This window comes from Marmota marmota, unplaced genomic scaffold (assembly GCF_001458135.2).
Source record: "Marmota marmota marmota unplaced genomic scaffold, marMar, whole genome shotgun sequence".
NCBI lineage: Eukaryota > Metazoa > Chordata > Mammalia > Rodentia > Sciuridae > Marmota > Marmota marmota.
Window position 1 is genome coordinate 26,742,333 of NW_026000242.1, and position 59,803 is coordinate 26,802,135.

Sequence of the window (59,803 nt, forward strand, 5' to 3'; positions counted from 1 at the left end):
CTGAGGCTCCAACCCGGGCTGCACGCATGCCAGGCTAGCGCGCTACCACTTGAGCCACATCCCCAGCCCCATAATCAATGCCTCTTGATTTTACAAAATAGAAAAACTTATTGAATATGTACAAATAGGTAGTGTTTGACTCAGCTTTTTCACTGCTAAATGACCCGACCAGAACAATTCTAGAAAAAGAAGAATTTATTTGAGGGCTCACGATTTCAGAGGTCTTAGTCATAGAAGGCGGGCTCCATTCCTCAGGGCTCAAGGTAAGGCTGAACATCATAGTGGAATAGTGTGGCAGAGGGAAACAGTTCACATCATGGTGATCTAGAAGCAGAGAGAGACTCCACTCTCCAGATTCAGATGTATACTCCAAAGCCACGCCCTAATTCCCACCACCTCCAGCCATATCCTACCACTTCAGTCACTAGTCAGTTAATCCCTATCAGGGGATTAATTCACTGATTAGAAGGTGAAAGCTATATTTGGTCATTTCTCCTCCCACCTTCTTGCATTGTCTCACACATGTGCTTTTGGGGGACACCTTACATGCAAACCATACCAGGTCGATATGGGTGTGTTTTACTCAGAAGAATGCTCCAAATTGAGGGTGTTCAGATTGAGTGTGGCAACAGCAAGTAACATATAATTCTGAATAACATTTCTTGAAGGATATCCTCCACTTCTTAAATCTCCACCAAGACTAATTTAGAAATTGGTTTAATGTACCATTCTTTGCACTTATAGGGCAAAGACAGGGAATAAACACTAATGAATGCTACAGAGTAAAAATATAGGAGTGCCATGGAAACAGTGTTTTCAAAAAATGAATTGTGTGCTTATGTTTTTTGTCTTTCAGAGCCCCCCCCCCAAATTTTTTTAAAGCAAAGACTTCTCACAACATCTATCCATCTGGGAAGAAAGTGTGATATTACTGAAAGATGATGAGAAAAAATCAGCATCTGTCGTTCAAAACAGGAACACCAGCCAAGACTACTGCCTTAAGACACTTTTCAGAATTCCCAAATTTCTCTGCACTGCCATATCCACCATCTAATTCTACCATTAAATTTTAAAATTACCGTTTCTCACTTGGAAAACAAGAACATCTGGTCTTCTACTGAGATCATTGTAAAGGACTTGCTGGGATGATCATTTGATGGAGCTGACCCACCAACTACTAACTTTGCAAATAAATTTTCAACAAAACCTCTTGCACTTCTCAATTTTACTCCCAACTCCTGTGGCATACTAGGTGTCATAATTTCTCATCCCCATTTGGTTTTGTGGATTGAGCTGCTTTCTATTTTTTCTTCCACTAACCTAGGAACTCAGATTTATGAAGTTTGTTGAGACAGTTCTCACTTTTTCTCTGCTATTATCCTTTCTACTACTCAGTTTGCTTCAGAATACAATCCATACAATAAATGCATGAATCTTAGGTCTTCAGTGAGTATCCAAAATGAGTACAATCATGCAGTCATCACCCAAAAATGATGTAGGATGATTCAGCAACCACCCTATAATATTCTCTCCTCCTTGGACTTCCTAGTCAGTCCCCACTCCCCATTAGAAGCAACCACTGGCTAGCTTCTATGACTGCAGATCAGTTTGGCCAATTCTTGAAAGGAATATAAATAGAATCATAATCTTTAAAATGTATATTTAGTTGTCAATGAATCTTTATTTATTTATATGTGGTGCTGAGAATTGAACCCAGTGCCTCACACGTGCCAAACAAGTGCTCAACTACCGAGCCACAACCTGAGCCCTAGAATCATAATCTTGTTTTCTCTTGGAAATGACTTTTTTAGCCCAACCTCGTGTTTCTGACATCTATTTATTATAGCATGAACCATGGTTCATTCCTATAGATTGATAAGCCATATTTCTTTATCGTTTTTTTAAATTTTTTACTGGTTCTTTTTAATTATACATAATAGAATTCATTTTGACGTAAGTGCAAGAAATATAATTTGTTCTAATTCTGTCCCCAGTACTTCCTCTTCCTGTCCCCTCGTCCCTCCCCTGTTTCCTTCTCTAATCTTTCTGCTATTTACTAATTTTTTAAAATCAGTGTCTTGTGGATTTACAATGATGGTGACATTCACTGTGGTATATTCAAACATGTACATAGAAAAATTAGGTCAAAATCATTTCCTTTCCCTATCTCATCTTTCCTTTCTTCCCTTTATTACCCTTTGCCTACTCCACTGATGTTTCTTCTGTTTTTATTATTTTGGATTAGCTTCCATTTCTTAGAGAAAACATTTCACCCTTGATTTGGCGGGATTGGCTTATTTCACTTAGCATGATAGCCTCCAGTTCTATCCATTTTCCAGTACATACATAAAGTCATTCTTCTTTATATCTGAGTAGTACTTCATTGTGTATATATACCACCTTTTCTTTATCCATTCATCTAATGAAGAATATTTCAATAAATTCTTATTTTTCCCATCCATCTGTTCAGAGACTTTTGAATTGTTCACAGAATTTGAATTGATTTTCTGAATTTGGTAAATACCTATAGGAGCATATTTTCTAGGGTTACATGTGTGCTTAGGTATATAAGAAATTGCCAGTTTTTCAAAGAGGTTGTGTGACTGTCAATTGCCACAAGCTTGTGACACACATGTTGATTGCCCCAAATATGGTATTGTTCCTCTCAGAGAGGTACTTCCACTAAATCTAGGGGTAGATCTTGAAATGATTTATCAAGCCTAGAGCACAAAACTTGCCTCATATCCTTGTGACTTTTAGTATTCAGAGGCATCTGTTTTTGCCAGGAGTTACAACAAAAATTCATGAATTGGAAGCAGAGATTATCATCTGGCATTTTCTAATTCCTCACATCCCTGAACAACCTTGCAATGAAGGAATATAATGTCAGCAGGGGGCACAGACCTTCACTTTCTCAATCAAGACCTAGAGTGGTGTTCTAGTTTCTTGCCTAGGAGCAGACTTCAAGAGCTCAGCACCGGGGGCATTTATTTAGAAGAGCCCTTGGGGTACACATAGCCAGGGGAAAGGGAAGGGACTGAGGCAGGGTTGAGCAGAGGGAAAAGTTGAGCTCAGGTTCAGGCTCAAAGACAGTCTAAGCCAATCATGCAAGGAACCCTGGAGCTGAACTGGCCCTTCAGAGTTGGCCCAGGTGGAGCAGGGTGGCCAAACTTTCATGCATCAGCATGGAGCAGTCATTTGACATGGGCTTCCCTAAGAAGAGCCATGGCCTTGGGTGAGGCATCTCTCCACAGCTGTAGGAACTGGGAGAGGAAACCTGTGTCCGTGCACACCAGGGGCAATAAAACTTCATCTGAAGGAATAAAAGCCTCCATCTCTCAGTCCTTACCAGATACGAATCCAATCGTTTCTCATGTGAGATCTACTGTGGGCCCAGCAGCCCCCTAGGGCTGCTCCCTTTCAAGGAAATACAGTGAGCTTCAATCTTGTGGTCCCGCCATCTCAATATTGACTTTCTGTTTTTTCGGAAAACTGTCAATTTCTTATAAACCTAAGCACACATGAAACCCTAGAAAATATGCTCCTATAGGTCAGGCATGTCACTCCCATTCTCCTCTGTTCCTGGAGTTCCTGAGTTCAGTCTCTCAGCCTGGTTTTCCATCTCTTGTAACATTAGAAAAGACAGAATTGCTCACCTGGATGAGCTAGGGATGAAGATATGGGCTTTTGCTGCCTTTACTCAGGACCTCAAACATGTAACAACTTTTTATAACTCTTGTCTTCAATTTTACCTGGTACTTCCAATTCCACAGCCTTACTGAAATTCTGTGGGGAGGAGTGAGGATGCCTTTACTGAGTAGAGTCGGGCTTGCTTCTCTGAAATATTTTTTTCTCTATCAAAACTAGCACTTTCAACTTCAAAAATACATTCTGCTTTTGTCCACTGTGTGCATTTTCAATACTACCAATAAAGTCTAAGTTAGCATTACTCTCACTTGTATTATCTAGATGGTCTAGCTGCTATTCCAGCCCCACATTTTTCACAAGACTAAGCTGATTATTGAAATTTGGAAATCACATCATGTCAACTGCTGTTTTCAACTTCTAATGCCTTCTCCTTTCAAGTTGCGAAAGAATCAAACACTTACCATGAGATAAGGCCCACATACTCTGGCCCTGCCTCTTCTTCCTTTCTATGCCCCAAACACAAATGAGTTTCCTCTCTGTTCCTAAGAAAACAGCATCACCCAGCTCCACATTAGGTCTATTGCATTTGTTGGTCTGTGAAAGTGGAAAATGCTGCTCTGGACCTTCCCTTTTTCTCATTTGGGCCTCAAAAACGTCTTCTGCTCTGAGAAGCTCTCCCTGACCAGGGGCTCATAACACATAATAGTAACTGAAATTGTCTCATTTATTGATTTGTGTACTTTTTTATTGGGCTGAATAAGGGAAATGTGAAATATACTTATACTACTGTCATGTATAACTAATTAGGACAACATTTTAAAAAATAATAAAAGCTTTCAAAAGTCAGTAAAAACTTGTTTTTCCTATGCTTGATCATCTCTCCCAGCAACTTAACTTCCATTGCCCTGCACATCATCCTCAAACATGGTTGCAAACAAAAAACTCTCAAAAAGATAGCCAGAATTCAGTGTGCATCCCCAAACCCACTCACCATCACCACACAATGTAACTAGCCTACAAAAAAAAAAAATGTTTTGAAACAATTAAGAAACATACATAAAAGAATATACTCCACTACCTGCCCCCATTGTTTGAAACTATAGTATTAGAAATAAGGTCAAATTTTAACATTTTGGTTCCATTACCTTTAATATACTTGTGAACAAATACTGGGTGAGAATACATTTTAAATACATCAAAATTTTAAAAGGCTTATCACCTTCTTTTCAGTGCTCTCTATTAACCTAATTGGTCAAAAGTGCCTCATTTTCCAAGAAAGGTAAGGGTGAGTGGGGAAAGGGAAGAGAACTGAAGGAGAACCAGAGCTCTGGATTCTTCACAATTGCATCATCATCCACAATGGGTTTGGAGGATGAGAGATTAGGGAAAATCAGGTTTCAGCAACTTCAGTGGAACCTAGTTCTCAAAGACACCAGAGGTATCCAGTGGATGATACCTAAGCTGGAGATCCAGAAGTTGCCAGAGTCCAAGATCAGTGAGGAAGAACAAAGTATGCCAAATTTTATAACTATCAGGGACTCAGCAGTGCAGGAGGGGCATTGCAGGAGGGGCTCCCTCACGTCATGACCAGTGTTCCCCAAACTCATTCAAAGTTCTAAGATGTACATTTGACCTGTCTCAGCAAACTTCCATGCAGCAGAGCACTAGGCTATAAAGGCAGTCTCAGGGCTTAGGGGTCATAGCAGGGTGCTGCAGCCCAGGGCTTAGAGGTTCAGGATTGATCATCAAATCTCCATGAGCAGTTTTGAGCCGACGCTCTGGGTCCAGAGCTATGCTGGCTGTGCCAGCAGACAGGCGTCTCTTGGCTGGAACCTGAGAAGTCTGTTCCTGAACCCTTAGTTCCCTAGGACGACGACCACGACCACGTCTGCCAGTCAGAACTGACGGATGCAGGGTCGGTGGCGGGACTGTTTCAGGCCCCTGGGAGCTGTGGGCTGTGGCCCTGGGCTGAACTGCAGCACTTCTGGCTGCTGATGGTAAGTTGGGCATCGGGCACACCTGAGCACTGCAGTGGGTCTCACCAGTGGCGGACTCAGGCAGAGCAGATTGTGAGGCCTGGCGGAGTGGGAGATGTTTCAGGCTGGGGGAAGCTTTCCTACGTGAAAGGACGTCCCTCCAGGTGGTCAACGCCTGTCTACCAGGCGCTGTAGGCTCAGTGTGGTCCACTACGGCCCTGTCTTGTCCACATTTCCACAGCTCATAGCGCTCGGGTTGCAGGATGCGCACAAAGGCGTCCATGGAGAAGCTGACCCTGGCCTCCCCACAGCTGCACTGAGACGCCACTTTGCCGTAATCAATCCACCTCGGAGTGGCGAAATTGATGGCTTCCGCACAGTTGAAACCATGGTTGAAGCCAGCATGGTAGCCATAGGGAAATGTCACCATGAACTCACCAGCCTCCTGAGTCACGCGATTGAAGGGAATGCCATTCTCATGGAGGACTGTGGGCGAGATGAGGGCCACCTTGTGTCTTAGGAAGGCCTCACAGCCCTGGGAACTGCCCGGGAAAAGGTCCCTGGCCAGGCGCTCCAGGCGCTGACCGTGTTCAGGGGGCACCACGTACCACGTTTTGGGCTCCCCAAAGTGCAAGTAATTGATGCTGTAAAGGTCCATGTCCTCCGTGTGCCACGCAAAAGTGGTCTTCCACATGCCAAAGTACAGGTAGGGCCTGTTGACACCCTCAATGACAACTCCACATTCCTGTTCCAACAGGTCCTGAATGGTTCCCAAGTGCCCCAGGTTCCACTCTTTAGTGCTTTCATCAAATAAGGAGCCACTGATGTCAGCACCATAAATTGGTGAGTCATAAAGGCGGTTCTTCCAGTACTTTCTTTCCAGATCTTCAAAATTCAGGTGTGGGGGAGTTCTATACTTTTCGCTGTTTGCCAGGAGGTGATACTCTCCCACTGTCATGGCTTTCTTCTTTTTGTGGTATTGAGTGAACATACCTGCCTTCCCAGAGACCACCTGCTGCAGGGGAGTGGCTATTAAGATGTCACTGACATCATCATAGGACTGCCTGGCTCTCCATTCCTTGGGTGGAATTACCTTGGCCAGGCCAGCTCTGTGTGCCCCTTGGGATTCCATGTAAGCAATATACTTATCAAAATCATTAAACTCTTCTTTGGTTGGATGAAATATCATTATGCTACAGTTTGGATTCTGAGCACAGTTGGGCTTAGACTTCATAGTTTTGATTTAATAAGCAGCAAAATCCCAATATTTAGATATGTTCTAAATAGATGAGGTGGCAGAAAAATGCTACTTTTTAATAATCAAATAGCTGTACTATGAGGCTGCAAGATCCATCAGACAACTATTTTTCAAATGAGATGATAAGTCTTTCTTAGGCTTTTTTGTTGACCAAGAGGACTGCACTGCAGGCAATTTAGCTTTATCCAGATAATGATGGTGGCTTAGTCAGCAGCTCTATTATTCTCCTCAGTTGGTGCGTGGTTCTGTCCTCTTGAGGTCTTCCAAATTACCAAGGCTTGGGTGATTGACTCAAATGTAGCAGTGTGTCTTTAGGGCAGTGCATAAAACAAAATCTGAAGGAAAGAATAGAGAAATATTGAAAATTAATATGTAAAAAAATATTAGCAAACTACAAATTAAACACCATAATGGAATATTACCATTACAGAGAGGCTAAAATTTTATAATAATATTGTCAATACAGTGATGATGTCAATGTGGAAGAAAACGCTAGGAATTCTCATACCCTACTACTAGAGGGAATATGAAACACTATAATCATTTTAGAAAACTATTTGGACAGTGACTTCTAAAATAGAACATGTGCATTTTTTATAATTCAAGTGTTATACATGCTCAGGAAATGTGTAAGTCTCTGCACTGAAACTCACATCTGAGAATGTTCATAACAACGTACTTCTAGTACCAAATACTGTAAACAACAAAAATGTCACCAACAGAATGGATAAGTGTAGTATATTATTCCTATAATGGAATACCATATAACAATGAAGACAAAAACTACAGAAATAGATTTTATAAAGATAATATTGAGCAAAATGGTTAAATTCAAGAGAATATCTATTACATGATCTCATTTACATAAAGGTCAAAGGAGACAAAGTAATCTATGCTCAAGGTAAAAATAATGTTTACATTTGGGAAAAAGAGAGGTTGCTGTGAGTTGGGGCTAATGGAGTCTCTAAAGTAATGTTAATATGCTCTGAACCAGGGTGCTGCATATATACCCATCAGAATAGCTAATTTGTAATGCAGTAGAATGAATTCTATGTTCATATATGAATACATGACCAATGTAACTCCATATTATATGCAACCACAAGAATGGGAAGTTATATTCCATATACGTATGTCAAAATACTTTCTACTGTCATGTATAACTAAAAAGAACAAAAAAAAATTGTGATAACTCATCAAACTATTACTATTTCCACAAACTTCTATATGTATTTAAAATAGAGTTTAGATCAAAAACCACTAAAGACAACTAAGAAGTATATTTCATTATATTTAAATGGAAAAAAATGACTGAAAATAAATGAACAAAACAATCTATTGAAAAGGCTAGAAAATTAGAATTTGAAGGAAAAAGGAGTGATAGTAAAGAAATAACCACAAATAACAATCATTTGTTTCCATAACTCATATTGTGTGGCTTTGTGGCATTTGTCCCCCCAAGTCTTACACAAGTGATAGCAACCCTACACAAACCAATCTAGCACAACAGAATTATTCCCCATAGAAGAGGGTCATCCAAAAGATATGAGAAAAGCAAATAGTGCATATTCAGTCAGAATTAGGGTTTTTCCTGGCAACTATAATACAGAGAGAGGAGGACATGGATGTTGGTGGAAGGATGGGTGACCAAAAGAATGATTATAATGATGGACTATTAAGTCTATTCTGGATTTTAAAAAAAGGAAATGAGAACATGAACCCCGGGATCCAGTTTGGCTTCTCTCCTGTTTACAATCATCACAACTCAAGCTAGACTTAAAGGGTCTATATGTATCATGTGATAATGTCCCCATCATACCCTAATTTTTAATTTAAAAAAATTATTCTAAAATAATATTATCATATTTTTTGGAATATATAATCAAACATTTCAGAATATATAACCAACTAGTTCATTCTATTTGAATACTTGCTCTAAAAACAAGAAAAGAGGAATGTGAAATAATTTAGGAGGAGAGTTCAATATCAGAAACTTAAATACCATGCTAAGGGGCTTTCCTCCAAGAAATAACAAATACAAAGTATAGTATCACACAAGCTCCCATTTTGTATTGAATATACTATTAAAATAAGCTTTGAATATTTGTCTTTGTTTTATACATTTGTTTATAATTACGTTATTTCTACATTTGTAAGGATTTTAAGAAGAATGAGGCTATGTTTCCTTAAATGTATAGTCTTCAGATATTGCACATCAAAAGGAAATACTCTGGTTTTCCTGAGTAATTCTGTGCTCACAACAAAACTGCTCAGAATTTGCCAGGAAAAATGACAGAGTAAGCCTTCTGTACTCTAGCCAGATGTGTCACTTCTCACTAAGTCTTGTATGTTCAGTTTTAGTGTTAGACTGCCTTCTTGCTTCTGTCGAGTGGAACCACATGACACCAGTAAAGAATAATTACCCTGCCTTCTTGGATAGTCTTCCATTTTATCCTTACCCATAGTAACTACAGTAAGAAAAAATCTTCATCTAAGGAAATTTGATAGTTCTGACAATAAAAGAAAAGCATTTCCTTCTTATCAGAATGATTTTTTTTTAAGTTATTGGGGTTTTTTTTTGTTGTTTATTTATTTATTTTTTTAATTGGTTGTTCAAAACATTACAAAGCTCATGACATATCATCTTCCATACATTTGATTCAAGTGGGTTATGAACTCCCATTTTTTACCCCAAATACAAGTTGCGGAATCACATCGGTTACACATCCACATTTTTACATAATACCATATTAATGACTGTTGTATTCTGCTACCTTTCCTATCCCCTACTATCCCCCCTCCCCTTCCCTCTCATCTTCCCTCTCTACCCCATCTGCTGTTGTTTAATCTCTCCCTTGTTTTTTAGAGCAGATTATGCTAAGTGAAGCTAGCCAATCCTTAAAAAAACAAATGCCAAATGTCTTCTTTGATATAAAGAGAGCAACTAAGATCAGAACAGGGAAGAAGAGCATGAGGAAAAGATTAACATTAAACAGAGACGAGTGGGGGGAGAGAAAGGGAGAGAGAAGGGAAACTATGGAAATGGAAGGAGACCCTCATTGTTACACAAAATTACATATAAGAGTTTGTGAGGGGAAAGGGGAAAAAAAAAACAAGGGAGAGAATTATCAGAATGATTTAAAAAATGATTCTTGCAGGGCTGGGGTTGTGGTTGGTTCAGTGGAGAGCGCTTGCCTAGCATGTGAGGCACTGGGTTTGATCCTTAGCACCACATAAAAATAAATAAATAAATAATTTAGGAAAATGATTCTTGGTCCCTTAAACCTGAAGAATTTCTGGAAATTAGGAAGTTTTTCCTTTATGTCTTTTAAAATATTGCCTTCTAAGCCTCTCCGGGTATGTGTGTGTGTGTGTGTGTGTGTGTGTGTGTGTGTGTGTGTTTAAACTGGAAAAGGTGAAGACTGAAGACTAATCAGTTTAACAGCCCCTTTACTGCAATCCTTGCCCAAATTGTAGGATGAGTCTTTTTATCTTTCCAGATGCATACATATTTCAAATTTATTACTTCAAATGGGGGGTTTTGGCAAAATGCCTTAGACATTGGTCAGAGTTTCTTCTGACAGTCAATATCCAAATGCTGTACTTAACATTTTCTTATTAAATTAGAAAGTCTATTTACTATTCACTGAAAATAATTTATAACCATAATGTCTGATAGGTGAATAAATTCTATTAGGTAATTACTTATGTATTTATTCCAAATTCATTGTCCAGAATGGTATACGCAGTAAAATAAAGGTTGAATGAATGAAATTCCTTAGATATTGATAAAAAGAATTTATTATAGGATTAAATATCTTAAGATCTAAAACTTTCCAGCAAGAATCTATTATTTTATATCATCACTATTAAGCAAACTTATTATGGAAAATTTTTTTTTTACAAATTTGGGAAGTGACAAACTGTAGCTCAAGTTGTAATTTACATTTTTGGGGTTGCTACTAAGGTTAATTTTTTTAAAGAATATTAGCCATCTAGATTTCATCATATGTATTGGTTCATATCTCTTGTCCATTTTTCTCTAGTGTGTTTTCTTATCTATTTTATGAACATTTTACTTATTACTTAACATATTAAACCCTTTGTTAGATATGTTAATGATTTTCCCAATTTGGTATTTCTTTAATTTCAATTTTTTATATTGTTGAATCTACTTCCCCATAAAGAGGTACATAAATATTTTCTAGGGTTTCTTTTCCTTTCTACCTGCTAATTGTGCCTTTAATTCTGTTTTTCTTTTAGGGAGTTTTTAATTGCTTTGTGGATATTGACATAAGAATGGGTATGGGTATTAGGAGGATATAAATCTGTCTCTTGTTCATTGTATGTGCTTGTTATTCTTGTTTTGATGGGCTTCTTTTTAAAAAAATTGTTTTGTAGGTGTAGATGAACAGAATGCCTTTGTTTTGTTTTGTTTTCTTTTTATGTAGTGCTGAGGATTGAACCCAGTGCCTCATGGCATGCGCTCTGCCACTGAGCTACAACCCCAGTCCTGATGGGCTTATTTTTGTTGTTTGATTTGGCTTGTTTTTTCTCAAAATTTTTGTTCCAATATTCTTAAATTTTATAAATCACAAAAATTGGTTTCTTTAATGTTAGGAATTTTTTAGTAACTTCTTTAATGACTTCCTTTAAATGACTTTAATGCATTTCATCTGTACATAATTCCTGTTAATTGGATATTGGATCACTCATGTATTAGACCTCCAGTTTTCATATTATTCTTTTTCTCCCAATTTTCTATCCATTTTATCATTACAACATATCTTCTGAAAAATTTCCCCTTTTTCATCTTCTAAACCTCCTATTTGTTTTTTTTTTTCATTTCTCTCATCAAAATTTAAATTTCCAAAATTTAAATCATTTCTGTTCCCTTGTTTTTGTTTTGTTTTTTATATGTAGATTACCTTTGTTTTCTTTCTTATTGTCTTGTTCTTGTTTTATGGATGTATTTCTTCTATTTCTTTGAAAATACTAAAATATCAGTGGTTTTTGAAGTTTTATTTTGTTCTCTTATATGGTGTGTTTCTTTGACATTGCTTTTTGTCCTTTTTTATAATTTTGGGTCTTTATCTTTCACATTTAAGGCTGTCCTCAAAGGTCCTCAAAATGTCCTTAATAGTTGCTTCATATAAAAGCAAACTCAAGAAACCTGAGCATGGGGACAGGTTTGAGGATCATGCTTCCTGCCTGGCGACCTGGTTGTTTTCTGGGTGAAGCTTGATGCTACTCCCTCCAGGGCTAGTCAGATTCCATGTGAAGGATCCTTTGGCTTTTCTCCTCAAGGCAACAGGTCTTCCCCAACAGAATGAAAAATAGGCCTAAAAGTTCCAGCATCCAGCTCATAAAATTTACTTGCTTTTTCCATGACAACCAAACTCTTAATGGTTCCTGGAAATTTCCACTCCAGAGACCACCTTTTTACCTAGAAAATTAATCTTCTGCTCCATTCAGAGAATAGCAATTTACCTGGCTTTCAGAGGAAGAGTGGGGATCTGGGACACAAACTGCTACTTACACTTTCAACAAATCCTCCTTGGTCTCATTTCAATTGCCACTTACAGTGGTGCCTAACACCATGGGATCCTAAGCCTTTTGGACTCTGTAGAGACAATTGTGATGCTTCTTGACTTTTCTCCCTGCAAATTTAGGACCCAGCTTTCCAGGGTTTAACAAATCAGTTTATACTTCTTCATTGACTTTCCAACATCCAGATTTTACCATGATCTTGTCTTCTTTATCACTTTCTGTCTCTGTAAGTTTATTTCTTAAAACACAAATCTTATTATTGTCACTTTGTGGGTTTTGGGGAAAGAGTAAGGAATAATTGGGTTCAAACCACTATCTTTATTGATTTTCATTTTCTTAAATGTATCTCACCATACTTTCCTATACAAACTCTTGGTTCTAGTCAAATAGTTTTAGTCACTGCTCATGACACTATGTTCTTCCTTCCTCACTTGACTTCTCCCTTCTTTTAAGTTATCAACCCTTACTTTCAGACCAATCTAAGCCCTGCTACATGAGGAATCTTTATTAATCATTCCTAGACTTTGATGAGGATTCTGTCCTCTATACTCCATGAGCACTATTTGGCTGGGCTATTTATTTGGTGCTTAATGCAAATTGTTGATGTGGGAGTCCTCCAGAATGCATTTTACTTGAAAGGCATCTTTCATCTAATGGGCATTTATCTTAGGTAATGAATCTTACTTCTTTGAGATGCATTTGCTTTTCTCTTTAAAATATCTGTATGTCTCTGGACTCAGAAGCCTGTATTAATAAGCTGCCCAGGAAAGGAAAAGTAAAAAGGTGACTTTTCCTGTACCCTTTTAAAGTGTCTATACATGAAATATTTGGTGTGGGCCTCCTATTTAGGAATATCAGAAGGAGTATGAATATAGAGAAAAAGACCCATAGTAGAAGTATCAGGCATGAAGAACAAGATTAAGTTGTACATAAAACCTGAAGATTGAGATTTGGACTTTAAATTCAGCTATTTAAGTGTCACTTTAAAAATTCCATTGTGACATAATAATTTGAGCATGAGATTATTAACCGCATTGAAGTCATCTCTATTTGCTTTCATCTGTTGTATGGATTCCATAGCAGTAATAGTGCTATAGAATCTGGGAGCAGAGAGACACAGGAGTGAGAAGTCTTTTTTTAACATTTATTTATTTATGTATCTTTAGTTTTAGGCGGACACATTATTTTGTTTTTATATGGTGCTAAGGATCAAACCCAGTGCCTCATGCATGCTAGGCGAGCACTCCACCACTGAGCCCCAGCCTCAGCCCCCGAGAAGTCTTTTAGAATCTATCTTCAAGGATAGATTCAATGAGGCCAATACTAATACATGCTTCTTTGAATTATTAATACTTTAAATACATTTCTTGAGTAGCATTTAAGCCTGGTTCTTGGGTTCCTCCAGAGACTCTATAAACTACTCAATGCTTCAAAGAACAATCTCCTTTGGCTTAAACAAAATAGAGTGATTTCTATAGTATGCAGCTAAAAGAATCCTGATCAATTCATTTTCCCCCTCCCTCATTCCTACTCTTCAAAGGCAATTATCATAAATTATAGCTGTTTCTTCTGGGTTTGTTATTTTTACCTATGTTTTTGGACTTTTCAATTTTAGATATTGCAGACACTGGTACAAAGACATGAATTTTATTCTTTTATGACTGTTCCATAACCTGTCATCATAACTCTCATGTAGCTGTATCAAATTTTTTTGGTTAAATTAAAGGCTTGAATTTTTACTATGTAAGATCAGACACAGATGATTCATGTAAGGTATTGCGATTGCATTACAATTGAAGTACAAATTTGTTATCTTGTATTTGAAAACTGTCTCATTATTTCATTTCATTTGCTTTACTTTGTATATATTCATTCCCAGATCATTTCCACAAATTTGTTTTAAATGCATACAACATACCAGGTACAAAAATAGATTTCTCTTCTCAGAAATCCAAGGAATTGCCTTTCCCTCTCTGTTATGTTAGAGCCCTGATCCTCCTCCATCTTGGTCTCATTCCTAGTTTACTCACTTGTGTTGGTATACTATATCCACCAAGAGCACCCTTGGAAGCTTAATTAAGTATAGATTAAGTTGCTCAAAAGCATCTCTAGGAGGACTACAGATTTGGGTTTGAAGACTGAATCCAGGAATAATACCCAAATTATCTACCAAACTGTTTTGAGGTATTCATGTACCTCTTCTTGTCAAAGGAACCAAAATCAGAAAGAGAAATTTCCAACTAAAATTGATGTCATTGCTGCCTCTGAAAGCTAACTCTCTTAGCATATTCTTCCAGAAATGTATCCTTTGCAAAATCTGCCTCTTTACATTTCTTCAAATTAAAGCCCTGCATGGAAGTGTTGGATACAGCCTAGGTTACAGGTCTATGTCTTTGTTGCAATAGATGCTGGGCAGTTGAATTCTGGCTTCAACTTTGGTGAGGCAGGAATCCCAATATGAAATATCTCCAAATACAAAGGAATTTTAAAGTTATTGGGTGGCCGAAAATATCACAATTGTTTACCAGAGTTTGCACACCTGAAAATGTTTTCATTCTACCCTCATGCTTTTCTTTCAGAATTCTGAAAACACTCTTCCATTTAATTTTAGCGTCTCAAAATCCCAAACCAATCTCTCGGATCCTTTTTTTATAAAGGACACTTTTAGGATACTCCTTTGAACTTCATTTTCAAAGATTTCACTTAGACATGATTTGTAGATCTTTCTTGTCAACTATTGTTGTGTCCGATATAGAAACTCACATTCTTCATTACCGTGAAATTGTCTTAGATCATTTCTTTAATGTATTTTTCTCCACTTTATTTTCAGTCTTTTGTTTCTCTCCTTGTACATACAATTAGTTGGACATAAAACCTCTTGACTGTGCTCTAATTTTCATACTTTTCCTCTTACATTTTAACATTTTGTTTTATATTTACCAAACTTCTTGGTTATTTTTAATTTCCAGAAATGTTCTTTGAATATTCTTTCTATCATAGATTTTTAAGATTTTGCATGGCTACCCATTTTCTCTTCTCTAAAGAGTATTAATTACAGGGATTTTTAAAAGTTTCATTTATGCTCTACATTGTATCTGTTTTCTCTGCATTCACATTTCCAGGAAGTTTTGGTTTCTATCTTGCATGTTAAATGTATTCCTCACATACATGTTTATATGTCTTGTATTTAAGAACAGGGTATTAAAGAGTTGCATTTACAATGTATACTAGTGAGTTTCATAGTTTCTAACAGGGACCTTGTCATTTCCTTTGGGATGGGAATACCTGTCAGTACTGAAGATAAATGTCTAATAAAAAGCTTCTAAAATTACACATTTATCTAATTTGAAATTGATACCCCAGAATTTATGGTGTCTGAGTTTTTGATTTTGAGAAATATTAAAAACAGAAAAAAGTAGAGACAATCTATAACAAAAACCTGTATTCCAACCAGCGAAAATTGACACCTTCATATTTGCTTAATGTAGTTTATTTAGAATTTACACAGCACAAAATTCACCCATTTAAGTGTACATTTCAGTGTTTTTAGTATATTTACAAAGCTGCTCAACCATCACTGCAATCTAATATTAGAACATTTCCATCACTCCAAAAAAAAGAATCTTTGTTCCCATCTTCAGTCACAGCCCATATACACTCCACCCCTCCAAGGCAGCCACTAATCTGCTTTTTAATCTCTTATCAATTTGCCTACTCTTGATATTTAACATAAACAAAATCATATAATATATAATATGTGGTCTTTTGTGTCTGTCTTCTTTCATTCAGCATGTTTTTGAGGCTCATTCATGTTGTAGTATCAGTATTTTGATTCCTTTGATGGCTGAATAATATTTTATAGTGTTCTGGATAGACCATATTTGACAGATCAATTCTTTGGTTAATGGATATTTAGACTGTTTTCATTTTTAAGTTATTATGAATATTTGTGTACAAGTCTGTATTGTAGATATGTTTTTATTTATCTAGGATAAATACACAGAAGTGAGATTGTTGGGTCATATCACAACACTGTGTTTTAACATTTTGAGAAATTGCTATGCTGTTTTCCAAAGTAACTACAACTTTTTATATTCCCACAAATAATATATGAGGGTTCCAATTTCTAACATCCTTACCAATACTTGTTATCATCAGTCTTTTAATTATAGCAGTTCTAGTAAGGATGAAGTAACAGTCATTGTAGGCTTTCATTTGCATTTCCTTAATGACTAATTGAGCCTCTTTTCATAAGCCTATTGGCCATTCACATATCTTTTTTGGAGAAAATTCTATTCAAATTTTGCTCATTTTTTGATTTGTCTTCTTATAAATGAGTTGCAAGAGATCTTTATATGTTCTGGTCAAAAGTCCTTACCAGATACATGACTTGCATGTATTTTATCCAAATCTGTGGATTTTCTTTTCACTTTCTTGACTATGTCTTTTGAAGTGTACAAGTTTTGAATTATAATGAAGTCCACCTTATCAATTTTCCACATTATTGCTTGTACTTTTTGGTGTTGTATCTAAAAAATCATTACCCATCCCAAGGTCATGAAGAGTTTCATGATTTCTTCTAAGATTTTTTAAATTTTAGCTTCCATTTAAGTCTATGATCAATCTTGACTTAATTTTTTTAAAGAGATCCAAATTCATTGTTTTTGTATGTGGATATTCGTTGTTCCAGCACTATTTGTTGAAGATTATTCTTCCCACTCCCAGCATTGAATTATCTTAGAACTTTTGTTGAACATCAATGATCATAAATGTGAGAGTTTATTACTTTCAATTGTATCCCATCAAACCTATCACTATGCTTACACCAAAGCCTTAAATATTATTATAGCTCTGTGGCTCCATGTTGTTCTTTTTCAAGATTGTTTTATGTCTATACTGTGTCCTTTGTTTCCAGACAAATTTTAGTATCAACCCTTAATTTCAAAGGACAAAGAACAAGCATAAATAATGATAGAGATTGCACTGACAAAGAAGATCAATTTAGGGAACATTACCATCTTAACACATTTAAATCTTCTGCTCTGTGAACATGGAATGTCTTTCATTTAACTTTTAATTGAATATGTTTGTAGTTTCTAGTGTATAAGTTCTGCATTTCTTTTACTAAACTTATTCCTAAACATTTCTTTAAAAAATATTGTAAATAAAACTTTCCTTAATTGTTTATTGCTAGTATATAGAAATCAATATTTTTTTTTAAACTGATCTTATACCCTGAAACCTTGCTAACTTTTTGTTCTAGTAGTTTTTTGGTTCCTTATGATTCTCCATATATAAGATCATGTTCTCTGGCAAAAGTTTTATTTTTCCCTTCCAATCTGGATGCCTTTTCAATGCATTCCCATGCCTAATTGCCCTGATTAGATATTGAATAGAAATAGTGAGAACAGCCATCTTTAAGGATCTTTTTCCTCCTTCTAATGCTTCAAAGCAAAATAAATATATTTCAGATTAAGTAGAGGTCCCCTTCTGTTTCAAATCCCAAAGCCTTTTCTTCTTTCTCTCCCCACAGGTAACTACAATCATGAATTTGGATATCTTTTTATTTCTGTGTGTGTATGCCCCCATTAATAAGAATATTGTATGGATATCTGCCATTTTTACTTTATACAAATTATATAATCATTTCCAATAATTTTTAAATTCAAATTTAAGACATGATAATATATCATATACATACATATAAGTGTATATACACACATACATATGTTATCCATGGCCTGTTAATAAGAATGTATTTTACTAATGCATTTCCCTATTGGTGGGCATTTACAATACTTCCAATGCTTTGTATTATAAACAATGGTGCATGGAAATTTTCATTTGTGTCTTGTGCTTATATGCAATCATTTATCTAAGGTAAATATTTTGAGGCATTATTTCTAAATGATATAGAACCTACACTTTGTATTTTACTAGGAAATGTCAAATCATCCTACCTAGTCAAATTGCCGTACCAGACATCATATCAACTAATTGAGAAAGACAGTTTCTGATTCTCTACATCTCCATGTATGCTTGATAATGTCAGTTTCTTATACTAGAGCAATTTGAATGATTCATATCCTTTTTATTATGAATAACTGTGTGACCTACTTACTGATGAAGTCAAATACTTTTTCATTGATTTACTAACCTTTGTGGGTTTCAGTTCTGTCAATTCCCAATTATATATTGTACTCATTTTTTTCAGTTAGATTCCTTTTCTTTTTCTATTGATTTACAAAAGTTCTTTAAATATTTGAGACAATAATTCTGCTTTGTACTCTTACAAATGTTTTGTTCCAGCTCTCTACTTCCACTTAAATTTCTTATAATGTCATATTTTGAAAAAAAAATAAATGTAATAAAATTTATTAATTTGTTTCATTATATTTTATTCCTTTAAGTCTTGTTTAAGTAATCCATCTCTTTGAGGTCATATCTTGTAATCGTTTTACTTTATTTTTCATTTGTTTCACTCATTTAAAACACTATATTTTTTGGTTTGGGCTTGTTTGGGGGTTTTTTGATTTGTTTGGTTTGTTTTTGTTTTTAGAAGTCCAGATGTCTAGAACCATTTTTTCCCTTGAGTTGGAATCTTCCTCTCACATGCCTAGTTACAATATAAGCAAAGACCTCTTTCTAAACTCTCCATCTGGTCCATTGATTCATTTGTACACTTCTGTGCTAATGCTATGCTGCTTTAATTATTACATTATACTTACCACTGATAGTTGGTAAAGGAAATCTCCATATCCTTATCCTAATCTTCTTTTAGAATTAATTTAGCTAGATTTATAAACTTTAGCATTCATTTTAGAGTAAATATATCAAGTTCTATAAAAGTCTTGCTGGTTGAATTAGAATCACACTAAAATTATAGTGTATTATAAATTTTTTTTTTTTTCTTTTCTTTTTTTTATTTTTTTAAATTTTTTATTGTTGGTTGTTCAAAACATTACATAGTTCTTGATATATCATATTTCACACTTTGATTCAAGTGGGTTATGAACTCCCATTTTTTCCCCATATATAGATTGCAGAATCACATCAGTTACACATCCATTGATTCACATAAAATTAAAAGTTTTTCTATTCATTTTCTCATTATGTATTGATCTTACATTCCTTTTTTAAACCTTATATTTACTATCTTCTATTAGTTTTACTAGTTTGACCATAGATTCTAGATTTTTTCCATATAAATTATCATATTTAGGGGGGATAATCTCTTATTTTTCCATTATTCATATTTCTTATTTTTTTACTTTGGAGCTGGGCAGGAAGGGGGGCCTTAAATAACTAAATATGATCTTTAGAAAAATGTTGAATATTGACTGAGTAAAAATTCTACACTCTTTTTAGATTTTAGTAAGTGGTTCTAAACTTTAATATCGGCTTACATCCTATCATTTATCACCAAATCTTACATACCTTTGAAAGTAAAGGAAACCAGAGTTGACAGGCATAAACTGCAATGCTACTCATACAAAAAGCAGTTTAAAAGCAATAGACACATAAAACTCTGGACTCCCAAACTTCAGAACATTTTTCAAGTACTATAAAAGCTTTACAAAGTTTGCCATAAATTTGTGTCTATAAACCAAGTTTTTACAAATGTCAAAGGGCTAAAAGCACACAGGACATGTTCTCTGACCATAAAACAATAAAGTTAGAAATTAATAATCAAAAGAAAATTCCTAATTTTATTTAAAATTAAAATACATGTCTAAATAAACCTTTAATGAGAATAAAACAAAACAATGAAAATTTGGAATACTTTGATCTAAATGAGAATGAATATACTACATTTCAAACACTATGAGATGTTGGTAAATAGTATTCAAATAAAGATTTAAAGCCTTAAGGAAGAAATCTAGAAAAATTAAATGAACTAAATATCTATCTACCTGAGGAAATCAAGAGAACAAAAATAGCAACAACAACAACAAAAAAAAAAAAAACTAGGAGATAGTATGCATGTAAACCCATCAACTCAGGAGGCTGAAGCAGATGGATGAGCAAGTTGGAAGCCAACCTCAACAATTTAGTGAGACCCTGTCTCAAAATAACAAAATTAAAAATGTCTGGGGGTGTAGCTCAGATGTAGAGGGCTTCTGAGTTCAATCCCCTGTACTATCAAGAGAGAGAGAGAGAGAAAGAGAAAGAGAGAGAGAAATAAAAATAAGACCAGAAGTTGATAAAATACAAAGTCAATATAAGAGAATGAACAAAATTTTTAAAAAATTGTCTAGAAAAATTAAAAACTCTTTGCTGAAAATAGTGGAGAATAAAAATATAAGATATTAATAATATTAGGAAAGAAATATTATAAAGAAGTCTCTAGCTATTGCAGACATTTAAAAAATAAAGAGACAAAGAAAAATAATATAGACTTTATGCCAGTAAATTTTAAAATTTAAGTGAAATTAATTAATTATTAGGAAAATAAAACAGCAAAATTGACACGAGAAGAATTAGAACATTAGATATATCCATAATCATGGAAGAAACTGACACAGTAGTTCAACTCCTTCCAGAAAGAAATCCAGGCTCAAGGAACTATCCCAGCAAATTTTACCAAACATCCAAAGGAAAATGTAATACCAATCATTGACATATTTTCCTGGAGAACAGAAAAAGAAAAACTCTTCTGATTCATATTATGGCATAAATTTTCTGAAACAAATCTTCAACACTATGAGAAAGGAAAATAAATAAGCCAATCTCTCTTATGAACAGATTCAAAAATCTTAAAATCTGAGCATACTGATTCCAGAAATATATACATCATGATCCATATAAGTCTATTTCAGTAATGAAAGATGAGGTGAAACTTAATCTCAGATGCAGTAAGTGTTTGATAATGGGATCCTAATTAGAATAAGTTACACTCCATGTATGCATAATATGTCAAAATACACTCTACCATCATACAAATATATATATATATATTTATATATATATATATATATAAAATTTTTAAAAATCACTTTTCATCAAACTAAAAATAGTAAGAAAAATTTTAGTAGCATAAAATGTATCTACCTCTAAACTTCTGCAAAATCATAGTTAACAGAAAAAAGTTGAAAGTTTTCCCTCGAAAATCAAGAAAAAGACAAGGATACCTGTACTCAGCATTTTTATTCAACATTGTCCTGGAAGTCCTAACCAACATATGACAAGGAAAAGAGAAAGAGACTGTAAAGGAAGAAACATAGTTGTCATTATTGGCAGATGATATGATTGGATATGTGAAAAATGCAAAAGATCTGAGTAAACTACTTGCATTTAAAATAGTTGTATATAAAGAGCAATTTTCTTTGTATACTCCAGCCACAGTAATCAAAATCTAAGAAAGATGCCATTTACAATAGCATTAAATATTAAGTAGCACCTGAGGCTAACAAACAAAAGATTTGCAAGATTTCTATTAAGACAATAATATAAATATACTTAGAGAAGTATACTTTAGAGTATTTAAAGATGACCTAAATTATGGGAAAGATACAGCCTGTTAATACATTTGAAGACTTGATATTGTAAAAATGTCAATTTTTCTTAAATCCACAGAATTGATGTTATTTAATTAAAGTATTTTTTTTAAACTCGACAATTGGCTCCTAAATTTTATAGTAAAGTCAAAAAGGCCAAGCATAGCAAAGATACTCATAAAAAGAAACAAGAAGACTTGTTTGACCATGTGTCAAGACCCTTCCATCATACCTTGTGCAAAAATGAATTTCTAGCAGACTTAAGAAAGTCCTAAGAAATATTTAGAAAAGATAATCTGAAAATACCAGTATGACTTTTCAATCAAACATAACTGAATAATTTATGCAAACATAACTGAATAAATTATATTATGTATTTTCACACAATCAAATTCTATATAATACACCACAGCTACATACAACACACATTAAGTGGGAGAAAAAAAGCAAAACACAAAAGAGTGCATATAATTCATTTATATAAACATTTGAAATATTTATAAAGTTCAAAAATTGGCAAGACTAACACAATTTAGAAATGCACACACAGGCATTTATTGAAATTGATTTTGGGGCTTTATACTTAACTAATTTGGAAAAAATATTCAATGTTTATTGAAAATAATGTGTATTCTGTTTTTGTTATAAGATTTTATATACATATATAAATACAATAAGCATACACATATATTACACATATATTCACACACATATAACATATATATTAGATCAATATTGTTAGTCTGCATGATCTACCAAGATGAGAACAATTTATGTTAAAAAAAGATTTCCACCATGATTGCAGATTTGTCAGCTTTTCCTTGAAATTCTTTTTGCTTCACACTTTTCCAGCTATGTGGTTAGTTGCATACATGTTCATGATTACATTATTTCCTAGTGGATTTTTCTTTGTAATATAATAAGATGCACATCTTTGTCCCTATTAATGTTACTTAATAAAAAGAATAATTTAATAATTAATATCACTCCATAAAGTCTTCTTGTTATTGTTTATATTGCCTGGCATGTATTTTTCTATTCTTTTATTTTCTATAGTTTAGATATTTTAACTATTTTTAGTAAGTTTTATTCTTAATTGTCTTAGTAATAATTGTCTGGCTTGCTAATTAGTATAAAATAACCATGTAATTAGACAAGTAGTAGTTAGATTATAATATTATCCAGTAATCTAACTGGACTATCAGCAAAGAAAATTTCACACTGAGGTTATATCCAGGAAACCACCCCTCTGAACCTAAGTGTCTTCATTTAAAATCAGAATTTGGGGATAGAAGGCAAGCCACTTTTTAAAAACCTCCTTACTTATCAAAACAAATTAAAGCACTAACTTTTCGTATAGAATTAGGTTTAAATTTCAAAGCAGATTCCATTATTTATATTATTCATTAATGCAATTTTGACTCATGCGCATTGGGTTTTCTGTTTCTTATCAAAAACATCCAACATTTTTAAGCACAAATTTCAACTTTGTATATGAAAGGATTTACTAGAATTGGGAGGAAGTGATTCAATTGGTAGAAATGGAGAGAGAATGAATCAGCCTTGATTGGACTTGGGGTAGGGAATGACTTAATTAGAATTTTGATGGTATATATTGAGCCTGATCAGCACATGAATTTTCACTTAGAGATTCTCTCCTGAATGGAAATCATTTCTCTGGGTCTTGTCATATCTTCATTTCAAATCAGGATTTCAGACTAGTGGAATGTAAGTTACTTTTTTCTCCTTTAAAATATAAAAAGATTAAGACAGTAACTTTTTACATAAGAACATGATTTTTTCCTGTTAAAACTTGTTCAATCATCCATCCATCCATTCACTCATTTATCTTCTTATGTGGAAAATTATTACTGGGCAACTATTGGTGTCAGGCATTGCTTTAGATTCGTGGACTTTATCACTGAGCAAAACAAAGATCCTTGCCCTTGTAGAAATTATATTCAGAATGGAAAAGGTGGCGAAAGAAACAAATGTAACATAACTAAATTAAATAGGATCATGGAAGAAAGTTCATGCTGCGTAGAAAAAGAAGAGCAGAGTAAGGGAGATACACAGTATACAGGACTTTAGGAGACAGAAGGGAAGTACAGTTGTCATTTTAAACAAAATATCAGGGTTGGTTGGTTTAATTTGAGCAAAGACCAACAGGAGAAGGAAGACTATCTTGGCAGAGAAAATAGCTAGTTTGAGGGCCTCAAAGCAGAAGCAGCTGTGTGAGTTCAAGTATCATAGTCTAGAAAGGCAAATGAATATGATGAGTCAAAGAGTCAAAATGACTAAAGAACACCTGGTGGGGGGGGGGCCTGGGGCACTTTTGAATTTAACTATGAAGGTAACAATACCTCCCCACTGTCTGACTTAATATCCTTTTCTTTCAATCATATCCAATTCTATTAAATTTGCTTAACTGTTGCTAATTAATGCTGCAATGTGATACTTTGTTGTTAGTTATGTTCATTTTTCTCATTGGGAGATTCAGTGTCTTTCATGTTTATTGTCTATTGTTGATTTGGAATTATTCTTCCTGAATAGCCTGTTTATATCTTTGTTAATTTTAACTGGGTTGTTTGTATTTTTATATTATGTATATTAGTGTACATATTATATTAGTATTAACAGTAGTCGTAGCAACCCTTTCTGTTATAGACATGAAATTTATCTGCTAATCTAGTAGTTAGCAATTGACTTTGTATTTGGCATATTGGCTATAAAACTAATTTTTATCATATACATGACTTTTTAAAAATCATATATTTTAAAGCTCTTAGAGGGTCTACCTTGATTAAAATGTCTTTTCAAGCACTAGGTACTATAATTTCTTAAAATTTTCTTTTTAGATTATTATGGTCTTTTTTCCCCTTTGGGGTATTGTTTTTGTATTAGCTTTGAAGCTAGAATTCGTCCATTACTTCCTGCCTTAAGAATAGCCAGTTTTGCAATCACAGTTATTAAATACAACACCCTTTTTACACTATAAAACACTATCTCTGTCAGATCTGGAGAATTTTTACAGTTAAGATATACCATACTATGTCCAAAAGCTATTAAGTATGATTTGAAAAGGATGGCTTTGTAGATTATGAGAAACAAGAAATAAAGCAGTCATTAAGAAGTCCAGAGGATTAGGATCCAAAGCACAAGGGGGTTTGAGGTCACCTCCTTTCTAGTTACACATGGAATGCTGAGGATATGGGCATAGCCAAAGGCAACTTGATAGATATGCCCAAAGGTAAGATAAGGAGTCCTTGTTTAAGAGTTTCTATTTTACCAGATAAATCAAAAGATCTTCCACTCTCAAGGAAGAAGATGAGAAAGGAAAGGAAATGGAAGAGGCACGTAGACTTAAAGAAAGAGGGAAATGTGGGAAATGTTATTGAGTAGAAAAATAAACAATTAGAAAAATAGAGGAAGATTGTTAGGCAGAATTAAGGACCCAACTAGATTTCTGTGATAACAGGTTTAAATTAAGAATTATAGAGAGGTTATATGATTTTTTCTGGTTAACTTAGCAGATAGGGTAAATTTTAAGCTTTTACTGAAATTTCCAACTTTTAGTTTCTTTTTCTTAATATTTTCAAAACTGCTTATGTCAAAATTTTATAGTTCAATTTTCTGATAAGTATTTTCAGATCATTTATGTATAAATTTTTTTAGTATTTTTCTTATTAATACTTTTAGACCATTTTAGTTAGAATCTTTTAATTTTGTGAATGGATTGATTATAATGTACATTGGTATTAATGAAATCATGGCATGCTTATTAAATTAAAGTTAGCAGTTAAAAGAATGGGTAGTAGGCTATGAGTTAAATGGATTGGGGTTACTCAGGGTTGATAAAGGCAGTTAGAATATAAAAAGTGTGGGTATTTTCTAAAACTGTGTCACCATCTTGTCATTGTTACTTCATTCCCCTATTTCATAGTACATGATTCATTCATTCATTCATTCAACAAATACTTACTCAGCACCTATTATGTGCCAGGCACTGTTCTATATGCAGAGGATACACCAGTGAACAAGAGAGACAAGGTTCCTGATTTCCTGGAACTTATGTTCTAATATAGGAAAATAGACAATAATAATAAAAAAATAATATTAATAATAATAATAGCTAACATTTATTTAGCAAGTACTGTTTGCTGAGACAGTTCTAAGCACTTTACAAGTATTAATTTACTTAATCCTTTCAGTAACATTATGAGGTAGGAACTAGAATTATCCCCATTTTTGCATGAGGAAATTGAGGGCACAGAAAGGGAAAATGACTTGCCTAAGGTTACAAAACTAGGAAAGGGCAGAACTAGAATTTAGAACCTAGACTAGATCTTTACTCTCCATGCCTTTGTGATATGCGATACAGCCTCTCAGATAAAAAACAAAGCAATACAACAAGCAATAAATTCAGGAAGTGTTTGGTTTTATGAAAAGTAAAACAGGGTTATATGAGAGTGTGTTCATTGGAGGGGTGGGGTGTTGATGTAGATGTCAGGAAAAACCTCACCGAGGAGGTGGCATCTGAGCTGAAAGTTGAAGAATAGCAGTTGTTATATTGGGACTGAGATAACAGAAAATCTAGTGCAAAAATAAAGAATCTTTCCTTGTTTTGTGAAATAAATGCCCACTTGGCTACATCTTGAGCTTAGTATGTAACTGACTGAATGAACCAGAAATCAGGGAGGTATGCAAGAGTTAGGTTCCACGGGGCCTCAGGAGATATTATTAATTTTTAAGTGCAATAGATTTTTATGCAGGAGAATAATGCTATCTAACAATTTTAAAACATAACTCTTGCTGCTATATATAAAATTGTAGCTAAAGAGGAGGCAGGAAGATCCACTAGGAGGTAATCACATCCAAGTGGAAGATGATGGTGGCTTGCTTGGATGAGGGCAGTAGCAGTGAATTGAAATGTTGGGTAAATTTTTTAAAAACTGGTAAGATTTGCAAATGAATAGGATATGAAGAGTGAAGGAAAAGCAATTTAAGTAGGTCTTTCAGGATTCTGGATGTGAGACTGGTGAAAGAATACCTTCAAGTAAGATAAAAATGAAGATTTTTAATTTTTTCCAGAGTTTCCTGACATCTATTCCTCAATAGTTTGGTGCAGGAGCATTTGCTCTAGTATGAGAGTTAACCTGCCCCCCACCCTACCCCCGTGCTGGGGTGGGGGTGGGTCAAGATTTTTATCTCGAACTTTATGGGCGAGGAGGGTTTTTTCTTTCTTCATTTGAAAGTTTTTTGAAGAAAGAATCCATGGAGAGAGGGTTTAAGCATCCAATTACGTAAAATTTGACATTTGAAACTAAATTGGGGGAGCTGAATTTTCATTTGTTGAACAATGACTTATTGAGCATTTACTATGCTCCAAGATCTGTGATGAAAATAGCAATGCAAACAAAGCAAAAAAAGATACCTGCTCTCGGTCTTTTTTTTCTTTTGATAGCAGTGGGAGACCATTGGTGATTATTTCCCCCAGGTTTTCATTGTCTTATTTAAACTTCACCTAACGCTTGAGTAGCCATCTTAATTCCATCTCGCGCTTCTGACAGCTGGGCCCACCGTTCTAAACGTTCAACGTCATAAACGCTAAAACTGACATCGCCCCTCCCATTAGAACTTAGCGCTTAAAAAAAAAAAAAAAAAGATAAAAATTTTAACCAACAATACGACTACAACCTTTGCTTTGAAGTCTAAGGTTTTTGAGGAATGGTACCTTTATAAAGATCGTGGTTGCCCCCGTACATATTTGTTCTTTCTTCATATCCAATTAAGTGAAAATACTAGTCTTTCCGTAGCCCAACTCCCTAGGCTGGTTGGGTCTAGCTCAGGAGCAGGACGGAAGCAGGAGCCGTTGGATTTTAACAGTTTGATATAATCCTTTTCCACGCTCTTTCCCTCTAGTTGCGGACGTGGTGTCGGCTACCCGGGGCTTTCCGTCCACGCAGTACCGGAATGAAGGAGTCTGGGAGGGGGTCGGGGAAGGAAAAGACGGAAAAGACATTAAGTAATTGGTTCTCCAAGGTATAAAAATGATATTTAGGGTCTACTCTAAGGCACAGATTTCAAACGCCCGCCCCCTGGGCTGTCTCAGCCCCACCCCCTGCTGTCGTCACGCTGACTTCCACCCGGGCCTCTGCTGATTGGTGGTTAAAGCGCTTGGGTTTTGCTTCCGGGTCTTAGGCTTTGGCCCTGGGAGCAGAGGATTCTGGGGGCCGAGAGTGGCAATGGTATCTGTGTGATCTGCGGAGGTGGTCAGACCTCGGCCAAGGTGAGCTGCAGGCCAAGGTGTTTCTTCTGCGGGTGGGAAAAGAAAGGTGGGGTCGGAGTCGGCGGCGGGCGGAGGAGCTCCGGAGCAGTAGTCAGGGCTGGTGCGTGCGAAGCTCTTGGGCCCACCGCAGAGAAAGCGGCGCCAAGGTAGCTTTGCCTGTGGCTTAGGTGGGCCCGGGGTACTCCCACCGCCTTCCCCCACGGGTGAAAAGACAGCGAGTTCCTGGTGACAGCCCAAGGGATACCAAATCGCGAGGTGTGCAGGACGCGGAGGCACCTAGCAGCAGACAACCCTGTTTCTCCCTCTCTGGACACACGCCTTTACCCTTTATGAAACTCAAGAGAGGTATACCCCTCAAAATCTTTCCATTTCCTTGTTCTTTTGATAGGAGCGGGAGACCATTGTTTTTCCGACGCTAATGGGATTTAGCGATTGTGCCAGGTGGTAGGTACTCTTGGTTACCCAGAGCTGAACGTAACATACAGAATGCGTTCCTGATTTTTTGGTTATTAGAATCCTTTGGGAGTGGGTTTCCTGTCTTCTGAGCGTCTCTTAAATTATGACCTTAAAAGGGCTGATTTATATTGTGATGACTTACAGGGGAAAATCAACAAATGGTTGTTAAAATTTTGCCCATGTAACTGTCATTGAATTTTAGCACACTTATCTCCTGGACACTCAGTAAGTTTGTCAGTGATTTTTAAGTTTTGTTTCGATTAACTTATTTGTTGTTCTGTGAAGTTTAGAAAAAATGCAAATCTTGGAAGCTTGGGGGAATGTGGTTGAGAATTCTTAAAACTTAAGAGGTGAAACTGTATATTACAAGAAATTGAGCATGTCATGTCCCATAATTCCAATAATCCTAAAAGGAATATCCCCATTCCACCCATGACAGAAACAAGTTAGGGGACTTGCCCAAGACCAGGCAGCCAGAAGAACAACAGGATCACAAACTTAGATCCTCATGACAGAATTTTTTGTAGTAGTAACTATCTGCAAAGCTATATTCCTTGTTTACTCCTTAGGCCATAGTTTGTTTCCTTCGAACTTGTGTATAGAAAGATTATGCAATTTTGGAGGGATGAGTTTTGAAATTATTTCACAAGGGTAGATATTGATGAATAAATTTATGAAGCAAGAATTCTTTTGGGAATAACTTAATACTGTTTTTCTTCAGAGCATAAAACATGACAACAGCAGCCAGGCCGACTTTTGAACCTGCAAGAGGTGGAAGAGGAAAAGGAGAAGGTGATTTGAGCCAACTCTCAAAGCAGTATTCAAGCAGAGATCTTCCCTCTCATACAAAGATAAAATACAGGTAATAAAGACTTTCCAAAGACCACATCTGTTAAATGGCATGATCATGATATATGATCAAGTTTGAGTTATCACTTATCACTTAGGTTATCTATTTTTAAAGGAATAGAATGCAACAGAGGGCTTAACAATAAAATTATGCTGTATGATTTTAAAGTGCTACTAACATTCCTTCAGCAGAAATTGCTGTTAACCAGGAATTTCCATATGTGGAGGGAAGAGTACCTAATATTACCTCAGAGAAACTGCACTTTCAGCACAAGTTAGTGGGATAAATGTTATACTGTAACAAGCTCTTGAGTCTATATAATGGGAACAAAAATTAAGGACATTTTAATCAATCTGCGACCATATTAAGCAAAGTATGTGATTCGTTTGGGGCTTCTTAAAATATTGGAAATATCACAAGTGCTAGTTAGTAACCTTCAGATTAGGTTATTATCTTGTCCTCTTCTTTGTTTTATCTTTGAGGGACAAAATTGTACTTGTGAATTGAATTGTCTTCCATTCACATGTGATTTTGTTTTCTTGGGGTTGGACGGGTCGTAACATTTTGTCCTGATTTGTTTCCACTTTAGACAAACTACTCAGGATGCCCCTGAAGAGGTTCGTAACCGGGACTTCAGGAGGGAGTTGGAAGAAAGAGAGAGAGCTGCTGCACGAGAAAAAAATAGAGATCGTCCAACCCGAGGTATCAACCCTGTCCCAAACATTTGTCTCCTAAAATTATATTGTCCATGGTTTTTCTTTCATGTAGTAATTAGAAAGGGTTCGTATTTTTGTGAGCTTTACTTCCTTAAATAATGAGAGATAATGAGGTTTATTCCAATTTCATCTTTTTATCCTTCTATAATAGAAGGAACAGGGTGATCTGGAGATATTCAGCAGCCATCATTTTATTTCAAATCAAAAGTTTTAACTCATTAGAGCAGCCAGGCCCCAGGATTTCTGTCTGAGAAATTTTATGTTTTCAGACAGGTAGTGATGCGTGCCTGTATTCCTAGCAACTCTGGAGGCTGAGGCACATGAATTGCAAGTTTCAGGCCAGCCTCAGCAAAATAACAAAAAGGGCTGGGAATATAGCTCAGTGGTAAAGGGCCCTGAGTTAGATTCCCAGTACCACCACCCTCATCCCCCCAAAAAAAGAGATTTAATGTTTTCAGTTTATATAAACTTCACCCTGAATTTCCTGAGGTTGCAGTTCTAATATTAAAATCAGTCCTTTTATTAATATATTTAATATTTACCAACAATATTTACCAAAGACTTATTTGCCAGTCATAATAGGTGATCCCTGATGGCATGATGCTTTGAATATGGATTCTTCATACCTATAGGTCCCTAAAACATTATAAGAAATGCAGCACTTGTTTCACTAAGTTAAATAATGTGTGTTTTCCACCAGAACATACAACCTCCTCTTCAGTGTCAAAGAAGCCTCGGCTAGATCAGATTCCTGCTGCCAACCTCGATGCAGATGATCCTCTAACAGATGTAAGTTTTGTTTTCTTTCATTTGAGTATTTTTCTTTGCCAAGGGTTCAAGAACAAGTTTGATATCTAGAGAACTCACTGTGAAAGCAGTCTATTAAAGAACATGCCTTCCTCCAGAAGAATTCTTTATATTAAACCCTAGAGTTGAGCTACTGTTTTTATATACACAGGGCACACATTGGGCTCTCTGGAAACATTCCCTGTAGTTATACCCTAGGGCCTTTCCTCATTAGCTATGATCAGATGTATTATGCATATGCTGGTTCCCTCTGTGTTTAGGGAGGAAAGTAATCTAAGCAGAATTTTTTAAAAGTTAGCATATCAATTAAAATTCAGTGGGACTCCATAGTCAGTAGTTTGTGCTTTTCTACAAAACAGTGAAAAAATGAGTGGCCTTTCCTAGATAAGATGTAATCGTGCACATATGTCAGCAATTAATTCTAGAGCTGACTGATGAAGTTATAGTCATTAAAACAAGAAGCTCAGTTATAAGTGTGATTTAATTATTATTCATTTGAAATTATTTTATTGTGGAATTTAATGCTCTTTTTTGCATGTCTGATCATCCTTACTTAATAACTTAAAATTGCTGTAAGTTACATACTATCATTCTGTCTCTCCTAAAGTGAACCCTGTACATACCTACTGTATTTCATTATGAGGTGTTCCTTTTTTTAATTTTAGCCATGTAAATTTGAAAGGTACTTTATTAGGAGTTGACATTTTAGGAAGTATTCTAAGCTTTTTGTGAGATTTTTATTTATTTGGTTGGTTGTTGATTTTAATCATAATATTCAAGTGCAGTTATTTTCCCACTAGGAAAATTAATTCTGTCCCAAAAATATGGTAAATATAGTTTTTAAGGGACAAAAAATTAACATTGTGCATTTTCCCTCCAACATCATGGATAATTACTGCTTTTTACTGTTTTTAGGAGGAAGATGAAGATTTTGAAGAGGAGAGTGATGATGATGATACTGCAGCTCTCCTTGCAGAACTAGAAAAAATTAAAAAAGAAAGAGCAGAAGAGCAGGCCAGGAAGGTAAAAATCTAAGTATTTATATATCCCATCTTCACATGCTAAAATAGGAATTTTTTTATTCAAATAATATCTTCTTATATTAGAAATTTTCCTTACCATGTCTAAATATTATGGCACCTGAAGTCCTATAAATCTGATTATTTTTATGACATTTTAAGGATCCTGGTTATGTTGGAAATTCTAAACAGTTCAGGCATGCTGAATAATACTCCTCAACTTGCTTATATTTACTTGTTTGTTCTTTGTTCAATAGACATTTAGTTAGTGTTAAGTGTCAGAAGAACCAACATGATTAAGATTAGTCTACAAATTTCTCTCTCTTATCTCCTGCCTAGACACTTGTGAGGCAACCTGTCAATAGATTTTATATACAATCTATGCCAAGTTATCATACTCTTGTATACCCAGTCTTTCCAGTTATACAGTGGGAGAAAAGAATGCTTACCTCAAAAATTTAGAGATAAAACTGAGAAGGCAAGCAGGAGTCCAAGCATTGGCAGTTTGTAAACCAGTGTTAAAGGAACTGAATTTTGTTCTAAAGGATGAAAAGCCAGTAGAGTTTAGCAGTAGATTGGTAAGAGTGCATATGCATTTTGGAAAGTATAGAAGATGGATTGGAAATAACTGAGTGAGGAGGCTATTTCAATACTCCTTATGGGTAATGAAGAGAATCTTAACTTACATGATAGAAGTTGGAATTGGTAGAAATAAACAGGTGCTGGGAAAGCTCTCAAGGAGGAGAATTGACCAAATAAAGTGAGTGATTGGTTGTGGAAGCAAAGATGACACCCACCACACACACACACACACAGTCTTAGTATATGTTGGTGCCATATAGTAATACATGGAAAGCAGAAAAATGGATATGTTTAGGCAGAGGGAAAAAAACTTGAATTCTATTTTGAACATGGTGAATTTGACACATTAGAAGACATTCAAGTAAAGATATCTGCACCCATTTTCAGCCAGAGTAGTACAGCTTTTTTTATGGATGTCAGCGTAAGATTTCATTTGAGCCGTGGGTTATGTTTTTAAAAATAAAAAGCAGGGGGGCAGGTGAGTGTGGGGAGAGAAGACACTGATAAAAGTTAATGATAAGAATCTTGGGAAGTAGACTTGTAAAGTCCATGTTAGTCAGAAGGGTCAGGGAAATTTTCAGGAAAAAAAAAATAATATGAGATAGTCTTAGAATTCAGATTGGAAGAAGAAAAGATTTTTTTTTTTTGTTGGTGATGGCAGTGGTAATTTTGTGGGTTCTTTTGTTTGTTTGAATGCTACGAATCGAACCCAGGGCCTCATACATGCTAGACAAGCACTCTACTTCCAGTCCCAAGAAAATTATTTGCAAATAAACTTCTCATTAAAGTTTGACATAGGAAAGCATAATTCCTATTAATAGCTTGCAGTTTTTATCTAATGTTTAAAAATAAATATCAAGAACATTACCAATGTCACTCGTCTGCCACTAGAGGGCAGTTGTTCCAAATTCTTTGAGGTTCGCTATTCTCTGTATCTAGACTGAAAGAACTTTAAATGCTTTTGGTTGATGTTTAGGCAGGATAAATATTTTAGATGAAAGATATGGGAGATTCATCTAATCTCTTTGTGAAAAATGTGTTGGTATTTCTTGAAGTCACATGACAATTTTATTCCCTTAGTCCCTGTTTTTTTCTATTCTATAAACTGTTTTTTGAGGTATCTCAAAGTAACATTTTCAAACTAATTAACCTATGTCAAGGTTTAGTACACTTTGTGTAAAAGGTCAGATACTAAGTATTTTGAACTGCCTTGTCATCAGCCTGTGAATCCTCTGTTGCAACTGCTCTGCTGTTGTAGCACAAAAGCAGCCTATGCTCCAATAAAATTTCTTTCTCATAAATAGCAGGAAAGGGATTGTTTAGATTTGATCTGCAGGCTATCTTACTGCTACCTTTTGTGCCTAATATTTGATGGAAGAAGTTGGTGCTTTTTTCCCCTCCAGTGCTGTATGTGACAATCAAGTAACTAAAGGAAATAATATTGCAGATATTAAAAGACTGGAACCTTATATGTTAACACATTATTATTACAAATTTCATACATTATATACTTGAGCTCCTAATTTTTATAGCATCTCAAAGAAATGTCTTTTCACTTTTAGCATCCATGTAATTTGTTAAAAATAAATAGGTAATTTTTAGAAAGCTATTTTATGTTCTAATCTAACAGGGGATGGTTCCTAACTTGCTTAAGATCTGGTCCAAAGCAGTTTTTCTGTTTATTTTCCTAAAAATCTCACCTGCCAGTTATTTGTCCTGATAAAAATGAAATGCATTGTTTATATTTGCATATTAAAATGAACAATCAGTAACTTTTATGGAAAATTGGATTACTTTTAAAGTAACTTCTGAGCAATTGTTTTTTTCCCTTGATCTACTAAGTTAACAATTTCTGTCATCCTCAAAATACAACAAAATGGGATTTTTATTTGGTTTAAGATAATATGTTTCAGGCAAATCTAGAAGTTGCAGCTAAAGATTTGGAAACTTTATGTTCCTGGTTCTGAAAATGAAACTGCAGGTGATTTGAGTTTGAAGAGATTGATGCTAAAATAAAATGAAAACAATGTTATAACTAGTGAAGGATAAGAGGTATAAAAATAGAAAGTGGATGACAATAAATCCTAAAAACAAAGTGGATACACTTCAGGAATGTTGTACATGATTGTTTGTCTTATTTTAGGAGTTACTCCTTAGATATTTATAATAATTTTATCATTAATCCTAGAGATGTAAGCTTACATTGTTAATAATTTAAAATGGAAGTATTTTTATCAGTTTGTCTGTGGCCCTTTAAATAGCTTTGCTAAATGTCTTTTTTATGTTTAATATTTTCTTAAATTATAAATGTAAAACAAAATTTAAAGTAATTCGTTCTATATGTTCTTCAAAAGAAAACAGACTTAAATATGCATCACAAAGCTTTTCAGAATTGGGAGATACTAATGACTGTATGATAGCAAGTATGAAATATTTATAATAAAGATGCCAGATTGTTTTGTTTTTTTTTATGAGCTTTTCTGTTATCTTAAGAATCAAAATAGAAAGAAGACTACCTTGATGCATATCTTTCCTCTTTAAACAATTCTAACAGTCTCTCTCTTTTTTTCTTTAATGAGCTAATATAAGAAAATTGCATCTTCCTCTTTCATTGCCAGGAACAAGAACAAAAAGCTGAAGAAGAGAGAATTCGTATGGAGAACATTCTGAGTGGAAACCCTCTTCTTAATCTCACTGGCCCTTCCCAGCCTCAGGCCAACTTCAAAGTTAAAAGAAGGTACTATAAGTAATGGGTTAGAATTCTATATACAGATTATGAGTTGGACAGCAAAGTATATTATGTATTGCTTCTAAAACTCCGCCTTCCACTGATATTTTTCTCTAATTTTCGAGTAATAAAAGAAAGAAAATAAAATTTTCTGCAGATATTTATAACCAGCTACATATCAAATAATGATCTAAACACTAGGGTAAGAGTAATGAACTAAGCAGTCTTGGGAACCTTACAAAGCTTATGTATATTAAGTACGTGTGTCCTTGGTCCCCAAGACTGCTCTTCACATTCAGATATTCACTAGAAGGATTCAGGGCACTTAGCTTATAATTATATTCATGGCTAACATAGAAAAGATATGAAACCAGGTTGGGTTTTTGTTTGTTTTTGTATTTGGTACCAAGGATTAAACTTGGGGGCACTGGACCACTGAGCCACATCCCCAGCCCTATTTTATATTTTATTTACAGACAGGGTCTTGCTGAGTTGCTTAGCATCTCGCTTTTGCTGAGGCTGGCTTTGAACTCACTATTCTCCTGTCTCAGCCTCCCGAGCCACTGGGATTGCAGGACTTATGAATTGAGTATTACTTTGTTCTTTTGTTGTGTCAAATGATGTGCACATTGAGCATCTTTCTGTGTAATGACTAAGCTTTACAATGCACATGGTATTCTTGTCTCCTAATAAAAACATTATAAGGCATTTTATTTTCATTTTTTCTTTCAGGTGGGACGACGATGTTGTGTTCAAGAACTGCGCAAAAGGTGTAGATGATCAAAAGAAAGACAAAAGATTTGTAAACGATACACTGCGATCTGAATTTCACAAAAAATTCATGGAGAAATATATTAAGTAGTACAGTTTTATGTGCTTAATTAAAGACTGTAAAATGTTAAGGATCATTTTGATGTTTTTTTTTTTCCTTTTCCGCCGTCTAAATGGTATATAATAGACTTCCCTAATTTTAAGTTCCAAAGTATCTTTTCCTTTATTGAAACCTTATTGATAATGGACTTGGGAATAGGTTTAACTCCATTTCTATTCTCTGAATGTTTTCAATCATGTTTTTTTTTTTTTTAATATGGGAAAAAAGAACCTGCTTGTAATAAATGATTTTAATCTAAATAACTGAATCTGTGTCCCCAGCTTTTCATTGTGATGAATGCAGCTTATAAAATGTTGCATCATGTTTTTCAAAAAAATTATATATTGTTTCTTTGTGCATTAAATTTTTCCTTTATTCTCTTCACTGGTTTAAAATCTATGTGTTTCTGCTTTGTAACTCAAGTTTCTTTCACCAGAGAAAAAAGTTAATTCTTAATCATTTAGGAGTTCTTAATATTTTCGACATGTGTTTTTAAGAGTATGATGAAAGATTAAAGGGATTCCATTTTGGACCACATGTTGGAATAGAAGTGTCGTCAATTAGTAGGTGGCACCCCAGGTTTACATCTAGGAAGGCACAAAGTACCTCACTTCTGCAGGTACTCATTTCTTTTCTTTTGGCCATGACAGGAACTCTAAGTATTCCAAGAAAAGCATATGGCACTCACTTTGTCCTGGATGCTGAACTGCTGTGTTTCTCTTGAATGAACTAAGAGTTTGGATGTATAGTTTATGCAAAGCTGAGGAGTTTCAAATCAAGCATAAAACTTTTGGAAATAGAATTTGTTATGTTGGAGGCCATATCTGTAGAAGTGGGAGAGAGAGATAGCTAGTCCTTACTAAAAGCATTACTCCTAGAAAATGAAGTTTTCCTAAACCCGAGCTATGTTGAAAGGTGCCACTTTGATAGAAATTTAGAACCAGAAATTGAGCTTCACACAGATAGAGACCCCCCTTTTTGGGGGGAGGTGGAATTGGACTTTATAGAAATTAAGAACTTATTAAAAAATATCAATAGGAAAATGAAGAAAGTCGCAGGCAAGGATAATATAATATAAATATCTGTCCATCCATCTGACAAAGGAGTTCTATCCAGAAGGTATAAAGATCATATTATAAACCAATTAAGACAAAAAAAAATTTATTTTTAAAGAATGGGAACAAAAGAATATCCAAATGGCTATTATGCATATGAAAAGATATCAACATCACTATTCATCAGGCAAATTAAAATCATGAGGTGCTATTTTATATCCAACCAGAACATCTCAGCTTTATTTTTTTAGAATTATTTACTTGATAAAGTTTTTAAACTTGTTTTAATTAGTTATATATGACAGTAGAATGCATTTACGCACTTTGATATACATAGATAGAATGTAATATCTTTCCTATCCCCACATCCCCTCTCCTTCCCTCCCATCACTTCCCTCTACCTAACCTAAGGTAATGCTATTCTTCCCTAGTGCCCCACCCCCGCCTTATTGTGAATTAGCATCCACATATTAGAGAAAACATTTGGCCTTTGGTTTTGTGGGATTGGCTTATTTCACTTACCATGATATTCTCCAACCATTTACTGGCTAATGCCATAATTTTTACTCTTCTTTAAAGCTGAGTGATATTCCATTGAGTATATGTACCACATTTTCTTTATCCATTCATCTATTGAGGGACACCTAGATTGGTTCTATAGTCTAGCTATTGTGAATTGAGCTGCTGTAAACATAGATGTGGCTGTGTCACTGTAGTATGCTGATTTTAAGTCCTTTGGGTATAAACAAAGATTGGGATACCTGGGTCAAATGGTCCCATTCCCAATTTTCTGAGGAATCTCCATACTGCTTTCCATAGTGGTTGCATCAATTTGCAGTCCCACAGCAATGTATGAGTGTAGCTTTTTCCTCACATCCTCAACACTTACTGTTGTTTGTATTCATAATAGCTGCCATTCTGACTGGACTGAGATAAAATCTTAGAATAGTTTGATTTGCATTTCTCTAATTGCTAGAGATGATCAACATTTTTTCATATGTTTGTTGATTGATTGTATATCATCTGAGAAGTGTCTTTTCAGGTCCTTAGCCCATTTATTGATTGGGTTATTTGTTTTGGGTTTTTTTTTTTTGGGGGGGGGNTCTAATTGCTAGTGATGATGAACATTTTTTCATGTGTTTGTTGATTGATTGTACATCATCTTCTGAGAAGTGTCTCTTCAGGTCTTTGGCCCATTTATTGATTTGGTTATTTTTTGTTGTTGTTGTTATTTGTTTTTTTGGTGCTTAGCTTTTTGAGTTCTTCCTATACCCTAGAGATTAGTGCTCTATCTGATGTGTGAGGGATAAAGATTTGCTCCCAAGATGTAGGCTCTCTATTCACCTCACAGATTGTTTCTTTTGCTGAGAAGAAACTTTCTAGTTTGAGTCCATCCCATTTTTTGATTCTTGATTTTAATTCTTACGCTAAAGGAGTTTTATTAAGAAAGTTGGGGCCTAATTCCACATGATGGAGATCAGGGCCTACTTTTTATACTGTTAGATTCAGGGTCTCTGGTTTTATTCCTAGGTCCTTGATTCATTTTGAGTTGTTTTGTGCATGATGAGAGATAGGGGTTTAATTTCTTTTTTTTTTTTCCAGTTTTCCCAGCATCATTTGTTGAAGAGGCTATCTTTTCTTCAGTGCATATTTTTGACGACTTTGTCTAATATAAGATAATTGTAATTTTGTTGGTTAGTCTCTGTGTCCTCTATTCTGTACCATTGGTCTACCATTCTGTTTTGGTGCTGATACCATGCTGTTTTTGTTATTATTGCTCTGTAGTATAGTTTAAGATCTGGTTTAGTGATGCCACCTGCTTCACTCTTCCTGCTAAGGATTGCTTTAGCTATTCTGGGTCTCTTATTTTTCCAGATGAATTTCATGATTGCTTTTTCTATTTCTATGAGGAATGTCTTTGGGATTTTAATCAGAATTACATTAAATCTGTATAGTGCTTTTGGTAGTATGGGTATTTTGGTAATATTAATTCTGCCTATCCAAGAGCAAAGTAGATCTTTTCATCTTCTAAGGTCTTTTTTGATTTTTTTCTTTAGGGTTCTGTAATTTTTATTATATACATCTTTCACCTCTTTTGTTGATTCCCAAGTATTTTATTTTATTTTTTGAGGCTGTTGTAAATGTGGTAGTTTTCCTTTCTGAGGATTTGTCACTGATATACAGAAATGCCTTTGATTTATGTGTGTTGATTTTATATCCTGCTACTTTGCTTAATTCATTTATTAGTTCTAGAAGTTTTCTGGTGGAACTTTTAGGGTCTTTTAGGTATAGAATCATATCATAAGCAAATAGTGCCAATTTGAGTTCTTCTTTTCCTATGTGAATCCCTTAAATTTATTTCATCTGTCTAATTGCCCTGGCCAGTGTTTCAAGAATTATGTTAAATAGAAGTGGTGAAAGAGGGCATCCCTGTCTTATTCTAGTTTTTAGAAATTGCCTTCAGTTTTTCTCCATTTAGAATGATGTTGGTCTGTGACTTAGCATAGATAGCCTTTGTGATGTTGAGATATATTCCTGTTATCCCTAATTTTTCTAGTGTTTTGAACATGAAGGGGGGCTGTATTTTACTTTTTCTGCATCTATTGAGATGATCATATGATTCTTATCTTTAAGTCTATTGATGTGATGAGTTACATTTTTTATTTCCTTATGGTGAACCAAACTTGCATCCCTGGGATTAATCCCACTTGATCATGGTGCACGATGTTTTTAATATGCTTTTCTATTCGATTTTCCAGAATTTTATTGAGAATTTTTGTACCTGTGTTCATTAGAGATATTGGTCTGAACTTTTCTTTTTTGAATGTCTTTGCCTGGTTTTGGAATCAGAGTGATATTGACCTCATAGAATGAGTTTGGAAGTGCTCCCTTCTTTTCTATTTCCTGAAATAAATTGAAGAGTATTGGTATTAGTTCTTCTTTAAAGGTCTGGTAGAACTCAGTCATATATTTATCTGGTCCTGGGGTTTCCTTGGTTGGTAGACTTCTGATGGCATATTCTATTTCGTCACTTGAAATTGATCTGTCTAATCATGTATATCATCCTGATTCAATTTGGACAAATTATATGACTCTAGAAATTTGTCGATGCCTTTGATATTTTCTATTTTATTGGAGTACAAGTTTTCATTAATTTCTAATTATCTTCTGTATTTCTGTAGTGTCTGTCATGGTATTTATTTTTTCATCACATATGTTAGTAATTTGAGTTTTCCCTCTCCTTCTCTTCATTAGTGTGGCTAAGGGTCTGTCAATTTTATTTATTTTTTCAAAGAACCAACTTTTTGTTCTGTAAATTTTTTCAATTGTTTCTTTTGTTTCAATTTCATTGATTTCAGCTCTGATTTTAATTATTTCCTGTCTTCTGCTGCTTTTGGTGTTGTTTTGTTCTTTTTCTAGGGCTTTGAGATGTAAGATTAAGTTATTTATTTGTTGACTTTTTCTTCTTTTAAGGAATGAACTCCATGCAATGAACTTTCCTCTTAGAACTGCTTTCGTAGTGTCACAGAGATTTTGATATGTTGTGTCTTGTGGGAGGCTGACTAGCACGTGACTGTGTCTGTCTCCCCTTCTCACCTATGTGGCATTATTGGTCACTCTGACAATTGCCCCAATCTTTAGGGTGCAAGTGACTGTGTCTTCGTGTATGGGCATGCCTTCCTACAGCCCCATGGGTGGAGCTATGCTCACCTGTTCCTTTGTAATATTACCACTTGCCCTGTTTGGGATAGAATGTTCCATGGAAACACCTTTTGTGTATCCCCTTCTCTTACTGTGCCCTTGGGTGTGGCCTACCTAGATGTCAATCAACCTGCTGACAGCAGACATCACGAACGAAGCTAGACTTAGCCCCTTGAAACCTGACCCCTTGCCTCATTTGAATAGCTTCTCAATAAAAAGGGGTCAGCACGTGTATGTGTGTGTGTGTGTGTGTGTTCTCTCTCTCTTTCTGCAGACCCTTAAGTCAGAAGAGCCATCACAGCACCCCCAAAGAAAAAGGTATTTCTGTCTCTTGTGTGGTTATTTCGCGCAGCCCAATTAGCCTAGTTCCCCTGGAGTGACCCCTGAGTGTTTTAGTTGTGATCAGCCCAGCAAATGGAGTCCCTGGGTGGGCAAAATGCCACAGTATCTGTGTTCTCGTTCACCTCTAAAATTTTTTTATTCTCTTCCTTGATGTCTTCTACAACCCATTGTTCATTCAGTAGCATATTATTTAGTCTCCAGGTGTTGGAGTAGCTTGTATTTCTTATTATATCATTGATTTCTAATTTCATTGCATTGGATCTGATAGAATGCAGGATAGTATCTCTACTTTTTTATATTTGCTAAGATTTGCTTTTTGACATAATATATGGTCTATTTTAAAGAAGGATCTATGTGCTGCTGGAAGAAAGTGTATTCTCTCATTGAAGAATGAAATATTCTATATATGTCAGACTAAGTTATTGATTATGTTATTGAGTTCTATAGTTTCTTTGTTCAGCTTTTGTTTGGAAGATCTATCCAGTGGTGAAAGAGGTATGTTAAAGTCACCAAAAATTATTGTGTTGTGGTCTGTCTGACTCTTGAACTTGAGAGGAGTTTGTTTGATGAAAGGTAACGCTCCATTGTTTGGGGCATATATATTTATAATTGTCAAGTCTTGTTGGTGTATGGTTCCCTTGAGCAGTATGTAGTGTCCTTCTTTAACCTTTCTGATTGACTTTAGCTTGAAATCTACTTTATTGGATATGAGGATGGAAACCCCTGCTTGCTTCCGTAGTCCATGTGAGTGATATGATTTTTCCCAATCCTTCACCTTCAGTTTGTGGATGTCTTTTCCTATGAGATGAGTTTCTTGAAGGCAGCATATTGTTGTTGGGGTTTTTTTTTGTTTTTTTTTTTTAGTCCAATCTGCTAGTCTATGTCTTTTCATTGGTGAGTTTAGACCATTAACATTCAGGGTTATTATTGAGACATGATTTGTATTCCCAGACATTTTTGGTATTTAATGTGACTTGGTTTCTCCTCTGATTAGATTTTCCTTTAGTGTAATACCTCCCTCTGCTGATTTTCATTATTGTTTTTCATTTCCTCTTCTTGGAATACTTTGCTGAGGATATTGTGTAGTGTAGGCTTTCTAGTTGTAAATTCTTTTAACTTTTGTTTATCATGGAAGATTTTTATTTCATCACCAAAGCAAAAGCTTAGTTTTGCTGGATATAAAATCCTTGGTTGGCATCCATTTTCTTTCAGAGCTTGGTATACGTTGTTCCACGATCTCCTGGCTTTGAGGGTCTGGGTTGAAAAATCTGCTGAGATACAAATTGGTCCCCCCCCTAAATGTGATCTGATTCCTCTCTCTTGCAGCTTTTAAGATTCTATCCTTATTCTGCATGCTAGGCATTTTCGTTATAATGTGCCTTGGTGTAGATCTGTTGTAATTTTGTACATTTGGTGTCCTGTAAGCCTCTTGTATTTGGTTTTCTGATTTGTTCTTTATGCTTGGGAAATTTTCTGATATTATCCCATTGAAGAGATTGTGCATTCCTTTTGTTTGAAACCCTGCACCTTCCTCTATCCCAATAACTCTTAGATTTGGTCTTTTGATGTGTTTCATAATTCTTGGATGTTCTGTTCATGGTTTCTTACTATCTTCACTGTGTGATCAACTTTATTTTCCAGATTGTACACTTTGTCTTCATTGTCTGATGTTCTTTCTTCCAAGTGATCTAATCTAGTCTGTTGGTTATGCTTTCTATTGAGTTTTTTATTTGGTTTATTGTATCCTTCATTTCAAGGATATCTGACTTTTTTTTTTTCAGAATCTCTATCTCTTTTTTTGAAGTAATCTTTTGCTAATCTTATCTCTTTGTTGGAGTGATCAATTTTTCACTATATTTGCTCATTTAGGTCAGTCTTTAATTCACAGATCATTTTAATTATGAACCTTCTGAACTCATTCTCTGACATTTCATCAACTTTGCCGTCCATGTGTTCTGTTATTATAGTGTCCTGGTTTGTTCGGGGCACTTTCCTCCCTTGTTTTTTCATGTTGTCTCGGTGTCTTCCTTTCTTGCAGCATGGATCTGAGATATTACAGTTTTTACCCTATATTCTTGTAGTACCTATGCAGATTGTCTGTATCTCACCTTGATATTGGGCTTCCAGACCTTGCTGGTGAACCTCAATGTATGCTACTGCATTTAAAGGTGGTGATGGCAATAGCTGAGGTAACGCGAGATAATATTGAGGTGCCCCAAAATGGAAGCAATGTTTTACAGAGATGGGGCTGAAAGAGTGGGCTTCACACTCTCTTTGAGATTCGTGCTCTGAGATGCAACTGTTTCTACACACTGTCTGTTGTCAAAAAGTTAGGGGATACTGCATGGGGAAGGCTATGGCGCTGACTGCAGTGTCCCAAGATGGAAGTGGTTTAGGTTTGGGCTTAGGCTCCCAGGTGGGGGGCCAGGACTCAGACCTACTCTGGACCTGAGTCCTGCACAATTCAATGTGGGCGGATCTGCACTGGGCCTGGGTTCCCACAGTACTTATGAGCCTGGGTCATGAGCAGGCTGGTGTGGGGAGATCTGGGCTGCTGGGCTTGATCTCCTGCCATAGTCTGCTGGTTGGAAAGGGTGGTCCCGTTCTAGAGGCTGGGCTCCGGTGGGTGCCTGCTGGTGGAGGGGTAAACCTGGGCCTACTGTGAGCCTGGGTCCTGCACAGGCCAGTCTAGGTGGATCTGGACCTCCCACTGGTTGGAAGGGGCCATCCTGTGCTGGAGCTGAGTGTTGATTTTTATATCCTGCTACTTTACTGAATTCATTTATTAGTTCTAGAAGTTTTCTGGTGGAATTTTTGGATCTTCTAGATTTAGATTCATGTCATCGGCAAATAGTGATAGTTTGAGTTCTTCTTATTTGTATCCGTTTATTTTTTTCTTTTGTCTAATTGCTCTGGCTAGAGTTTCAAGGATGATGTTGAATAGAAGTGGTGAAAGAGGACATCCTTGTCTTGTTCCAGTTTTTAGCGGGAATGCTTTCAGTTTTTCTCCATTTAGAATGATGCTGGGCTTGGGTTTAGCTTACTTTTTAAAGTTTTTTTTTTAAATTTTTTATTCTTTTTAGATATATATGAATACAGAGTAAATTTTGACATATTATTTATACATAGAGTATATCTTATTCTAATTAGGATTTCATTATTGTAGTTGTCTGTGATATGGAGTTTCACTGTGGTATATTCATATATGAGCATAAGGAAGTTCTGTCTGATTCATTCCACTCTCTTTCCTATTCCTATCCACCCCTCTTTCCTTCATTCACCTTTGTCTAATCCACTGCACTTCTGTTCGCCCTCCCTCCACTTATGTGTTAGCACCCATGTATCAGAGAAAATATTCAATCTCTGGTTTTTGGGGATTGTCTTATTTTTTCTTTCTTTTTTTAGTTCAGCACTGGAAGGGCTTAGGTATTCATCATGAGTGTGTGTTTCACAATGTACACCAAAATATTTGTTAAATGTACTTTAATTCATATTAGCTTGCCAGAATAATATTGACATTATACTAAACTTTCAAATGTTTCCTTTGTAGAATCTATGGCAACTATTTAAAATATTTTATAAATTAACTTATTTTTTCCCACTTAAGAACCATTTGAATTATTTTTCCATATAACACCAAATATGATTTATTAAATTAAAAAAACCTTTCGTTCTCAGAAACAATATTAACAAAACATGTGATAAACATGTGCCATTTGAAATTTAAAATAAAGTATAATAATAACATCTAAGCAATTCCACCTAAATGTCCATTGTTAATTTTTTAAAATTCTTTGTTGTTTATGCATGACAGTAGAGTGTATTTTGATATATTATACCTACATGGAGTGGAACCTATTACAATTTTGATCCCATTATTGTGGTTTAACATGATGTAGAATTATACTAGTCGTGTATTCATATGTGAACATAGGAAAGTTATGTCTGATTCATTCTATTGTCTTTCCTATTCCCATCCCCCTGCCCTTCCCTTCATTCCCCTTTGTCTAATCCAGTGACCTTCTATACTTCCCCTACCTATCCTCCCTTGTTATGTGTCAGCATCCGTATATCAGAGAGAACATTCAGCCTTTAGTTTTTTTGGGACTGACTTATTTCACTTAGCGTGATATTCTCCAGTTCCATCCATTTACTGGCAAATGCCATGATTCATTCTTCTTCAGAGCTGAGTAATATTTTCTTTATCCATTCATCTATTGAATGGGCACCTAGGTTGGTTCCATAGCTTGGCTATTGTGAATTGAGCTGCAGTAAACATGTGGCTGCATCACTGTAATATGCTGATTTTAAGTCCTTTGGTTATAAGTTGAGGAGTGGGATAACTGGGTCAAATGTGGGTCCATTACAAGTTTTCTAAGGAGTCTCCATACTGCTTTCCACAGTGGTTGCACCAGTTTGCAGTCTCACCAGCAATGTATGAGTGTTCCTTTTTCCCCACATCCTCAACAACATTTATTAGTACTTGTATCCTTGATAACTGCCCTTCTGACTGGAGTGGGATGGAATCTTAGTGTAGTTTTAATCTGCATTTCTCTAATTGCTAGAGATGTTGAACATTTTTTCATATATGTTTTGACAATTCATATTTCTTCTGTGAAGTGTCTGTTCAGTTCCTTTGCCCATTTATTGGTTGAGTTATTTGGGGTTTTTGGTGTTAAAGAGTTTTTGTTTATTCTGGAAATGAATGCTCTATCTGAGGTGCAGGTGATAAAGATTTTCTCCCATTCTGTAGGCTCTCTGTTCATGTTCTTCATTGTTTCCTTTGTTATGAAGCAACTTTTTAGTTTGATGCCATCCCATTTATTAATTTTTTATTTTATTTCTTGTGCTTTAGGAGTCTTATTGAGGAAGTCTGTTCTTGAGCCAGTATGATGGAGAGTTGGGCCTACTTTTTCTAGTATACACAGGGTAGAGACTCTTTCATAGGATTCCTCATTCATGAATGAAGTTTAGTTTGATAAAACTTTAAAGCAAAATACTACTTGCTATTTATTTAAATACTTTTCTTTAAAGCCCTATTAATTCCTTCAGCATTTTCCCAGTGGAGATTTGGATACAGATTTTTTATATGGCTTGAGTCAGGAATAGAATTGGGAATGGAGGATAGGTCTTAACTTCACATATGTGCTCTGCATTTCTCAAACAGAGATATTTACACAAAATCTCAAGTACATTGGCTAGTGGTGTTTTTTTGTGGTGCTGGAGATCAAATTCAGGGCCTTGTACACGCTAGGTAAATGCTGTACCACCGAGCTACATTCCTAATCCTTGACTAGTATATTTTTTAAAAGCTTTAATAGTGATTTTGAAACCTTATTTTTATCTTCAGTTGTACCATTTATAAAGTACCTGTACATTCTTATTCTATCATCTTCCTAGCAACACTGTTAGAAAGTACTATGTTTGAAAATTCAATGTTAAGAAAATTAAAGCTCAAGCCAAGTGACTTGACCAGGTTAATATGCGATGGCTGGTGTATGAACACCTTAAAATTACATAAAATGTGCTCACAGGTGTGAGCAGCATTACTGGGTTTCCCAAACTTTCATTCTTGTTTTCTTTTTTTGGCATTTAAAAGGCATATAATTCATACCCAGCAGCATCATTACCCCCAACATCCACTTACTTCAGATTCCCTATTTGAGCATTGGTTTTGGAAGAATCAGAGTAAAACTAATTTTGGTGATTTTTTCCCTTCCTTTCCCTATGATTTTTCAGTGTAGAATAGCATCATATTTTATGGGTTACATATTCAGAGCACACATAAATGTGTCAGCTATCAGATTTATGGCACAGGTTTCAGTCTACTTAAATAAAATGCCTTGCATCCTCTTTGCAAAATACCTTACTTTGGAGTAATTGAGGGGTCAGTCTATTCCTTCAAGGACACATACTGAGTGGAAAGAGCCAGGGCTTTGAAGCCAGATGGGCCCAGGTGTATGGCCCAGCTTTGTCACTTTGAGCTTTATAGAGGAACATTTGTTGAATATTCACCAAGTGCACTTGTACTGTACTCATCTATTTGACACTACTCACTATAAGGAAGGCATTAATATTTTCAGCATTTCATAGATACGGATGATGTTTGTAAGAGAAGTTTAAAAGTTTTTAAAAAGACAAACTTTTAAGAAGGAGGGCTAAGATTCAAACTTAGAATACTTTACTCACCGCTCATCATCTTTATTATGCTTGACTGCTTCTTCATGTGAATTAGCCCTCCTTCATTTTTTATCTCTTGTGAAATAATAATAAGACATTCTTGAGGGAGTTTGTGAGGATTAAATAATAATTTAAGGTTCGAATGTCTGGCAGACACAGGGCTTCATACATGTTTACTTCCTACCTACCTCTAATAGCATATAGTTGGGGCTAGCTAAAAACACAAAAGTCTATTTTTTTTTTTCTATCATGAAAGTTTAATTCTGAATTAAAAGGGTTGCTGACTTCATAGGGCTTGAGTTGGGCCCTAAGTATGGCCTAGACAGGCCTTGTTTGTTTGCTAGGATTAAAAATCCAGTCACAGAAACTCAGTAAAAGTAGATCTTAAGAATATTTCAAAGACCTCCTCTGTCCAGGTTTTTTTCAGCTTCCCTATTCATCTGCCCTACTTCCTCTGAAAGATTTGTTTTGTGTACTGTAAAACTGGAGATCACCTACTCCTGCCCCTAGCTTCCCTTGAAGAGGATCATGATATAGGGCTGCTAGCCTACAGAACTTCCACATCCTGAGACAAAGGTAGTCAGGTGATTAGTGGCCAGGAACCTTTTTGCCTAGAACCCCTGTAGCAAGGGCAGATAGATGCTGACAGTATTCTAGCTTGTATAGACATGGCTTGAGATACTTAACTATACATAGTAGATAAAACCTGCAAATCAAAAATGTCACAGCTGTATCCAAGGGGCACTACCTGTCTCTTCCACACAGGATCTAGCACCATGGTGGATAAATAGTAAGGCCTTTCTAAATACTGGGTGGCTTGGATTGGGTGGTTTATATATTTTATTTTGTTTTGTTTGTATCAGGGATTGAACCCAGGGGCACTTAACCAGTGAGTTACGCCCCCAGCCCTTTTTATTTTTTATTTTGATACAGGGTGTCGCTAAATTGCTGAGGCTGGCTTTAAACTTGCAATCCTCCTGCCTCAGCCTCCAGAGTTGCTGAGATTACAGCCTTGTACCACCACACCTGGCAGATGTTTGCTCTTTTGAAAGAAGCATTATGGGATAGAAAGAGCACAGGAGAATCATATTAACTTTTCTTACTTCAAATACTAGAGGCGGGATACTTATGAAGAAAAGAGGTTTATTTAACGTACAATTTCTGAAGCTGAAAGTCCAAACAGCATAGTACAGGCCATGAAAATTGCCCCCATTGTCTATGTCATTTTGTAGCAGATGTCCTTCTTGCTGGCAGAATGCCAATGCAGTTCAAAGCATCATACAGCATCTCATAGCATCACTGTGTGTGTGTGTGTGTGTGTGTGTGTGTGTGTGAGAGAGAGAGAGAGAGAGAGAGAGAGAGAGAGAGAGAGAGTTCACCCTTCTTATAAAACCATCAGGATTCAATCATGGGAGCTCCACCATAATGGCCTAATCACTTCTGAGAGGCTCCACCTCTAAACACTGGTTGGATTAAATTGCCACCCTTTTAATACAATCAACATAAGACAGGGGATTAAATTCCTACATGAGTTGGGGAACAAACTATCTTCAAATCATAATGGTAACTCAAAGAAACTAGGTTGAATTTTAGTCCTGGCACTTACTAGCTTTTTGACTTTAACAATTTATTTAAGTCTCTGAGGCTTAGTTTCCTCCTTTGCACAGTAATAATAACAATACTTGTGGCAACACTAAAGATTAGAGGTGATATAAATGTGTGGCTAGTTCACAGAACTGTCAGAGGCTCTTGGGAAGGTGTGATAATTATTCCCTTGTCCTCCTCTCCCCAATTTCCAATCAGGTAAGAAATAAAGGAAACATGTTAACTAAAGATCTGAGCCAGTCTTCTGGCTCCAGGGCAGTTGCACAGACCGATGCTAAGAAGGGCCTACTTTCAAGGTGTAATGCTAACCGTTGCTCTCTCTAAATTGTTGATCATTTATCTTTTCTTTTTTACTTTACTTTTTTTTTTTAACTGAGGTGTGAATGAAGAGGTGCTGATACTGAACTACATCCCCAGACCCTTTTTAAATTTTGTTTTGAGACGTTGCCTAGGCTAGCCTTGAACAATTGATCCTCCAGCCTTATCGTCCAAGTAACTGAGATTACAGGCATGCGCCACCATGCGTGGATTGATTATTTTATCTTTTAATGTGTGTGTGGTATAAGTAAACTGTGGTGGAACAATGGAGCATGACCCTGGGGCTTAGAGCCTTGGCTCATATGAGGTCCTGGTGCAGGTTCCCTTCTGCAGGCCTGGGCCCAGACACAGAGGGTTAAACACCCATCGAGTCACAGGGAGCCTAAAGAGAGAACTAGAGAGAGGGAGTCCTGCCAGGAACAGTCCATAATGAGTTAGTTTCCTTCTAGATCTGGAAGCACCAGCACCAGGGAGCAAGGTAGGGCTGGCCCTGTCTTTAGTGAACCTTCTTGGACCTTCCTGGTCTGACCCACTCCAGAAGGGAGAAGATGGGGCAAGTGAAAGGGCAAGATGACAGCTGGAGCTTCTGAAAGGTACTGTAATGCCAGATTCCTGGGACCCCAATAGACCTCCAGGAGCCGAATCCCATGCAATCACACAAGAATCTTTATTGCAAGCTCAGCCTGGACTCACAACCGTTCCGATGCAGCGGTCCAGGGAGTGTGCCCTGGTCCTTTGTTCAGTGAGATTTTATAGGTTTTGGGGGATACTCTATGCATCACAACATCACACAGCAAATCATTTCACACCGCCTGGAAAATCAAACAACAACTCTTAGCATTGATTAGCACATTCACTGGTGGGAACAAATTGGGTAGGAGTGATTAGGTAGTACAGGAGAGAGTTTCCTTTGAACGTACACTCACGAGGGGTGTACGTGCTAAACTACATGGTTTCCCAACATGTTATCAACCACCATAAATTACTGGGGGTCATCTGGCATCCCAGGTATTTTCCCTGTCTCATGCTGATTGGAGGTTGCTAGGGGGGGTTGCTATGGGTCCTCACCTAGCCTAACTGAGTCAGGGACACCTTCCTCCGAAGACCTCTCCAGTTATTTGCAGACAAACAACTCAGCAGGGTGGGTATGTGCTTAGGAGTGCTCTGTGGGTTTTTCCAAGGACAAGGGTCAAGCCCACTTCCTTGGACAGGTGCAGGTTCCCTTCTGCAGGCCTGGGCCCAGACACAGAAGGGTTAAACACCCATCCAGACACAGGGAGCCTAAAGAGAGACCTAGAGAGAGGGAGTCCTGCTAGGAACAGTCCACAGGGGGTTAGTTTCCTTCTAGATCCTGGAAGCACCAGCACCAGGGAGCTCTAAGGTAGAGGCTGGTTTCTCAAAAATGGAGTCACATCAGTTTCTCAGTACAACTTTGGCCCACATTCCCTCTTCAGAGCCAAGGTCAGAACAAAGAAAACCCAGGATCCACCTTGGCATCACCTTTCAGCAAACACAAGGTGTCATTGTGTGTGTATGTGTATGTGTGTGTTGTTGCTATTGTTATTTGTAGTAGTGTTGTCATGGATGGTGTCATCCTTTCCTAAATCACTCCCAGAGAACCTCACTGACCCTCCAGACATCCTAGCTTCTAATTTTTTTTTTTTACATGAAAGCTCTTTAGGAATTTTTCATTTTTAAAATGTCCTATTCTCACCGGACCTAACTCTCAGAAGCACTGTAGAAAGGAGGGGGAGGAGAAAGAAGAAAACTGTTGTATTCACACTACTGGGAGAACCATCCACCAGGTTTCCTCTCCAGAGTGATCTTTTCATCCTACCATAATTTCAAAGAGCCTCCCTTTTGACAAGTAAGTGGGGAAATGTTTGCTGAAGGTCCTAGACTAATTGGAAGCAGCTTCCTGGGAGCTCAGCCATCTGTATGCATGAGAGAGCCCCAGGCAGGGGAGAGAGGGTGGGAACTTGAGTAACTTTGCTTTTTCTGAGAAGAGACATCTAATACCATCTGGAGATGTCCTGATGCACTCAGTCTGCGGGGGCTCTTTCCAGAAGGTATGTGGAATAAGAACTGGGGGTTGAGACATTCTCTTGAAGAATACTTCAAAGAAGCCACAAGGGAGGACAACTGAGATAAGAGAAGTGTCAAAGCTTGCACAGCATCAAAGGCTGTTCCCTGTGGTTTCAATCTCTGCAGACTCCAAAGTTCCTAACCGGGCTCCACGCCTCCCACCAGGCCATCCCACCCACCTACTCCAGCAGAGCTTCCTATGCCATTTCCCTGCATAAACCCTTCAGTAAACAACCACAATTTAGGAAATATGATGGAAAAACTATTCCATTCACAATAGCTACAAAAAAATGTAAAACAGTCATAACGTCAAAAAAAATGTGTGGAACCTCTTTGAAAACTGTAATACTCTATTGTGGGCATTCAAAAAGACTTTAACAGTCAGGTATGGTGACTCATGCCTATAATTCCAGCCACTTGGGAGGCTGAGGCAGGAGGATTACAATTTAGCCAGTCTTAGCAACTTAGTGTGACCATGTCTCAAAAGAAAAATTAAAAAGGAGTAGGGGACCCAGACAGGGGATGTGACTAGAGATGTAGTATCGTGGTAGAGCCCTTGGACTTGGACTGCCCAGCTTCCAGAACTGTGAGAAAAAAATTCTGTTGTTTATAAGATAGCCAATATACAGTATTCTGCTATAGCAGCCCCAACAGGCTAAGATATAAAGTATTTTCCTTTTATTTTGTTTCTTACCTCTCCCTTTTTTGTCTTCTCCTACTCCTCTCGCTTTAGCCTCCTACAGGTAACTTAACATGTATCTTCCATTTTCTCTCTCTCTCTCTCTCTCTCTCTCTCTCTCTCTCTCTCTCTATCACACACACACACACACACACACACACATACACACACACAAACAACACACACACACATAATCCTGTTTCATAGTTCTTAACAGCATTCAGAATTTTGCAGAAATATCTGGTATAGTTTTAATTCATTCTTATTGATGGCAAAACTCCAAGGAGTTCTGGAATCATTGTCATGGTTTAGACAGGGTGTCCCCCAAAAAGCTCACGTGTAAGACATTGCAAGAAGGTTCAGAGGAGAAATGCCTGGGTTGTAAGAGTCTTAACCCAATCAGTGAATTAATCCCCTGATAGGGATTAACTAAGTGGTAACTGAAGTGGGGGGGGGTGTGGCTGGAGGAGGTGAGAATTGGGGCAGGGCTATTTGTATCTGGCAAGTGGAGACAGACCTCTCTTTCTGCTTTCTGATCATGTGAGCTGCTTCCCTCTGCCACACTCTTCCTCCATGATGTTCTGCCTCACCTTGAGCCCCAAGGCATGGAGCTGGCCTTCTGTGGACTAAACCTCTGAAACAGTGAGCTCTTAAATAATCTTTTCTTCCATTATAGTTGTTCTGGCAGTGAAAGAGCCAGCTAAAACAATCATCTAGTATTTAATAATTGCCTCCTAAAAGGTGGTTATTAAGTATTCCATAGTTTTATGACCTAGATATTAACCCATGGCTAGCTAGACATCATCTCCGGTGGGAGAATCTACACCACGGAAATTGGAAACACTACAGATCATCACTTTCATTTCTTTCTTTCTTTCTTTTTAAAAATCCTTTTTTAAAATTGGGAGTTCATAACCAACTTGAATCTAATGTATGAAATATGATATGTCAAGAGCTTTATAATGTTTTGAACAACCAATAAAAAAAAAATTAAAAAAAAAATAAAGGTGAGCTTCCAAGTAAAAAAAAAAAAATTCTTTTTAGTTATATACAACACCAGCATACAACCTGACATAATCACAAAAGCATGGAACACACCTGCTTCAATTCAGTCCCCAGCGTTCTCCTACCCCCACTTCCTTCCCTCCACTCTCCTGATCCCTCTTCATTCATGTTTCAGCTTACTTTTTCAAAAAATTAGTTTGCTGTAGGTACATTGGATGCCAGGACCCACCCTGCCACAACCATGCACGCATATATGAAAGTTTAGTCAGTTCATTCCACTGTTCTTCCCTTTTCCCTTCCTTTGGTCTCCTCCTCAATCCCCTTTGTCTACTCTACTGATCTTTCCTCTATTTGGATAAAATTTTCTTCTCTCTCTCTCTCTCTCTCTCTCTCTCCTTCCTTCCTTCCTCCTCTGATACATAGCTTCCATGTATCAGAGAAAACATTCAAAACTTTTGGAGACTGGCTTATTTCACTTAGCATGATAGTCTCTAGTTCCATCCATTTACCAGCAAATGCCATAATGTCATTCTTCTTTATGACTGAATAATACTCCATTGTGTATATATAACACATTTGCTTTATCCATTCATCTGTTGAATGGCACCTAGATTTAATCTAACTTAGCTATTATGAATTGCACTTCTATAAACATTAATGTGGTTGCTTCACTGTACTATGCTGACTTTAAGTCTTTTGGGTGTATATTGAAGAGTAGGATAGCTGGGTCAAATGGTGGTTCTATTCCTACTTTTTTGAGGAATCTCCATACTACTTTCCTGAGTTGTGGCACCAATTTGCACCAAAAATGTATGAGCGTATCTCTTCCCCTACATCCTCACCAGCATTTATTATTGTTCACATTCTTGATAATTCTGATTGGAGTGAGATGAAATGTCAATGTAGTTGTGATTTGCATTTTTCTAATTGCTATAGAGATGTTGAACATTTTTTTCATACATTTGCTGACCATTTGGATTTCTTCTTTTCAGAAATGTCTACTTACTTCTTTTGCCCATTTATTGATTGGGTTCTTTGTTTCTTGTTTGTTTTTTTTTTAAAGAGAGAGAGAGAGAGAGAATTTTTTAATATTTATTTTTTAGTTTTCGGTAGACACAACATCTTTGTTTGTGTGTAGTGCTGAGGAGCTAACCCGGGCCGCACGCATGCCAGGCGAGCGCGCTACCACTTGAGCCACATCCCCAGCCCTGTTTTTTGGTTTTTTTGAAGTTAGGTTTTTTTTGTTTTGTTTTGTTTTTTGAGTTTTTTGTATATTCTGGATATGAATGCCCTATCTGAGAAGCAGTTGGCAAAGATTTTCTCCCATTGGGTAGGTTCTTTCTTTATGGTCTTTATTATTTTCTTTGCTGTGCAGAAGCTTTTTAATTTGATGTCATCCCACTTATTGTTTTTTTTTTTTTATTTCGTTTCTTATGCTTTGGGATTCTTGTTAAGGAAGTTGGTTCCTGGTGCTGAAAAATTAGAGTGTTAGGCCTATATTTTCTTCTAGCAGTTGCAGGGTTTCTGGTCTAATTCCTATGTCTTTGATCCACTTTGAGTTGACTTTTGTAGAGGGTAAGAGTTAGAGGTTAAATTTCATTCTTATACATATGGATTTCCAGTTTTCCAGCACCTTTTGTTAAAAAGGCCTTTTCTCCAACAAATATTTTTGGCACCTTTATCTAATATCAAATAACTGTACTTATGTGGGTTTGTCTCTGTGTCTCCTATTCTGTTCCATTGGGTTTTTTAAAAAATATTTTTTTAGTTGTCAATAAACCTTTATTTTATTTATTTATATGCAGTGCTGAGAATCAAATCCAGTGCCTCACACATGCTAAGCAAGTGTTGTACCACCGAACCACAACCCCAGCCCTGTTCCATTGGTTTTCCTGTCTGTTTTGGTCCTGGTACCATGCTGGTTTTGTTACTATAGCTCTGTGGTATGATTTGAAGTCTGGTATTGTGATGCCTCCTGCTTTGTCTTCTTGCTTTGGCTATAGTGGATTTCTTATTTTTCTAAATGAATTTTAGAACAGCCTTTTATATTTCTGTGAAGAATATCTTTGGAATTTTGATGGTAATTACATTGACTCTCTACAGCGCTTTTGGTAGTATGGCCATTTTGATAATATTAATTCTGCCTATCCAGGAACATAGGAGGTCTTTCCATCTTCTGAGGTCGTCAATTTCTTTCTTTAGAGTTCTATAGTTTTCATTGTAGAGGTCTTTCACTTCTTTTGTTAGATTGGTTCCCAAGTATTTTATTTTAGGCTATTGTGAATTAGATAATTTTCCTAATTTCTTTTTTAGCAGATTCATCATTGGGGTGTAGGAACATGATTGATTTATGAGTGTTTATTTTGTATCCTGCTGCTTTGCTGAATTCATTTTTGAGCTCTAGAAGTCTTCTAAATATAGGATCATGTCGTCAGCAAACAGAGATAATTTGAGCTCTTCTTTTCCCATTTGTATCCCTTTAATTTCCTCTTGCTTGATTACTCTGTTTAAGTTTTTAAGGACTATACTAAATAGGAGTGATAAAAGTGGGCATCCTTGTCTTGTACCTGTGTTTAGAGGAAATACTTTCAGTTTTTCCCCATTTGGGATAACATTGGCCTTGGATTTGTCATATATAACATTATAATGTTAAGGTAATTCCTTCTATTCCTAGTTTTTCTAATGTTTTAAACATAATTGGGTGCTGTACTTTGTTAAATACTTTTTCTGCATCTATAGAGATAATTATGTGATTCTTGACCTTGATTCTATTTATGTGGTGAATTATACTTAATTTCCCTATGTTGAACCAACCTTGCATCCCTGGGATCACTTGATTATTTCTTACAAAGAGCTAGCATACCACTGATGAAAGTTTAAAATAATTTGTACAACCAATCACCTGTTTACTGAGTGTTCATTTTGTTTCTCTTATCTATTTCTTTTCTGTTCCTCACCCCGCAACTATGAAAAATTACTCTCATAAACGCAAAGGGATTTTTTTTTTTTTTTGGAACTGGGAAAGTTGAACCTTGGATGGGAGGGTTGCCACTGAGCTAAGTCCCTACCCCTTTTTATTTTGAGATAGGATCTCTCTAAGTTGTTTAGGGCCTTACCAAGTTGCTGAGGCTGACCTTGAACTTGTGATCCTCCTGCCTCAGCCTCTTGAGTCACTGGGATTACAAGCATGAGCCACTGTACCCTACATTAAAGGAAATTGGAGGCATACTCTACTGAAGAGGTTTGGGAAGTTCCACCAAAGTGAAGCTGAGTCCAGAAAGGGCAGAAGAAGAGACAGCTGGCTTCTTATGACAACTGAAGCTACCTGATTGTTCCCTTGTATGGCATAAAAAGGTGAGGATTGCTGCCCCAATTTTGAGAATGTCCTATGTGGACACTTTCTATGAGGCTGTCCAACAGTGCTGTTCCACTTTGAACACTGTTCCTCCATTTGAACACTTCCTGTCTGTTGTCCTGAGCTGTCTCCCCAACCCTTGGCATTCTGAGCAAGTTCCACTGAGAACAACAACAAAGTGGGTCCCTTAGGCTTTGAAAATTCTGCAGCTTGGAAAATCGTGGGTGGTATAAATGTTGAGTGGAAGTGGGAAGTTTATTCCATTTAGTTTAAGCTCTTCCAGAAAGTGAGCTGTAAGCTGTATGCCACTGATCTTTATAACCGCGTCTCCAGCCCAGGTTTATATTCAAATGCACTTTATTTCTGCCTTTCTGTTGAGCATCTCTGCTTAACTGCCCACAGCACTGCAAATTCAACAAACATCTATAAAAGAGAAACTCTCATCTTACCATCTCTGCCTTTTACCAGCACCATGGCTTTGGGCAGCACTGTCATTTCTTCATTTGCATGTGCCCCAGAACATTGATCTCTGGGGATTTAAATGGTATTCTTTATGCAGAAGGCCTTAATGTTCAGAACATGTTAATTCCCCCCTCTCCTCTTGCCTCTCACTTTCTTCCTTTTTTTAAATTTTTTTTATTTTTTCCTTTTTGGAGGAAAAAAATTCTCAATTTAGGGGAAAAGAAAAGTTCATAGGGTTTTCAAAGAGAATGTGCTGCTACTTAAGGTATAAAATATTGTTTAGATACATAAGTCAGGTATGAACCCTGAGAGCAATGTGACGCTTGAAGTTGGTGCTTTACCACATTTTCCATTGGCCAAGAGTGAGAAGAGGTGGGTGATGAGTGGGGTCAGTGGCTGTCATCCTGGCATTCTTGTCACCAGCTGCAAGGGCCTCTAGTCCAGAGCAGCCTGGAGGTGATGCTGCAGCTTAGGACTCTAGCCTGGCTAAGGGAAAGAGTGTTGTTTGAGGCCATCTAAATTGCTCCTGAGTTTCATTTATTTTTTTTTTCCCTTTCATTTGAAAATTGCCAAAGGCTGGCAGACACATCCATCAGGCCTGGATAAACACAACTGCACCCATTCTCCCATTATCTCCTGAGCTGGGTCATTGGAAAGAGCTCATAAACACAGGAAGACAGAACATAATTATTTAATAGGTTGTCAGAAGCCTGAGAGCATCAAGGCCCAGCAGCATACCAGGAAAAGTGAAAGATCGTTTATGTGGAAATGGTTGTGGTTTTGAAGCAGAGAGAGGGGAAGGGAGGAAAATTTCTGGGGTGGAGGAGAATGTAGAAGAAATAGAGTGGGAATGTGGCTTGCTCATAACAGCCAGTCAGCTTTTAGAGGACAATCTAAAAGTGTGCTCTGAACCTGGGTGTCCACTATGTGCAAAACACTGTGCTGAACTGGAGATTCAAAGGCACCCAAGACAGTGGTGGTCTTCTACTGAGAGCCATAGCCAAGTAGGTTTTGTGCCCAGCCAGACTGCGGCAGTCTTCTGTCAGCTATCTGCCTGTCTGGGATCAGACAGAAGTGGGTTCAAAGCATAGCTTCACTACTTACTCAACTTTGGTCTGGTCATTTTTTCTTCCTGAATCTGTTTGAGGATCTGCCAAATGGGGAAACTGATTCCATTTTTATAAGGGTAAGCTGTAACACATGTAAAGCTCTTTGCAGGATGCCTGGAATATAGTCACTGGTACTCCCTGTCCCTGCCCACCTTCTTCCCTCTCCTGTCCACAAAGTGCCTTCTACTTCTTTGTGGCTATGTTCCTAGGGTCTGAAGGAGTGTGCAGGAGCACACAGGAGGGGAGAGGGTGTCAAAAGGCAAAGTTGTGCGTTGGGAGAAATCAATGAACACATTCAGAACAGAGTTAGAAAGAACTCCCTCCTTGGTCTACTTTGGATCTTACAGAGAAAAAGAGCTATCAGTTTCCCATTGCTAAAGCATGGAGGGAGATTAGTAATTACCATAGTTCATGTGGGGATAATGTCCTGTGAAAAATATTTCTCCATTCTAATTCTCTCAGTTCAGAGAAACGAAGCCTTGTGAAGCAGGAAAAATGATAAGATAATGAGTCATACCCTTAGAGAAATGCAAAAGTAAGCTGATTGTCCAACAATCCCATTGTTTTCCTTACCTGAGTTCTCCAATAAACTCAATGTGCTGTTCTCAAGTTAGACCGAATTTTTGTGGTGACTTAATTTAGTCCTGAAATTTGAGCCAGTAGCATAACCACAACCATAGCTTTACTTAAAGTGCCTGAACTTAACGTTCCAATTTATAAGAGAGCATTGGCTTAGATAATGTCTCTGCCCCTTACTGCCTGAGTGACTCTGGCCATGTGCTGTGGCTGTGCCCTCATTTAAAACAATGGGGTAATAGTGAGACAATGATTGTCTGTGGTCAGTGACAGGGGTTAGCTAAGGTATGTTGACACATTTGGTCAATATTAGGGATAAAGCCTCCCCTTCCCCCTCTTTCTCCCACCCCTCACTCTCCTTCCTCTACCCCAATGGTCTCCTTTCTACTTACATGAAATCCTTTATTTTTTATTTTTTTTCCTTATACCTTCTACATATGAGAGAAAACAGAATATTTGTCTTTCTTTGTCTGGCTTCTTTCACTCAATGTGACGCTTTCTTCCATTTTCCTGCACATGACATGATTTTATTCTTCTTAATGCCTGGATAAAGCTCCATTGTGTGATTTACCACACTTTTTTTATCCATTCATCTGTTGACAGACACCTGGGATGAACCCCTAACTTGGCTATTGTGAATTGTGCCACAATAAGCATGGGTGTGCATATATCTTGAAAGTATGCTGACTTTAATTCTTTTGGATAAATACCAAGGAGAGGGATAGCTGGATCACATTTTTAAGTTTCTGAGGACCCTCCATACTGACCTCCATAGTGGTTATACTAACTTACATTCCCACCACCAACAGTACGTAAGAGTTCTTTCTTCCTTGAATCTTCACCAGCATTTATTGTTGCTTGTTGTTTTGTTTGCTACTGGGGACCTGACCCAGGAATGCTTTACATATCCAATCATTTTGATTTTTTATTTTGAGGCAGGGTCTAAGTTGCCCAGGATGGCCTCGAACCTGCATTTGACCTGCCTCAGCCTCCTGAGTAGAATCACAGGCACCCAGCATGTTGCTTGTATTCTTGATGATTCTCACTGGAGTGAGATGGAATCCTAGAGTGGTTTTGATTTGT

The 59,803-nt window shown here is 36.4% G+C and overlaps 2 protein-coding genes across 6 annotated transcripts; one reads left to right on the forward strand and one right to left on the reverse strand.

Moving 5' to 3' along the window:
- Positions 1–2,336: 2,336 nt before the first annotated feature.
- Positions 2,337–28,052, reverse strand: Kdm4d (lysine demethylase 4D). 3 transcript variants are annotated; one of them, XM_048795777.1, is made up of 4 exons: positions 27,664–28,052; positions 27,364–27,573; positions 25,912–26,005; positions 2,337–7,217 (listed from the first exon to the last, which is right to left on the reverse strand). In XM_048795777.1, exon 4 carries the CDS (start codon positions 6,856–6,858, stop codon positions 5,332–5,334), a length of 1,527 nt encoding a protein of 508 aa, XP_048651734.1. In that variant the 5' UTR covers positions 6,859–7,217; positions 25,912–26,005; positions 27,364–27,573; positions 27,664–28,052; the 3' UTR covers positions 2,337–5,331. The 3 variants fall into 3 exon arrangements, 2 of the variants coding, with proteins under 2 accessions (XP_048651734.1, XP_048651735.1); XR_001503982.2 differs by lacking the exon at positions 2,337–7,217 and adding an exon at positions 22,290–23,675 and having other exon boundaries at positions 27,664–28,050; XM_048795778.1 differs by lacking the exon at positions 27,364–27,573.
- A 19-nt stretch (positions 28,053–28,071) lies between these two features.
- On the forward strand, positions 28,072–36,278 carry Cwc15 (CWC15 spliceosome associated protein homolog). Of its 3 annotated transcripts, none has more exons than XM_015489972.2 (8): positions 28,090–28,218; positions 28,607–28,662; positions 29,396–29,536; positions 30,114–30,226; positions 30,941–31,029; positions 31,963–32,070; positions 35,267–35,385; positions 36,109–36,278. In XM_015489972.2, exons 3-8 carry the CDS (start codon positions 29,406–29,408, stop codon positions 36,236–36,238), a joined length of 690 nt encoding a protein of 229 aa, XP_015345458.1. In that variant the 5' UTR covers positions 28,090–28,218; positions 28,607–28,662; positions 29,396–29,405; the 3' UTR covers positions 36,239–36,278. The 3 variants fall into 3 exon arrangements, with proteins under 3 accessions (XP_015345459.1, XP_015345458.1, XP_048651736.1); XM_048795779.1 differs by lacking the exon at positions 28,607–28,662 and adding an exon at positions 28,386–28,563 and having other exon boundaries at positions 28,203–28,218; XM_015489973.2 differs by lacking the exon at positions 28,607–28,662 and having other exon boundaries at positions 28,072–28,218.
- Positions 36,279–59,803: the final 23,525 nt, after the last annotated feature.

What these genes read in the sequence shown, in the direction of transcription:
- Kdm4d (XM_048795778.1), bottom strand. Translation starts at nt 6,858, where the DNA reads ATGAAGTCTAAGCCCAACTGTGCTCAGAATCCAAACTGTAGCATAATG.
- Cwc15 (XM_015489973.2), top strand. Translation starts at nt 29,406, where the DNA reads ATGACAACAGCAGCCAGGCCGACTTTTGAACCTGCAAGAGGTGGAAGA. An exon ending in TAGAGATCGTCCAACCCGAG is followed by an intron (nt 30,227 to 30,940) that starts GTATCAACCCTG and finishes GTTTTCCACCAG; the next exon opens with AACATACAACCTCCTCTTCA. An exon ending in AACTTCAAAGTTAAAAGAAG is followed by an intron (nt 35,386 to 36,108) that starts GTACTATAAGTA and finishes TTTTTCTTTCAG; the next exon opens with GTGGGACGACGATGTTGTGT.